Here is a 72,089-nt window from a genome sequence, read left to right on the forward strand (position 1 = left end):
GGAAATTTTCACTTTTAATGTCATTTTACTTTTTAAAGTAGTCTTTTGTATGATTGCTACTAATGTGCTGTGAATCATTGTACTATTGTTGTCCATAATTTTGGTTTACATATTGGCACCTTGGCCCAACAGACCTCTACCTCTATCTAAATTAGAGTAGAAGGCTCCTGTTCTGATGTGTTCTTGCTTTGTGAAGAAGATTCCTAACCTGGAGACTTTTCTTCTATGATCAACATACACATTAAGTCCTAAAAGTTGGGAACATTCTTCATGACTGCAATGGAGGTCTTGAATGGCTTGTATTCTTTGCCAAGCCCATTTAGACACACAGCAATCACTTAGTCATCACTTCCACCGATACATTAATAGACACAAGGGATTTAACAATGTCCTTGATCTTTAAAGCATACTAATTGATAGTCATTCTTTTATTCTCCACACTATGTAGCTCTTGTTTTAGATGTCGTTTCCTTGCCTTTGTGTTGGTCTAGAACATCTACACTAGGTTCTGCCATGCAACTGTTGGAGTATTAGCATCCTGTATGTGTCCTATAATTGTTCCTATGACACTGATTGAAAGACAATACACGAATTACCTTGCACCCTGGTCCCAATGCTTGAATGCCTTTATATGTTCTAGAGTGGCATTCTCTTCACCCAACTCTAGAGACTCCTCACCGTCTCCTTCAACATAGTCCCAAAAATCCACATTCTAAGCTTCCAAGTATGGAGGCTGTTCTTATCCAGCTTCTCATTGACAAACTGATTGAGTCCGTGAGACATGTTTGCCTGAACGACCAAAAATCTACATATAGATAATTTCAATTTGCAATCTTTAACACAACAATATCTTCTGGGATTGTTGCAGTGGTCTTCAGCACAACTTGTATGTCACTAGATATGACTAGAGTACATGTACATATACCTAAGATCAGCAATACATCCGCAAACATTGTCTGTAGTCCCAAAATGCATTGTTACACTGCAATAGCCAAATTTTGACCAGAGACAATTCTCAACTAGAACTTCCCAAAACTATTGAAAACACCTTGCAGTGATCAAGCTGAGGCGGCTGAAACATGCTCAAAACAAGATTTTGGCTACCAAACCTCAGTACAAAGTAGGCACCTCTAAGCCTTTGAAAACAGCTCCTCAATTGGAATTGTGTCATACCTAAACAAGAAAGGGAAGGAATGATGATACTCTTACCCATGTACCGCTTCCTTGCTTGCTTTGTTCTTGCCTCTTACTTGCCTCCTTAGCTCTCAAATGAACCGGAGCTCTGATACCATAAAGAGAATGTGAGGGAGAGGGAGAGCTATGCAAGCAAACGTGTACACACACATAAGAGAGCGCAAAACACAAGAGAGAGATAAATGGCTAAATTTTCTTGTATCTTCTTCTCTTCTCTACGACTATATAACTAAAAGATAAGAGTACATACTATAAGGGAAAGTACTCTCCTACAAATCATACAATGGTCGTGAACTCGACTATATGAGAGCTCATGTTATAACTATGCCATGATAACTCTAGTACTCCAAAGTGACTATCATACAGCTTGTCGTCTATTGTGGTATATCAACCATAATCTTACTAACCATGCTAGTGGAATAAGTGCAGAAGCTATCATCTTGGCGGGTCATGAGTGTCCACAGCACTAGTTGAGCTCAATATCTCAACAACACCCGTAACAAGAAATTTCCAACAGTAGTATTCAAATTCCTAGACAATACTTCCTTTTGTGGAATGTCTCTCTAACGAGGGTTGGGCTTCCTTTTTTTCGAAAGAAATTGCTGAGACAGATTATTGGAAATTCCCAATACAGTATTAGAATTGCCAGGAAATCCTACCTTTACTAGGAACTCTCTTTGGCAAGGGTCACCTTTCTTGCCAACTGACCAAGTGAAAAGGCTAGTGTTTCATGTCCTAATGATCACCACATAAATATGTTGTACTAATGGTCTGACTAGTGTGGAAGTACAAACTAGCCTAATCACAATAGATAGTACTGCCAATGTGGAAGTATTATGTGGAATCATGAAATGTAATGAGTAGATTGAAGTATTGCCATTTCAATTGATTTCAAGATTATTAAAGTTTGACAATTATGTTTGGATAGGATATTCCTGAAATGTGAAAACACCTCTTCCATCTTCACTGATTGCTCCGACCTCACCAATCACTGCCATCATCGCTGGTGCTCTTCGATCTCTCCGTTCCTTGCCTTCGCCAGCTCACAAAACACCATCATCATCGCCGTGCTCTTCGAGCTCTCCGTTCCTTGCCTTCACCATCTTCACCAAGCTCTTTGACCTCACTGGCTGCAATCGTTACCACTGCTCTTCCAGGTCTTCGTTCCTTGACTCTGCCCATAGTTATCAATACGCTTGAACGTATTTAATACAAGCCAAATGCAAACGAATGCATACGGCTAAAGAAACCAATGCAATATAATGAAAATCAATAATAAATTGTAGAATTGTAGGACATTTTGTGTATAATATGATCAATCGTAGGTAAGACCTATACAAACGTAAAAAAACGCGTTTTAATTATGAAAATGCCATTTTCATGCAACTATGCCTTTGCCATCTTCATTGAGCTCTCTGAGCTCATCGACTTGCCATTTTTGTCAGTGCTCTTTGAGCTCTCTGTTCCTTCCCTCCGTGATGTTCACCGAGCTCTCTGTCCTAGGTCAATTATCGTCGTCATCATCACCGGTGCTCTCTCACCTCTTTGTCCCTCACCTCCTCCGTCACCATTGAGGTCCTTAGACTTCTCCAACCACCAAGTCCAACGATGGTCGTTGTGAGCTCACTACATGCATGGCTACCTTGGGCTAGGCTACTTCTGTCTCACACATCTCCCTCCCTTTCCCAAGGTGAGTGGAGATCTCCCTTGAGTGCTATTTTCCCTCCCTTTCCCAAAGTGACGGGGGTTTTTGTTGCGCACTATATCCCCTTCCTTGATGAGCTCTTGACTAGAAGATCTTTCTTGTAATAGATATCATGACATGTGTGGACATCAAGGTAGCCAGGAGAATTATAACCTATATAGCACACAATGTGTGTGTTGTCACCAGGACTCCACTCCTAGAGATGGGAATACCATATTGGGTGGATTACATAGTTGAGAGAAAGATAGTCTATGTATTACATAAGCTCATGAGATGAATCAATCTATTGTTAGCTCGGATCTTGTCTATGTTTTAACTATGAGTTAAGAGTAGTGTGGTTGGAGCAAGTGTGAGCGAGAGTGTTGGTGACTTGAGGGTTATGCAATGAAAGCTAGTCTAATAACATAGTAGATGGTGTTAAGCAGAGGGCTTGCAAGTCTAGATAGTGAGTGAGACTATCCATGGTGGGTATACTTCTAGGATGTACTTCCAAAGGAGAACCCCAACTCCCTATTCTTCCTCCTCTTCATAGTTGTGAGAGTGAGTCGAGACGGGCAGAGTCATCTATAGCTATAACTAAAAATTTGGTGATCACGGTGGGACTCTTTTCTTTTGTTTTTTATAGTGAGTGCTGAGTGAGAATAGTGCATGCCCTCAAAAACTAGAGCCTCTAATGGTACCTCACCTCTCTACAAAGCAGTCGTAGGCCTCTCCCTTGCTCTTCCTTTACCAACTACTTCTCCTAGCCCTATGGATTATCCCTAAGGGCTAAAGCCCCTAGAAACAATGCTAAGTCGTGTGTAGGTGAAGTTGATGGACTTCAAAGGGGCTGTCACAAAAGATGTTAAAGACTATGTGCACCTGTTTCTCACACTCTATAACTCTCGACCGAGATGAATGATGCATGAGTGGTCTTATTCCCCACTACTATGGAAGAAAAGTGTAGAACTGTTGGGTGTGGTGCAGCCAATTTTTAGCCAACCACTTTTTGGATTGGGCTACCCTAAGGTAGCACTTCCTTGCCACCTTTATGCTAGCTTTAGGTTAAGGAACTACTATGAACTTATCGCCAAAGAGCTTAGTCAAATTTTTATAAAGGCCGGTGAGTCCAATGGCCTACCTTATCACTCTCCTAAAGGTTTTGGTAGCTCGGCTCTACCAAAACCTTTGCGAGAGTATCTTATGTTGTTGATCAGGTAGCTGGGCTACCTCAAGACCTTAGCTCTAGCTACAATAATGGCTGCTGAGAGACCTCCCCACCCATAGACAGAGTAGACATTAAGAGAGACTGTCCTTCCACAAAGGCACCTTACATGACTTTTAAGATCATCTCTATGGTGCACTATGTAGGCAACCCTCAAGGTCATCTCCCAGGTGAGTGTCCTTCAAACAAGTATTGCTTGTTTTTCTCAAAAACATGGCCATGAGGACACAGAGTGCTATTACCTCAAGGGTCTTTTGCTAATGCACCACTAACTTCACCAAGGATCTACCCCTCTAAATCCCTTCACATGGTGGCTCTAACCATGGCACCACTAGGGTCTTTAGCCGAGGAAATCATGGCCACACATGTGCAAGCTGTATGCGCAAGCTGTAGTGGCAAACCCAAAAGCATCCTTCTTAGTGTTGAAATTAGGGCATTGTGATGAGCTATGGTGGATCAAACACTAGAATCAACATCATTAACTAAGTGATTAGCAAATAATTAAGACGTAATTAGTGGGTAATTAACAAATAGATTAATGTAGGCATGGATACTCAAATAGATTAATGTAGGCATGGATACTCAAAAACCAGCAAATTCTCATTAGGGCAATGCCTCAATTTATAGAGTTTACATCCAAGCATCTAATCTCACTGATTTCTCCTTGATTCACTCCAACTCTTTTCCCTGATTCTCTCCACCTCTTCACTTTTCCCAGAATATCTCCACACTTCCGAAATCTTCTCATGCTACCCTTTATTCTCTCCCAATAGATTTTTCTCACCTTTTTACAGGTTCTTTCACATTTACTCATTCTCTTTTACAGCCTCTAACCAAGGCTTGTTCCCACACACACCCTATTCACTTGTATTTTCAACACCTCCCCTCAAGTGAATACTCTCTAGCACATCTGGACCCTATACCAAGTTTCCCTCTTACTTGATAGCCCGCGACCAGTGCCTCAAGTCCCTAAACTCCATAGTCCTTGACACTCTCTCTCTCTCTATGTGTCCAAGGTTACTATAAGTGCCCGCGACCTTGACTAAAGTGTTCACACATACATCTACCACGTGGCCTATATCATCGGTGGCTCAGAGGTGGTTTTACTTTGTTGGGGCAGGTTACATTGGGTTGTGGGGTCTCTCTCTCTCTCTCTCTCTCAGAAAAGATGATCCGACTCCACTTCCTTTGGAGCCTCCATGAAGTTTGCCGATGTCGTTCCTTCTCCAGTGGGTTTGCCGATGTCGTTCCTTCTCCAGTGGGTTTGCTATAGCAGTCTCTCGCCATGTGTCCTGGCTTTCCGCATTTGTGGCAAGTGAAGGTCCTTCCTCCTACTCTGCCTCTTCCTCGTCCTTGTCCTTGAGAGAATCCTCCTCGGGTGGTGAAGAATGCTTTTTCTTCTCCTGCTATTGAGTCGAGCCATTTCTTCTCTTTGCCTCTGCTCTCTTGCTCTAGTAGAGCTGCTTCTATCTCGTGTAGCTTCAATTCAGGTACATTCTTTAGTGTTGCTACAATATTTTCATATTCACCTTTGTCCACACTCTTCAGAAGCACTGCTAGTGCCTCATCATCTTCTACCTTTTTGCCAATAGCTGCCAACTATTCCTTAATGCTTTTATATTTGTTCAAGTGTGTGATTAAAGGTTCACTTTCCTTCATGTCCAATTTGTAGAATTGCATTAACAGATTTATCTTTGAATTTTTTGCTTGTGTGCCAAATACTTTATTGAGTTCATCCCATGCATCTTTTGCCCATTGTATCCCTGTGATGTGATGAATGATTTCATCATTTAAACTGAGTGTAATAAGTCCCAATGCTTTTTTATTCCTACTCTTCCACTCATTTTCTCCTCTCTCTGGGCATTCATCTCTTCCCTTAACTAGCCCCCACAGATTTTTCCTCATGAGCAAATACATGTTTTTTGTCTGCCATGTGTAAAACTGCTCCCCATTAAATTTGGTTATTTCTTGTGCTGTACTCATGGTGATGTGAAGGGGGTCTTACCTCTTGATCCAATTTCAAGATTCAAGGGCAGTGTCTACCCTTTTACAACTCAATCTGGTGTTCAATAGATGATTACAACAAATTTATCAGCATAAAATCACCAAAAATTACATTAAATCAAGGGTAACCAATTTGTACGGAATGGTTGGAGTATCAAACCAACTCCGAATTGCAATCTGAAGTCATAGGGATCTCTATCAGATACCTAATGGTTAATTTGAACCCTCAATTGCACCAAAATATAGTGATTAGTATTGATTAATCACTGATTAGTAAATTAATCCACTATTTTGTGTGCAAAAAATAGAGTATGCGGGGAGTCCAGATCTGGTGCCTTAGACTTCAAATGAGCTCAAATGCTTTCAAAGACATCAATAGCAATGAGTCTAGTAGAGGATTAAGCCAAGAAACACAAGATTTGACCAAATATTGAAAGCTTAATCTCTGTTTTACCAAAGTCACCTGCAGATTTGATGAAGAGCTTGGATCTCACTGTAGACTTGATGAAATTGAATTCTTTCTTCACTAGCTTGTAGAGCATGCTTGAAAACCCCCGGGGCTAAGAGGAATTAGACACATTTGATCTGTGGTGGAAGTAGAAATATCAAAATCAGCTCAAAAAAACGGTGCCTGCTAAAAATGTGATTCCTCCCAGCTCCGTTGGTGGTTTGCACTTCTTTATTGATGAGATTGAAGAGCAATGAGATAGCTATCATTGCTAGAAGGGTTTGACCTAATTTTATGTGTGCAAAGAGAGGGAGCTCCTCCACTGGCTGGGGGTACAGAGACTAGTTGAAAAAAGAGGGAAAATTATAATTTTCTACTAATTCTAATTAGCAAAATAATTAGCAAAATAATTAGCAAGATAATGAGCTCACAAAATGATGGATTCTAGGCATGGCTCTGATACCATGTTGAAATTAGGGCATTGTGATGAGCTATGGTGGATCAAACACTAGAATCAACATCATTAACAAAGTGATTAGTAAATAATTAAGATGTAATTAGTGGTGGGTAATTAACAAATAGATTAATGTAGGCATGGATACTCAAAAACCAGCAAATTCTCATTAGGGCAATGCCTCAATTTATAGAGTTTACATCCAAGCATCTAATCCCACTGATTTCTCCTTGATTCACTCCACTTCTTTTCCCTAATTCTCTCCACCTCTTCACTTTTCCCAGAATATCTCCCAGAATATCTCCACACTTCCTAAATCTTCTCATGCTACCCTTTATTCTCTCCCAGTAGATTCTTCTCACCTTTTCACAGGTTCTTTCACATTTACTCATTCTCTTTTACAGCCTCTAACCAAGGGCTTGTTCCCGCACACACCCTATTCACTTGTATTTTCAACACTTAGCACACTGCTTTGTTCTTTGTGGTTGTTGCCGTTACCAGTTATCTAGCCTTGGTTGTAGCCACTTATGCCCACCCCACTCATCTTCCTCATCTCAAGCAATAGCAACACTCACACATGCCCATCATGTTCCACGACCAAGGGTACCTCAGGTGACATACACCCCACCTGCTCTAGTGCAAGTGCAATACCAAGAATGTACAACACTCTCCTCTTATCAACCTTATCTTCTATCCATGCCAATACCTTAGTTGGCTCAATTCTACCAACCAAATCCCTATGATGTGTACGCAGTTTCTCCCCCTACTAATCTTGCATGTGGGGCAAGGCCAACCTAGATGCCTTCCCACGCCAACCCTATTAGGCGCATGATTTGCTTTAGATGTGGTGGAAGTGGACATTACTAGATCAAGGCTTGGCTTAGGTGTTTTGATCCCAGAAGCATCGAGAGTAAAAGATTGCTTAGTATGGTGTGCGACCTTGAGATTAAGATGTAGTTTTCTTCACATAAACAAGAGTAGCACCATCATAGACCAAGTGTAATAGCCTCCATAGGCGGAACCCAAAGCTCTAGAGTCATACGAGCAGATGGTAAGTCAGGAGACAACATTATGTTAGAGGCATCCACAACCCAACCCAAAGCTCTAGAGTCATACGAGCAGATGGTAAGTCAGGAGACAACATTATGCTAGAGGCATCCACAACCCAACCCCCTTTTCCATCAGAGGGCCAAAGAGAAGTCATGCCTCTAGGAATGGTAAGGTTAGTGCCAATTTCCCTTGAAGGATTGATGTCTTGGATGAATATTTCTTTTTGTGAAGATTCTCAACATAAAGCCCATAAGCTGCTCATAGCCTTGTTTCATCCAATTTGTCAAGTTGAGTTAATTTCTCTAAAATTTCATGCCCAATTAGCCTTTTTAACTTGGAGATATGGAACTATAAATTTCATAGGCATAACATCTTTGAACCCATAAACTAGATGAAATGGGGTCATTCCTATCGCAATTTTGTATCGTTCGATATGCCTCCCCGTTCGATATGCCTATAGAGTTTCATGCAGCTTTTGTTCCCAATCATTTTGTTTCTCATTTACTATTTTTGTCAAAATAGTGCATGGGATCTTGTTAGTGCTTTCATCTTGGCCATTTTACTAAGGTAGTATGGAGAACATTTCCCATGAATCACCCCCACGAATTCACCTAGGAGGAACTTGATCACTTCATTAATGGTTGTTTGCTTGATTTTATGTTTGTTTTTGTTTTTGGATGGTGAATCCATGGAGCATTGAAGGTTGATTGAGCATTGGAGCATCGAGATCCTCAACGAGCACGGGAGAAGCAAGAAAGTGCTCAACTTTGCCCTTGACATTCATGCAACTCTTTGAATTTCTGTTTGTTTTATATCAAGTTTGCACCTAGTTTAATCCATAAATTAATATTAATTAGTTAATTCTCATTAAGCATAGTAGGCACCAATAGATAGCTTGAGACTAGCTCTAGTTGTCTATTGTTACAAAAACACAAAAAATTGGTGGGGAAGATACCTGAAGTAGCAAGAATCTGAGGGAAAACTAGGCAAAAATTGGTGGGGAAGATACCTGAAGTCGTAAGAATCTGAGGGAAAACTAGGCAAAAATTGCATTCTGTTGGTTTTTTTGAGAAGCAAATAGCCGTTTGCTTTATAGGCCAGAGCTATGGCACATCTACCACACCCGTTTCTTTCTTAATTGGCCAAATTTGGTAAGATCTCTAGCCCTAAATGTGGCAATTGCATTAAAACTGGAATAATTGCATTCATTCAAGTTGGGCATAAAGTTCATTCAATTGCATTCATTCAAGTTGGTACAGCTGAATTTGTTAGGAAATATAGTGGGTGGTTGTCAGACTTGTGGCCTTAAGTTCCTTGAAATCCCCAGACAAACCTTAAAAATATCAAAATATGAGAGTGCCATAGCCGTTCTAATCTTGCCACAACTGTTCCTTCTGGAAGGGTATGCCCATTCCAAAGCACTCATTGTGTTTTCCATGGCCATGTTAGTTTTTCCATGCCCTTGCCATTCTATTTAGCACTTGATTAAGAAAGCGTATGATTGTTCCATTTGTGCCACATGTGCTCCACTTGTCCTCCTGACCAAACCATTCCATTTTTACCATGCATTTTGCCTAAAGCATACACCTGTGATAATCTTGCCATGCGTGTTCCCTTCTCCCAGCTTGGTACGCATGTTCCAACAACTGCCACATGCACGTACCTTCTCCATTCCAAAGCGCATGCCCATTCTTTTGTGAGGCCACACCTGTGACCTTCAGGAAGCAAACATCTATGCCATCTGACCTCTGAGAAGTATACGCATGTTCCCTTTAGCTTTTGAAAGTGTATGCCCATACCATTCCAAAGCATACGGCCGTATCATTTCCAAAAAAATGACTTTTCATAGGGGGTTCTGCACATTAGTTCCACATTTCCATGCACCTACACTCGGGTAAATTGGTGCAAAATAACCCTCTTTTTGACGAAGTGAACTCTCCTAAAGCTCCCTCACTTATAAGGTCGGACCCATCAGTCATCAATACCGCATGGAGTCAAACGGTGCTTGTCTTTGAAAGCACCAACAAAAGTGAAGTCAACCCCAGTAAGGGATGAGGAACTTTTGACCTTCAGATAGGAGAGCTTGAATCTCAGTGGTGCATGGAAAGACCATCTGCCAAGAGCAAGCTCCTACCTCTCCCACACATTCACAGAGAAGCCTTGCTTCCACAATTTTATTTTGGGAAACACAACACAGTCGAAAGAACCGCAACCCAAGGTGAGAGGTATGGACCATCCACAAGAAAGAAATCCCATGTTGCCTCTAGATTCTAGAGTGGAAGTAGGGAGGGTGAAAGCCAACAAACCCAGATTGAACCACCGATCTAGAGAGCCATGGCTATCTCAGGTGTGGCTGATTCTTATAGGGTCCAAAGTCCTATACAAAACCTAGGGCCAGGTCCATCATCTCAAGGACCAGAAATGTTGTACCAGAGAGACAGGGTTTACCAGGCCCTTTGCATCTGCCGAGTTCGCGAGTATATCAGCATTACTCGCACCATAGGGAGTTTACCACAAGGGGAACAATCTAACCCACCTATAAGTCAAGGGCCTCCAATGGTATATTATCCTCCTAGCCCTGCTCCTCCTCCAACCTTTCCTCAACCTACACCCATTGCAGTCATGGCAGGGCTAACCCCAGAAATGTTAAGATTAGCCATGGAAATAGGGAGGGGGTTGGCTGTAGGCATCACGCCCCCAATACTAGTGCAACCTGCACCAAGATTAGAGCAAAACAAGCCCACCAACATCTCAAAGATTATCACTAAATTTGATGGGACTGGAGATCCCATTCCACATTTGGAGATGTTTAATCAAATTTGCAAAGCGTTTGGCCACGTAGAAGATCATGTTAAGGTGAGTGCCTTTAGCCTCACCCTCGATGGTAAGGTGAGTGCCTTTAGCCTCACCCTCGATGGTAAAGCAGGCCAATGGTTTAGGTCCTTGAAGTTTGAGGATAAGGCCACCTTTAAAGCTTTGAAAGAGGCTTTCAAGGTAGGATATTCTTGCCAAGGCACCAGATGGAGTCCAGTTGTGTAGTTACACAATGTCTGACAAAGGGATGGTGCAACCATCCGAGATTACATCAATAGACTCAGATATCTCCATTCTCACTGCAGTACCAAAGATAAGTTCTCTGATGAAAGACTCATAGGGAGATTCTTGGAAGGTCTGGATGACATACCCTTGCACAATTTATTATATGCCATGGCCCATACCTCCTTCAAGAAATGTTGTAGGAGTGCTATGGACTTTGAAGACAATTTCAAGGGAACGCGTTTATGAGAATGAATTTTCGTTTCATCCCGTTAAGGACAAGCACACTTGCTCATATGTCAAGTGTTCATACGTCAAGTGTTCATATGTCAAGGGTTGGTAAGGTTTTGCACATTGTATCGAATTAAACCACATGCTCCACCGCTTGTGCAGGCCCCCGTCAATTCCTTTGAGTTTCAGTCTTGCGATCGTACTCCCCAGGCGGAGTGTTTAACGCGTTAGCTGGGCCCCCGATCTGCGGACCAAGGATGAACACTCATCGTTTACGGCATGGACTACCAAAACTTCATGAGGGCACATCTAAAGCCTCTTTCAAGACCACTAGTACAAAATTTGACGAAAAAATTAAGGAGTTCACAAGAGGATAGCAAGTTGAGTAGTTGGCCGCTGCACTAATGTAGGAAATGACCTAACATTGGAGAACCGGCCAAGGTGGGATCAGGTTGGCCAACCCCATCTCTATCCAAAGAGGGAAGCTTATATGGTGCCCAATCTATCTAGCTAACCATACTAGAAGGGAGTGTCCACATCCGAGACCCTGTCCCAACCTCTACTGCATATATTACCAAAAATGGGGCAATCATGAAGGTACAAACTACTATCATCAGAGAGCTACGCTAGCCGTGCTCTAACCCAAGGCTTGCTGGCCAGCCCGAGGCAACTGCTGGCGCGTTGCCAGCACCTACACATCATAATACACCTCAACAGGTCAAGAAGTGGTCAAAAGATGAATCCTCAGGGTACCTGAAATGCCCTTACCACCCCCATTTCTCCCGCCTCAACCCCCATTGCAAAGAATCACACCAGTTTGTGAGCTAACCCTGACAAAGATCTTCAAAGAAGGGGACAAGGGGAAAACTCCAAAAGTTCCTACATATGAAACCTTGGAGCCAACAAGCCCGCCTTCACAAATTCTAAGTCACCACGTTATGGAGGGAGACCAAATGTACCCAGTGTACTTAATAGCCCCAATGCCGTAATGATGTGCTTAGAATGGCCCTAGGGCCATTCTTACCACATTGTGCTTGTAGGAATGGCCTTATGTCCATTCAATCTTGATACTTTATACAAGCACATGTAGAGAATGGCCCTAAATCCATTCTAATATACACCAACAATTAGCACAACATGGTAGAGAATGGAGCTAGGGTGATTCTACTATCCATGAGAAGTGCTTTAAAAACACTACAACACTTTGGAAGAAGCAAAGCAATGTTTCTTAGTAGCATTCAGGATTTCGGGTGTTATGGCTCACCCTAACCCCCCTTGAAACACATCCAACAAGAGATTACCTGGGGTGAACTGCAACTATCATGAGGATCTTTCCAATGGCCAAGCTCATAACCCTTGAGGTCTCCAAGCAGTACAACTCCTTTGATAAGCGATTCCACCATGCCTCTTGCGAGCATTGTCACACTGTCGCATTGCACTACGGGTACTCGTCCCTCCTCTCACCTCACTTCACTAGCATGCATTAGAGAGAGATATTAGCAAGATGATTAGCAAGAGCAAGACTCAATTGCACAATGGGAGACTATGTTGTATTATGTTAAAACCCTAAGATCTCTCTAGATAATTGTTATGCATAAACATGCATAAATCAGGCATAAAATCAACCACCCAACCACCCCCAAGCCCAAGGGATGCACACATGAACTATAATGAAGTACATCATACCTTTACCTTGATGTCCCATACCATCAAGAGGTATAACTCCAATCCACCATATAGTGTGAAATGGTAGGTGAGTAGATATAATCCTCTATACAAGAGGACATCATATCATAACCTAGCCTCAAGATAAAATAGCCTTAGCCCCCCTTGAGTGTGCCCTATGCCCCTATTATATAGGAGGGCCCTCAAGTGACTCTTGACTCTCCATCTCCCATGTGTGACCCTGGCCCTAGCCTTAACCCTTAAGGTTAGTCCTAACTTATGCTCCACTAGAGCTTGTTCCCATGCTCCCATGCTCACAAGCCTAATGTGGGTTAGCCTCCTAGTATATGCACACATAATGTGCATATAACATACTTCCCCTCTCCCAAAACATTACACTCTTGCAATGAAAAGAAGGAGAACTGCGTTGAACAGTCTCAACCGACTCCCAAGTCGAATCCTCTATTTCTTTGACTTCAACGAGTTCTTGAGGAGTAACTATGTTATCCTCACCTCCCAGTTTCCCTTTTTATCTATTGATATGAAAGACTGGATGAACTCTAACATGTGGAGGTAGTTTAAGTTCATATGCAACCATGCCAATCCGATGTATAAATCGAAATAGACCACAATATCTAGGAGATAAATTCGAGCATTTTCTTTTTGACAAAGTCTGAAAATCTTTAGGAGCTTTTAAATAAATCAATGCTCCTGGTTCAAAATACCAAGTTGAGCGTCCTCTATCAGCATAGAACCGTGCCCTATCTTGAGCACTCCTGATAGAATCGCGAGCTTCGGTCAACATTTCCTGCATATCACGCAATCCCTTGATGCATCAAGCTCGATGTCCTTAAGAGACTGACATCAATAGGTGCCCTGGGTTAAAACCCATACATAAGCATGAACAGACTAAAACCAATAACCGTATGTTTAAAACTATTATAGGCAAATTCCATCATTGAAAGATATTTTTTCCAATTTGATGCTTTTCTAGAGACATATGCATGAAGCATATCCTCTACAATCTGATTCATATGCTCTGTTTTCCCATTAGACTGCGGATAATCAGAGGAACTCATACTCAAAGTAGATTTCTCATTATAAAACATTCAGAATAAAATAGGAAGACATGGCATTATAACTGCAGGAACCAGGGATCCATCGGCGACCCGACATACCCACATCTGCACTGGGAATCATCGACATCCCGAGTTACCCATATCAACATAAGGAGTCATCAATGTCTCGATGAATCACATATGTACATCTATAAACCATTAGGTGGACTACATCAATCACCTAAAGGACGTAACTAGAGAAAGAAATGCCAACAAAGGAAAAATCCAAAATTCCTTAATCCGAACACAACAAGATAAACTTGTTTGAACTCTAAAGAAAGAGATTTCAACAAGTGAAAATGCCAACGAGATTACACTCATCAAAACATGTAGGCTATAGATAAAAGAAGTTTATCTAGAGAATGCCTACACTACAACTTCAAGTGAATTCAGAAAATGAGATTGTCCTTGAATGTTGAGGTCAACATGCCAAGTAATGTAATCAAAGCAACAATCCTGAGCCCAAATTATCCCATAAGATAATATATGTGAGGGATCACTAGCGTCCCATACCACCATGATACCACCCATACATACTTTATTAATTTGAAACTCCCTAGTATGCCGTCTAGGAAATATGAATAAAATCCTGTATAAAAGGAATAAGATAGCCTTATCCTAGACTTTCACATACTAAAACCTGTCTCTATACACCTGAGACCACATCAATGAATAACTCTTTTCGAGTACATCATTAGAAAAAAATTTGAATTAATGGTGCCTTTCTAATGATAACTACCCAATAAACACAATAAAGTTGGGGTAGAAAAATAACTCACCTAGATACATAAACAACTCCAATTTGGAATATGTACAAAAGTACAAGGAAAATAGTCCAAAATTTTGTGTAAGAAACGAAGGCAAATGCTACCCTCGAAGCACATGAAATTATCCAAAAGATCAAAAGATCCTTATAAAACCATGGATAAAAGCATAGAAGCCTCTCGAATCCATAAAACCATAGTTGATCCTAAAAATCAATGCATGCCATCTAATGGTCATTAATCATGCCAAAAGAAGCATTAAAATTGGTGGCCAACTCATCAATCTAGAGTATATGAACGTGGTGTCGTTCAAGAAAAACTCCAAAGTAAGCAAGTGAAACACGTGTGTAGCACTCACATTAAAAAACCCCTAGACACAAGTGATCTAGGCAGAACCTGATGAGTCCAAATAAAAGTTGGAAAACATCCAATAAAATCCACCAAAACAAAAAGATCAAATAACCCATGATAGAATTTTTTTTAGGCTTAAGAAATTAAGCATAGACCACACTTAAACAAGTGCAAAATAAATTATTATGTACAAGTGTCAAAGGTGAGACAAACTTTGAACACATATTATAGCCATCATTGAAAAACTTAAGGAACATCATGTCCAAAAAGAATGGCTAAACAATGGTAAAAAATCATGAAAATATTGTTCAAAAAATTTAATCTAAACAGAAATATCTACTAATACGAGGTATAATCATATTAGTAATATGTGAATAACCCGCATCTATCTAATGTCAGCACGAGAAAACGTTCTTCAACATTAAATAACCCTTGAAAATATTAATTCCTCGAGAAAAAGAATTATCATGATTTTTTTCTAATTTTTCTTAATTTTATAGGGCCTCAAAATACTATAATTGTGAAGTCCCTCGCCCGCTTTGGGGCTCCTGTAAAAGCGGCGTCGACCTCCTACACGGGGTGGGGTCCACACACTCGAGGCCTCGCCCACAAATGTCCGGGGACGAGAGGCTAGCTCGGGCGGCCCCAGACCGGGCCCGGAAGACTCCCCTTGCCCAGAAGGTACGGGCAATTCCGCCAATTGGGAAAAATCTTCTAACGAGGAAATTACTCTAACGAGTCAAAGTCTTAACTAGTTAAACTGATCTGACCAGACCTGAAGTCACATGGTCAGATCAACAAGAGACTTTCACTTGGTCCATGGAATCACCACTTTTTTCCTCATTTACAAGGCACAGCCGATGATCCCCTCCCACAGAACAAGGTCTTCTCAGGATTTAAAACTAACTAACGTAACTAATCGTATCTAGTTGTTTCTTAGGAATCCTCCGATCCAGCCCATCCGGCCCATGGGTTATCCAACCACCCAACCACTGAATTGGTGGGATTCCTTTTTAAAGATTTGGTTGGGTTTTTGCCCGGGTATCGAGGAAAAGAGTTCCCAGGCCCCTTAGCCGGCGATTCATACAAAAATCAAGGTAGGCATACCACGTACACACCCAATATGAACTTGCCATTTATAATAACAGATTCGACTGGCTTTAAAAATAATCCTTTCAATAGAAATCAAAATATTTTTGATCATCATTTTCCAAAATTTCGAGTCCATTGTATTACAAAAATGTATCCTCTGAATTCTCCGTTGAAGACTTGCTGGCCAACCAACGAGATCCAGTATCAAAATTTGGCTCCCAAAAATCTTTCCTTTTTATCCATCCAAAATCTTCCTCGACGTACGCATGGGTGTCCAACCGCGAGCCCGTGCATTGCCTAGTCAAAACCCTCTAGGATCCTCCTTAGGTGTCCTAGCACTTCACTCGGGGACCGCTTCGTCGATCCTCGCCCATCGTACCGGAAGCGCACCATTTTAACCGTACTGAGGCTGGTCAAGACCTGGGCAGGCTTCCCCGCCCAGCTGTTCCAATGAACCTCCTCTTAGAAAAAAATAAGCCAAATGCTTTCTCCAGCATTCTGGCGTAAAAAAGTCCTTTGAATGAAAAAACAGAGGTTCCAATGCAAGTAAAATTCGAGTTTGAGATTGGTTCCAAAAACCCTTTTTCCATAATTCCCAATTTCCTAATGAGGATCCTTGATCTCTCATGAGGGTAATCTACCCATCATTTTATCCATTTGTCCAACTAGATTCTTGGTGAGTTTGGTCAAGGAAAAACTAGATTAGTTTCGGTAGTCTATTCTTTGGATTTTAGTAACTGGAATTGGTCACGAAGTTTTTGTTTGATTCAGATTGAGAGAAGGACAATTAGGTTTACTGTCCGTCCCTCATGTAGTCTAACCAAATTCATTTGGTTTAGTTCTACAAGGATTCCCTTCACATAAACATCTAGTTTTGGGTAAATATCCATTTAGTGATTTTACCAATTAAAACATCCAAAGATATTCCTTCTATCACATAATTTCTCAACCTTAATTCATTAGGTAGAATTATGGTGGAAATTCATCTTTTGACACTAAAATTTAATTCAAATCCATCTTTTCTTAAATATCATAAAAATTCTTCTTTTAACTAAAATATCAATACCTATTTTTTTGAATAAACTTGAAATCCTTCTTTTTCTCATTTCCATGAGTGCAATCCAATTATCATGGGAATTCCTCTTTTACCATAAATTAAATCTATTTAAAATTCTTCTTAAAAATTACATAAAATATCCATTAATTCCATTAAGCTCAAAATTCCACTTTTAACATTTAAACATTTAAATTCCAATATGGTGGGAATTCCTCTTTCATCATTTAAATTTATCTATACAAAAAGATAAATTTAACTAAATTTTCTCTTAAAATTTAAATAAAAATCTCCATTAATTCCTTCACACTAGGAATTGCACTTTCCTCATTTAAATATTTGAATTCCAATATGGTGGGAATTCCTCTTTCATCATTTAAATTTATCTATGTAAAAAGAAACTAAATTTTCTCTTAAAATTTAAATAAAAATCTCCATTAATTCCTTCACACTAGGAATTACACTTTCCTCATTTAAATATTTGCATTCCAATATGGTGGGAATTCCTCTTTCATCATTTAAATTTATCTATGTAAAAGTATAAATTTAACTAAATTTTCTCTTAAAATTTAAATAAAAATCTTCATTAATTTCTTCACACTAGGAATTACACTTTTCTCATTTAAATATTTTAATTCCAATATGGTGGGAATTTCTCTTTCATCATTTAAATTTATCTATGCAAAAAGAAAATTTTAACTAAAATCCTTCTTTAATTTTTAAATAAAATATGCATTATTTTAGCATCACAATTTTTTCTCTTACTTCATTGGAATGCATGGATTTCCATTGTCATGGGGGATTACTCTTTTAACATAAAAATGGATTACTAGAAATTCCTCTTTTTCGTAATTAACTATTTATGCATAAACATAAAAATTAATTTTCCATGATTATAATGAGAATCATTCAATTAATCCAGGATGATTAATCCTAGAATATGGTAGGAAGTCCTCTTTTCATAATATAAATGAAAATGATTTATGTGTTTATTTTTTAAAAAAATTACCATAGCTCCGCTGCTATTACTGATAATTCTCAATAAATTTGAAAGAATAAAGTTTAGTATTATTCATGTGATTAGAAGAACCACTAATTGGATCATTATCCAATTATGGATTGATTCTTAATTTTACCATAAATTAAATAGCATAAAAGTATTAAAAAGCCATTATTTTAGCCTCCAATTAGACAAGCATAGAAATTACTTTTACATTAGAGAAATGCTTCATGATGAGAAGCTTCATTTGAATTGAGAATAGGTCATAGGAATGACCATTTTTTGGGAGAGAGAGAGAGAAATGCTTAAAAATCCATTATAAATTAAGCATAAATAGAAATTTATGTATTTCTTCATTACAATACATTAAAGAACTTCAATAGTATTCAAAAGCCATTCAAATTAATGCTCCTCAAGCTTGAGAGGGGTTGAGATAATCCACACTTTACCTCCTAAATTACTTGATTCTTTGATCACAGTAGAGACCCCCAACCAATCAATTGGTTTGGTATGTTGTTGGAGTCTCCAAGGAAGATTGAAGAGAGAGAGAAGCTCCAATCTCTTTAATTTGTAGAGGGTTTTTAGAGGATAATAGAAAATAAGCTTAACTTAGAGTAATACCGGCATAGTTTAGTTCACAGATGAGAATACAAAGGAATGAGGGTTTATTTATACGTAAGGGAGGCCACTAACTGAGTCTAATTGAGTTCTAGAATTTTTCAGCTTCAGTTTGGCTGAATTTGGACAAGATTTGGACCAGTTTGGCTCCCTTTTTGATTTGGTTTGATCCAGGAGACAGGAGAGATAAAAATATCCTATTATTTTTGAGTTTAAAACTCATCCACACATGTGAAATAGGCATCTCCTTGAAGGGCCCCCTTTTCCTTACCCATGTGTCAAAAATGAATGATTACTCCAAAATATCTCATTTTTTTTAATACTTCATAATTTTTAACTAATAAACCTAGTATTTAGTCAACTCTTCATCTTATGTGGGCATTTACTCATTTTTGGGTATTTTCTTTTATTCTTTGGATTTATCTTGTCCCAACACTTGGATTAATCTTATTGGTCCATAGGAACCTTAATTGGACCATAATCAACAAAATTTCGAAAATCTTCACCCTTAGGCTAAGGTCTTCTAAATCAATTTTTAGTAATTCCAATTGCACCTTGGAAAATCTATTTTGATTTTCTGTTTCAGGGAAACATTTTTTTGATATTTGTAGAATTTAGTTATCCAAAAATATCCCAATATTGATTTACCACTCTTTAAAAAAAATTATCTCACTAGGCAAAACAAGGAAAAATAATATTTTCTTGTATTCAAAAACATAGAATGATTACATGGGATTGAAGTAGAGGCTTAATCCATATTCAGCCCAAGGAGGAATTTTACATCCTCTCCCACTTGAAAAATGTGAGATGTCCTCATCTCGCAAAGTAGGGGTAATCCTTCGCCAACTGTTCTTCTTTCTCCTAGGTGGCGTCTTCTAGAGGGAAGAACTTCCACTTTACTAAGAATTCTCTGAGGACTCTGCTCCTGAGAATCTTCTCCCGAATGTCAAGGATTTCCTCAGGTTGGAGTAAAATATGGCCTTGAGTATCGGAGAGATCAATTGCTCATCAAGCACGTGACTTGGGCTAGGTACATATTTCTTAATCAAGCTGACATGGAATACATCATGTACCTTGAGATGGGGAGGCAGAAGAAGTTTGTAGGCTAGATCGCCCACTTTCTTTATGACAGCATAAGGCCCACAGTATCTAGGAGAGAGCTTCTTGTACTTCCCTAAGGATAAGGAACTTCTTTTTGGTCGTACTCGAATGAAGACCATATCTGATTCTTCAAACTCTCTCTCAGATCTCTTTTTATCTACATACTGCTTTTGCCTGTCTTGGGCTGCTTTCATATCTTTACAGATTGATTGCATCTGCTGGTCCATGTCATCAAGCATTTGTTTGGACATTTCGACTCTGATCAATGGGTCAGACCAAGTCAATGGTGTAAGGCAATCTTGTCCATACAAAGCTTTGAAAGGACTCATCCCAATGCTATGATGAAGAAGCATTGTAAGCGAATTCGACCAAATGCAGTTCCCTGCTACAGCATGACCGAAGGATATCTTCAATTACTTGATTCACTCTTTCCGTTTGGCCATCTGTTTTGGGGTGATAGGCTATGCTGAGATCCAAGAAAGTTCCTACTGCTTCAAAGAACACAGTCCAAAATTTTGATGTGAATTAGGGATCTCTGTCACTTACTATCCTCCTGGGTAAACCATGTAATCTGAAGATCTTCTTAAGGAAAACTCTGGCAATGTCCACTGCAGAGTATGTTTCTTTCACTGGAATCAGATCGGCAACTTTGGTTAGCCTGTCAACTACCACAAAAATGGAGTTGTAACCTGATTGCACTGAAGGTAATCCAGTGACAAAGTCCATACTGATGCATTCCCACTTCATCTGTGGAATGTCTAGAGGTTGCAGTTTCCCTGGCATCTTGACTCTCTCTGCCTTGACTCTTTGGCACATCAAGCATTTTCGCACATGATCAAGTACATCCTTTTTTAGTCCTAGCCAGAAGAAGCTTTTCTTCACACACATATAGGTTTTTATAAACCCTGGATGTCCAACTATCAGGATACCATAGGCTTCTCTCAGAATTCTTCCCTTTATTCCCACATCATTGGGGATACATAGCCGATTATTATAATACATGCATCCTTCATCCAATTTGTACCCAAGAACTCGACTCATTTCCTGAGGAGTCCTTCTTTCCTGCATCAGAAGGGTAGCAATAGGGGCAAAGCATTTGTCTTGCAAGATTTTCTCCTTTGCTTCATTGATCAATGGATTTGACACCACTATTATTGCAAGCAAGGAGGCTTTTCTGCTGAGCGCATCTGCATCTGCAACCACATTTTCTTTCCCCGATCGATACTTTATTTCAAAATCAAATTCCTGTAGGGTCTGCATCCATCTCCTTTGACGCATCCATCTCCTTTGACGCATGTTGAGATCCCTTTGGGTGAAGGTCCACTTCAGACTTTGATGATCTGTTATCATCCCCCAAAAGATAATGTCTCCACAACTTCAGAGCATACACTACTGAGAGTAACTCCAAATCATGGACGGCATAATTCTTATCATGTGTTCTGAAGTTTTCTGGATTTATAGGCCACTGCATGACCTTCTTGCATTAGAGCACCGCTTAAGGCAAATCCACTGGCATCAGTAACTACCTCAAAGGGTTTGGTAAAATCTGGCAATTTAAGGACATGTTTGGTTACTAAGGCTGTCTTTAGCTTGTCAAAGGCACTCTAACACATTGCAGTCCACTGAAAAAGTGTACTTTTCTTGAGAAGGTTAGTCAAAGGGAACGCTATCTAAGCATACCTAGGTATAAAGATCCTATACCATTCGGTTAACCCTAGGAATCCTCTGACTTCCTTTACTGACTTGGGTTCTGGCCTTTCAACTACTGCTTGGATCTTTGTGGGGTCAGGAGAAATCCCATCCTTTACACTGTGAATCCCAAGTATTCAACCTAGTCAACAGAGAAGGAACACTTGCTCTTCTTTGCAAAGAGTTGGTGTTTCCTTAGGATTTCCAGGACTTTGCGCACATGATCTTCATGGTCTGCAGCATTCTTTGAGTGTACTAAGATATCATGAAAGAAGACAAGAACAAAATCATCCAAGTATTCTCTGAGAATATCCTGCATTAGACGATTGAATGTCATCAGGGCATCAGTCAATCCAAACGGCATGACTGTGAACTCATAATGCCCATAGAGCGAGTATTGAATGCTGTCTTTGGGATGTCTTTCTCCTTGATTCTGATCTAGTAGTACCCGGATTTGAGATCTATCTTTGTGAACATTTGGGTCCCACTTAACCAATCCAGAAGTTCATCAATCCTAGGACTAAAATGCTCTTACCTTGTCCTCTTGCAAAACTAGATGAGCCTGATGCATTGATATCCTTGTTATCTCTTGAAAGGGATTGCATAAATCTATCACATTCTTCAGAGCTGGAAGAACTCTGGGTGGTGGGCTGTCTAAGATTGCTATTGGTTCTGGGTTTGACTTCAATGAAGAATCAACTATTGCCAAGTAGTTGGCTCATAAAGAGTCCTCAAGTATGTAGAACTCCTCTCCCTCATGATTAGAGGTTTCCTCTAGAGGGATGTGCAAATCTTGGTCCCAATACTTCCTAGGGCTTGCAATCCACAAAATGAGTACGGGGAACTACTTGCTCATGTAAAAACTTTGCACTCCCACAACCCGTCCATTGATGAAACCGAGTTCTTTCTTGGAAGATGGGAATGTGATTGTGCAACTCATTGTAAAGAGGAGCAAAAATGAGGTACACAAGAACAAAAAAGAATGGTACAATAGGTAGGGAGTACATAAGTATTGAATGGTGATTAAGACCCTTAAAAAACTTGGCCATTTTTAATTAGACCATTACAATTTAATTATATTTTTTATTATTTTAAAAAATCTAATATAATATATGTATATATATATTAAAAAAATTTTTACTTTTTTCTAAATTAGCATCCAATCATCTGTCTCTTATTTCTCTCCGAACTCTCCTTCATCATGGTTTACAAGATAAACATAAAAAAACATGACCATCTAAAAAACTCGACAAATACATTATTAAAGAATCTGGCACTATGAAGTTGCATTATGAAGTTTCCACATCAAAGAAGTTGCATTATGAAGTAATGCCAACATTATTACAGACCTCAAAACTTAGTAGCAAACACACTCATAAGTTTCTACACAACAACGGACCGTATTCCTAATTAATTGCTCATTCTCATCGTTTTTAATGACTCTAAATGTCCTCCAATAAACAATTGCACTTGATATTTTGAGCTCAAACATATCTATTGTTGTCAGGTCGTTCTCCTTTCCTTAGATTATGTACTTCAATTCTAATAATAAACTCCCCAAAATCTCTCTAGCTTGGTATAAGTCGGGATTGATTGAGTCATTCTTGTACATCTCATTAAGTGCCATGTATCCTTTTTGCAAGATGATACACTCCATGGTATGCTCCTCTGATTGTAAGATTCCTGACCCCACTGCGCAACGAATTCTTAGGTGCTAGCAGTGGAAGTAGCACTTCTTGCACGGGGCAGGGTCCCACACTCAAGGCCACGGATATCCAGACAAGAGACTAATCCATTGGCTCTTCCAAAACCGAACTCGGGAAAACTTCCCTTGCTCTGAAAGCACGAGCGATTCCTCCAGGATAACTTTTCTCTAACGTAGTCTCAAAAGCCTTAACTAACTGAACTGATCTGACCACAGCAACTATTGAGGGCTCAAAAAAGAGCCCTTACTCAACAGCCTCTCTCTCTCTCACTCCCCCTCTTCCCCACACAACAACCTCTCTCTCTCCCTCGCTCCCTCTCACTTGCCCTTGCTCCCCTTCTTGTCCCCCTCTCTGGCTCGCCCTCCTCTCCCCCTCGCTCCCGCTCTCTCTTTTAATCCCTCAATAGCCGCCATCTCTCTCTCTCTCAACTCCTCCCACAGAGTCAGGATCTCTCTCTCCCACCACAAAGAGACGTCTTTTGTCTCTCGACAAGCGTAACAATTGGAAGTGGTCTCAATGGTTGGACTGCCCTCAAGTAATAATGGTCCTCACTTGCCCTCAACATCGAAGGAAGAGTTCTAAATCATCAAACTTTTGCAGAGGTAGACTTCATATGGATAGCATCACAATTCCAATAGCATCACATGTAATTGGAATAAAAAATTAATGTAGTTTAAATACTAATTTAAGATAATTGCATCATATGTTGAATGACAAAAGACTAACTTAAGAAAGGGTATTATGGTAATATGGATGCGTATTCAAGACACAATGCCTCCATGGACTTGTCTGCAAATCGAAGGGGTCCACCAGATCGCAAGATGAGATCATTCTCTCGCAAGATGTGGGCATATCACAAGGGGCCACATCAAGCAAGGTGAAAAACACCTCACAACAGTTATAGATGACTATGGAAGTTGGTTCTTCAACGGTCGTCTCGACAATCGTGTGGCCACCAGTAGTGCCACGATTATAGAAGAAGAGGAGTCTATTGAAAGAGAGTTTCAGCCAAGTGGTTGATCGACACATCTCTACAAATTGGGTGGAGGACCACTTGGTTGACAACCAAAACCTCCATCCTAGAGTTCTGCTTTAACACCTCCTTATACAAACCTAGCAATCCACATGAACAAGGATTCTATCGAGGGGCTGATCAGACGCATCAAGGAGAGCAAGTAACAATTGACAATGGCAGCATTCATTGTCTCATAGGGATTCCCTGGCAAATCTCCCATTCCATTCAGGAGCAGTCGGATTAATGTGGATGGATGTATGGATAATGTGGATGGATGTATGGATAATGTGGATTGGTGTGGATGATGTGGATGGATGTATGGATGATGTGGATTAATGTGTGGATGATACGATTGGATGTGATTTGATGTGAGAATGATATAATGTGATAGGGATTGATGAAGAAAAAAAAATTATGGGAAGATGAGAAAAGATGGGGACTAATGTGAAAGGATGTGGAGTGATGAGAAAAAATGGAAATATTGTTGGAACTGTATTTTGTATGTGAAATCTGTTTTTAAATTACTGTTTTATGTCAAGAATGCTGGGGAAGCATTTTGACTGTCTTGTGAATGAGGTCGTGGAGACCTATCTGTTAAAGTTGCAAGTGCTGAGACGGAGAGTCACAATGGAGGACGTCTCGCGTAGTAGTAGCAAGGTCTTGACCAGCCTCAGTTTTATTTAAATGGTGAGCTTCCGGTACAATGGATGAGGGACCAAGGAAGCGGCCTATGAGTGAAGCGCTAGGTGACCTGCGAAGGATCCTAAAGGGTGCTGACCATGTGGTGCTCGGGCTCTGGGTCATCGGAGATACCCACATGTACGTTGGGGGAAGATATTGGAACAAGGAGTAAGAGTTGTTTTCTGAATTTGGGCATGGATCTGGTTGGTTGACCTTGCTGGTCCTCAACGGATGAGTCCATGGCTCTTTTATATGGATCCGTTGGTTGATCTTGCTGATCTTCAACGGAGATTCTATTTTGATATGTGAATATATTTCCGGTTACTATGAGCTAGGAACTAACAAAAAGACCCCTAATAGGTGGTGAGCATTCTGGTTGCCAATGATGCCATAGATGAATATATTTCCGAATACTATGAGCTAAGAACTAACAAAAAGACCCCTGAGTGAATAGGTGGTGAGCGTTCTGGTTGCCAATGATGCCATAGATGAAGGAATGATTAGAAATAAGGATTTAACCGGAGATTTTGAGGATTGTGATTAGTGACACAATGGTTTCATTAAATGATTCTTTTAAAGATAGCTAATGCTAAGAAAAAAGCAATTTCATGTTGGGTGTGTAAGTGGTGTGACTAGTTTTAAGTTTGCATGAATATCCGGCTAGGGGGCCTGGGAACTCTTTTCCTTGGTACCTGGGACAAAACCTAACCAAATTCTTAATTGGATCCCATCACTACAGTGGTTGACTAACCCACGGGATTGGATGGGGTTAGGCTAGACTGATGGATCCTTAAAAGTTTTCTTCCTTGAGATTCTTAGGAGGATGCATAAAATGAGGCAACATGGTTTTCTTTTTATCCATACCATCAATGAGACAAGGCCTAAATATTTCTCCTTCTTCTCTAAACACTTTTTCCTATGCTTTGCTAATTTTTAGCGCTCTGTGCTCTGCTACACCCTATGGATCTTCAAGGCATGTAGAATGGGCACTACAAAAGAGATTCAATATTTTTTCAATATAAAAAAATAATTCAAAATAACCAACATAGCCACTTTAAAAGTGTGAGACCAGGAGTGATTTTAAAGCTTTGGGGTTGCTGTCTCCTCCTCCTCTCTAGACTATCAACAACGGGAAAGAAATTGCTCAAAGTCAAGAGGGATTTGCTTGATGGCAACCCACGGATCTTTGTTCTAAAAAAACCAACAAGAAAGATGTGAGAGGTGAAAAAAAAGTTTTGTTAAACAAAGCTGAAAGCAAGATGAACAACTCACCGTGTTACTAAATAACAACATGTACTTCTCCAACACTTGAGGTTTTCTTGAGTCTGGATGGTAGAGCTTTACCTCATCCCAATTAGAGAAATTCAACTTTTCAATCATTATTCTCTACATGTGAAGCATGATTTTTACCTAATAGACAATCAAAGAAATTAGAGCTAATGAAACAAGTAAAACTTCAAAAAAAAGAGAGTCAATTTATCAAACAAACCTTTCAAATTCTTCTCCCATTTGCTCTAAAGAGATGATTCCGCCCTTCACGCGTGAGAGAACTGCAATCATCAATGATTTCTCGTGAATTCCTTGCAAATGTCTCCACATTGTTATCTTCATTTCATCAGGAATGGGCTTTAGTGCTTCTTCACTTGAGGCACCTTTGCCTTTGGAAGCTGCAAGTGACTTACTGAACTTTTGACCTTTTAACTTTTGCCTTTGGAAGGTGCAAGTGACTTACTGAACTTTTGACCTTTTAACTTTTCCTACTCATGTACCTTAAAAATATCATCTTGTAGATTCCAAATTTATCCATCACGAAAGGCAAGTTGAAAATAGTTATCATATTGTTTCACATTGGGCTTCTGACTTGCTCCACGACCACCTTTTTTTCTTAATTCAAGACCACGACCACCTTTTTTTCTTAATTCAAGACCACACTTTTCACAAAGTGCAGCTCGAAACTTGTCATCATCTTTCTCACCATGCTTCAAGAAATCAATCCACTCATTATGAAAGAACCTTACCTTCTGAATGAAAGTCATTTCCATTCAAAAGTTTGAGTCAATATTATGGTCAAGGGCAAGTACCTTTACCTCCTCATTTGTTAAACTAGCATACACCCAACACATTGTCGTTTTGTAAGTGTCAACATGCTCATATTCAGCAGCAAGCTCTTGCTTGGCAAGCAAAGATTGAGTGCCCCCAAGAACCCAATATCTGCAAGACTTAGCATTGGCCTTAACCCAAGATTCCTTATTAGGACACTATTGTCTATCCACTAAAACAAGCAAGGGTAATACAATGGCATTCGGATTATTTTTCATTTTGTACTTTAGATTATTAACATGATGTTCAACAACAGTGCAAACCTCTAAGGGTCTTCTTCTTGTTTGGGGATACACTGGTAGATGCTCAATCACACTTATGGGCAAAAATATAGGTAAAGGATCCATCATGTTATTTTTCTTGACCCTCTCTCTTAAAACATTGAAGGAGTTTGAATCTCGTGTCAGGTAAGGTGGCACTAGGAGACCGGATGGAACAATCTCTAATTCATGAAGAAACTTAGAGTCCTTTGATTAACCTAAATTTTTGCTTCATTTCTTGCCCAGTGATAGGGGTTTGCATCAATGGAGACGGGGAGGCGTCCTTCCTCAACCTCCTCATCACTTGAAGAAATTGACTCTTCTTCTTCCTCTTCGATGTACTCACTTGAAGAGTTCTTATCTGAGCCAAAAAAAAACCCTCTAGCACCTCATTGTAGGCTCTCCCAAATGTCTACAACAACAAAAAAAATGAAATCAATGATATGTTTCAAAACAAAAGAGAAAAGTTCAAAAGAGAATGATAAAAGTTTTCTTACAATGCCTCGAGTTTGCATTGCGTTTATCATCAAGTTTTTTGTGCTCAGAGAATTTATTTCATCCATCTCAAAGTCCTTTAATAAAACAAGAACGGCAAAATGAGTGGTCATCATGCTCAACAAGAAAATATACCCTATTTTTGCCTTTGTGCTCGTGCACTTTCTCGATGCGTCCAAACAAAAGAGTACTTGTTAGAATCACTTGAAGGTCCTTTGTGTTTTGTAACAATAAAAAAAGGGGTTGTTGAATCAATTAATTGCCTACGCTCCCCACATGACGCCCAAAGCTAAGTGTCCAAGCATGGTCGTACTTGCTTTTGGTAGGAACTTTATCCCATATGTCTTTTGCTTGAGAGCTTTGAACGGTATCTACCTCTCTCTCACAAGTGTTAGGTCTTGCCTTTTTCCCTTTCTAACCTTTTGGCAATGCTCTTTGGTGCGCTAAGTCACTGGCTCGTGAGGGAATTATTTAGCAGCAAGAAGATCTCGATGAGAAGAACAAGATGGACTTTCAAAAAGCCTCATTATTTCAAAACCTGGACTCCGTGGTGCAGGAACTAACTGATAAGACATTAGTGCTCTTGAGTGTCCCCTCCTTAAGCTTTAATCGGGTTGAGGTTGCACAAAAGCTTGCCTTGAAGTTTGACTTCTTGCTTCCATGAGATTGAGAAGCCATGATCTGCAAAAAAAAAAAAACCATGGCTAAAAGTTAATCATGGATTCTAGAATCCACTAGAGAGAACAAAAGAAGTGATCATCAAAACTAGAATCCAAAAAAAGAAAAAGAAAAAACTTGAGATCAAGAAGCCATGACCTGTAAAAAAAGTAAAAACTATGGCTCTAAGCTAATCATGGATTCTAGAATCCACCAAAGAGGACAAGAGAAGTGACTAGAAAAACTAGAATAAAAAAACAATAGAAAAAGGAGTGGGATTCCAAATTCCAGCAAAGCAGGGTGATTGATTGTGCACATAGGTTAGTGTAGGCAACGGGGTTTGGTAGCATAAAAAATTGGGGTCGAGTGGAGTCAAGGCAATGTATTTGGAGTAGCTAATAGTGTGGATGAAACCAATCTTTGTGTCCCTCAAGCCCCAAGCACAGTTAAGAACATCAATCAACTCTAAAGCTTCAAATATTCAACAAAAAAGCTTCAACATGGGCAATCCCCTCCTATTCGCAGCCTGTGCATCAACAAGAGAAAACAAGCAATCTGTGTAACCTCACCGCTAGCCTCCCACCACCCATGTTCCTTCTCATCCCTTTGACTCCAGCGAAGCCACTAACATGCCTTCTCTACCATCCATGAGTCCTTTTCCTTGGCATCAATTCCACTTGCCTTTGATATTGGCTCCCTTGCATAGCCACCTTTTCAACTTAACTTACATTTTTCTTTTGTGGTCTTTGATGTTTCTCGCTTTGCTTTCAACTCCGCACATATTTGGCAAACACACATCCTGCTCTTCTTGGGAATTTTGACGTGAGAGATATCTTGTCTCCATATTCTCAAGAAAGAGGGAAGTGAGAGAGTGGGGTTTAGAGTTTCGTTTTGTGATTCCACATACAAATTTTATACCTCTCTTTTAGTAAAATTGTTAGGGAGATGTGTGAAGTTTAAGTTAGGTAGTAGTACTTCTCCATTGAAGGTGATGAAGTTTCCCAACCATTGCTTTAGGAAACAATATTGGGGGGTTTCATGTGTGCTCACAATGTTAAAGAAAAACTTTCTTGGGCCACATTTGCTAAGATTTTTTAAATTCTCAGACTGCTTATATAAAATACCTTTAAGAAACTTGCTCTACAAACTCGAACATCATCTGAGACCACAAACATGGTTGACATGGTGGAGTGTCACACACAAGACCTTAAGAACACATTTTGTGGATCTCTCCCTAAACCAAAAAAAAATTCTATGCCCTAGTTGGATTTTATGAAATCCTAAGCTCCTCTTCTTTCTAGCACAACAAAAAACTCTACATATCTCTCAAATCACTAGACTTGAAAGAAGACGTTGCTTTCTCTCACCTCTTGCCCTTCGAGGTGGTTGTTGCTCACGCTCTCTCTCATTAATTGCTACATTCCCATTAAGTTGTTGTGGTTCTTGTTCAACCACATCAAAAGAAACTCTTCTTGAGCATCGTCTAGAACAAGGAGTTTATTCATTAGCATTCAAATTTGTGTTCATAGAAGGTGTTAACAAGATAGAAGGGAAAAAGGGTTGTGAATTGGTAGGACTACTTAGGAGCTCCATTTGCTAGAGTGTGGCAATCCAAATGAATTAACTTGGACTTTTGAAGGGGTGCCCTAGTAGGGTTATTCTTTGTTCAATGGAAAATAATTTTAATATTAATTAAATAAATAATTTTAAATTTAGAAACCATGAGGCTTTAAAAGGGGAGGGAGAGGATCATTTTTCACATACGCAAGTTGTGTTTGGAGCTTTGGAGCACTCGACTATCTTCTCTACTACGATCGTGTCTTTTTTCAAGGTAAGCGTGTCTTTTTGAAATTAGAATTTTTAGTAGTAATATTGTATTTATAATTGTTTATTACATTGCCTCAAAATCCTAAAACAAATAAAAAGTATAAAATATTTTTCAACTACAGATTTAAAAATCAAAACATTTTTTTCACTTAAAAATTATGATTTTTAAGAAATTATATTGGTTAATTGAAATTTTAAACTAAAAAATGAGCATCTTTTCTAAATTCTTTTTTTTTTAATTTTGGAGCAAAAAATAACGGTCCAAATCTTAAGTGGAAAAAACATGTGGATTCCAGAATCCTTTTTGTACTTCTGTAAAAAATTCAAACTTATAAATTTTTCTTTGTGAAATGGAAACCAAAGTTTTGAGAAAAATACGTATCATTGTTAAAATATTAATTTTTTTGAAAAAAATAAAACATGAAGTGCAAGCTATTTTTAAAAATCTTTATTTTGAGTAAATTCTGGTGATCCTTATCAGCTTGTGAGAAAAAGTGACTTCCAGAATCCTACTTTGTGAAAATTTGGATTCCAAAATCCAACTCAAGAGAAAAATTAGATTCCAGAATCTAAACTCCTTGAGGAAGTGGATTTTGGAATCCAACTTGACACAAAAAGTGGATTCTAGAATCCAACTTGCCACAAGGAGTGGATTCTGGAATCCAACTTGATAGAAGAAGTGGATTCCAGAATCAAGCTTGACACAAGAAGTGGATTCTAGAATCCAAATTGACATAAGTAGTGGATTCTAGAATCCAAAAAGCACCAAAAAAGCAAGGGTTCATGAAGAAGATGGAGAGAAAACTTTCTTTGAGAATCTACTTTCTTCCTTGCACCATTACACGGTTGCTATGAGAGGAGGTAAGCCACGTTCTTCCTTTTTGTTTTTCTTCTTTGATGATTTGTGCTAGCCCTTAAGGATGGCTTCTCTCCTTCATTGAAGCATATTTGCTGGCCACACAACTGTGCTCTTTGTCTTTGTAGCCATGCGCTTTTTGTTGCATGAGTGCTTTTCTTTGGTTATGGAGGAGAAGGTCTGCACAAGGTTTGTAAAGGGAGAAAAATGCGCAAGGCAATGGTGTGGAGGGCATGGCAAGCACAAGGGCTGTGCAAGGCATGCATAGTGTTGAAATATACAAGTGAATAGGGTGTGTGTGGGAACAAGCTCTTGGATAAAGGCTGTAAAAGAGGAGATGTAATTGTGAAAGAACCTGTGAAAAGGTTAGGAGAATCTACTGGGAGAGAATAATGGGTAGCATGAGGGAATTTAGGAGTGTGGAGTTATTCTGGGAGATAATCAGGGAAAAGAGAAGAGGTGGAGAGAATCAGGCAAAAGGTGGAGATATTCAGGGAGTGAATCATGGAGAAATCAAGGGGATTTGATGCTTGATGTAAACACTATAAATTGAGGCATAGCCCTAATGAGAATTTGCTGGTTTTTGAGTATCCATGCCTACATTAATCTATTTCTTAATTATTCACTAATTACGTCTTAATCACTTGCTAATCACTTTGTTAATCATGTTGATTCTAGTGTATGATCCACCATAGCTCATCATTTTGCTCAAATTTCAACATGGTATCAGAGCCATGCCTAGAATCAACCAGATTTATGAGCCCATTAGTCAATTAATGAGGATTAGTAAGATAATTAGCAAAAAATCAATTTTTTAGTGAGTTCTTCATCTTCCCCTTCACCCCCAGCCAGTGGAGGAGCCCTAGCACCTTGCATACTCAGTCATTTGCCAAACCATTCTAGCCCAAGGTAGCTAACCCAAAGGGGCTCTGGCCTATGTAATCACATGCGCAAACCGCCACGCTGAGCAGCCGATTTTCGCTAATTTCTTGGCGCCGTTTTTCTGAAGAACTTTGAAGATCTCTCCTTGTGCAAGTCAAATGTCTTCAATTCCTCTTAGCACAAAGGGTTTTCAAGCATGCTCTACAAGCTGGTGAAGACAGAAATCAATTTCATCAAGTCTACAGAGAGATCAAAGCTCTTCATCAAATCTGTAGGTGACTCTGGTAAAACAGAGATTAAGCTTTCATTATTTGCTCAAATCTTGTGTTTCTTGGCTTAATCCTCTACTAGACTCATTGCTATTGATGCCTTTGAAAGCATTTGAGCTCATTTGAAGTGGAAGGCACCAGATCTGGGCTCCCCGCATACTCTGTTTTCTGCACACAAACCAGAGCATTAATTTGCTAATCAGTGATTAATCAGTGCTAATCACTGTACTTTGGTGCAATTGAGGGTTCAAATTAACCATTAGGTATCTGATACAGATCCCTATAACTTCAGATTTCAAATCAGAGTTGGTTTGATACTCCAACCATCCCGTACAAATTGGTTACCCTTAATTTAGTGTAATTTCTGGTAAAATTGTGCTGATAAAATTGTGAAAATCATCATTTTGCATTTAACCCTTGGTTAATGCCTGTAAATCTCACTCAAATTCAAGATTATTCACAGCCAGAATTGCATTTGGAGTGTGCATGAGAATGAATGCTATACGCATTATGTATTGGGCACATTTTATCAGTGTAAAAATGGGAACAGACACTGCCCTTGTCCAGATTAAGGCAAGAGGTAAGACCTCCCGCATAAATTTGGGTTTGCATTGCATAATGATAAAAGATGAACATCAAAAGCCCAAAGGAACTGTCAGCAAAACATTGAAATATGTTGCTCACATGGAGCAAAATGACCTGACGGACGAGCTCATGGCTCCAACCATGAAAGAAGAAGAATATCTCTTCCCAAGAAGAGGATCCACACCGAGAAGAAGACCTGAAGGAAGACATGGACACGAGAAGAGAAGCTGCCACAAGAAGAGAAGCTGCCCCGAGAAGACTGAAAGAAGAGACGGACGTGTGGAGAGATGCTGCCACGAGAAGAAGACTGAAGAAAAGAGAAGATGTGAGGCTCCAAAGAGTGAGGAGCCATGTGAAAATCTCTGAGAGAGAGAGAGAGAGAGAGAGAACCCACAACCCAATGTAACCTGCCCCAATAAAGTAAAACCACCTCTGAGCCACCGATGATGTAGGCCACGTGGTAGATGTATGTGTGAGCACTTTAGTCAAGGTCGCGGGCACTTATAGTAGCCTTGGACACATAGAGAGAGAGAGTGTCAAGGACTATGGAGTTTAGGGACTTGAGGCACTGGTCGCGGACTATCAAGTAAGAAAGAAACTTGATACAGGGTCCAGATGTGCTGAGATAACTTGAGGGGAGGAGTAGACACTGGTCGCGGACTACCAAGTAAGGGGAGGCAAACTTGGTATAGGGTCTAGGTGTACTAGGATTATTCACTTGAGGGGAGGTGTTGAAATATACAAGTGAATAGGGTGTGTGTGGGAACAAGCTCTTGGATAAAGGCTGTAAAAGAGGAGATGTAATTGTGAAAGAACCTGTGAAAAGGTTAGGAGAATCTACTGGGAGAGAATAATGGGTAGCATGAGGGAATTTAGGAGTGTGGAGTTATTCTGGGAGATAATCAGGGAAAAGAGAAGAGGTGGAGAGAATCAGGCAAAAGGTGGAGATATTCAGGGAGTGAATCATGGAGAAATCAAGGGGATTTGATGCTTGATGTAAACACTATAAATTGAGGCATAGCCCTAATGAGAATTTGCTGGTTTTTGAGTATCCATGCCTACATTAATCTATTTCTTAATTATTCACTAATTACGTCTTAATCACTTGCTAATCACTTTGTTAATCATGTTGATTCTAGTGTATGATCCACCATAGCTCATCATTTTGCTCAAATTTCAACACATAGCCGCCTACACAAACCTTTCTCTGTGATCAGTAGAGAGTGTTCTATGCGCATCACAGACCTGCTCACGGTTGTGCTAGACATGCAACCGACTGGTTTGGCTTAGAAGATGACTGTGTAGTGGAGGGTGGTTGCACAAGGTAGGGCATGACCGAGAAGGCAGCTTGCACAAGGTAGGTTTGCAAAGGCAAGCAAAAGGGAGGCAAAGGCAAAGGGTTGCACAAGGCAACGGTGCACGTGGAGTCCCAAAATAGGAGTTTTAGCTCTCTTTTGCCTCACACGTGAATGCACCCTTAAGGGAAAAAAAATAGTCTTTTGAGGCGTTTTATGCGTGTAAAAATGACCCTAGTGAGTCCGAGAGGTAGACCATAAACAACACTAAAGATTTGGAAATTTTGAAAAGAGGTAGACCATAAGCAACACTAAAGATTTGGAAATTTTGAAAAGTTCGAAAAAAAAAATCACGGAAGGTACGTCCGTACGCTTAGGTTGGTACAACCGTGCTATTTGTTTTTCCAAGATGGTACGGTCGTACGCTTAGGAAGGTATGACCATGTCAATTTCTTTTGGGACAATACGTCGGTATGCTTAGGTTGGTTACGGTCGTACGCTTAGAAAGAAACTACGGTTGGTTATGGCCGTACGCTTAGAAAGAAACTACCGTTTGGCAAATATTTTTTTATTTTTTTTAAAACAATTTGGGCCAGTACGTCCGTATGCTTAGGTTGGTACGACCGTATTCTTAGGCTGGTACGGCCATACGCTTAGGAAGGTACAACCATGGTATTTTTTTTTTTCTTTTTTTTGGGACAGTACGTCTATACGCTTAGGTTGGTACGCCCGTACGCTTAGGTTGGTACATTCGTGGCATTTTTATTAAAAAAATCAGGTTGGTATAACCGTATGCTTAGAAGTGTATGCCCGTGGCCTTAGGTGTGAATGGCCATGGCAAGTTTGAAATTTGAACTTGAAGTTTGAATTTAAATTGAGATGACTAAGATCCCCTCATTAATGCAAGGTGGGTGGGAAAAGGCTAAAGTTAGAGGCTATCTCTAAATTAGTGGATTTCGATTAATTTAGAGGTACTCTAACTTAACTAATGATTAATCTTCTTAATTCTATTATAAATCACCTTTTAACCCTCTAATTACTCTTGAATGGTGAGGAGTTCAAGGATGGAAATTTGATAGATGGATTTGTAATATTTAGGCTAATCCAATGATGTGATCACCCCTAATTAATATTTCTAATTAGTTCTTTAATTAACCCACTCAAAAGAGAAAAAATTCGATAAATGAGACCTAATTAGTGCTAATTCTTGCTAATTAAGGCCTAATGGGAGTAGACTAAACATGGGTTTGGGTCAAGAAACATGGATTTAGGTCAAGACAAGTGTTTAGAACACTAATACCACTCTAATTAGTTTAGTTACAAGCAATTAAGCTCAATTTTTTAATTTTTTATACTCTTTAAGTTTCTTAATCACACTAACCAATAGATTAGTAAAAATTAAGAGATAGTTTATGGTTTTTTTGATGGATTAGGTTTCTATCTAACAATGCTAACCTACCTATGTAAAATAATTAAGCAAAAGAAACAAGATCAAGCTAAAAATTAAGAAAAATAGTCTAGGTTAAAGCAAAAACTCTCTTGATTCGGCTCTCTAATAACCCAAATCTCAAGTTTTTTTCACTCAAACATGTAGTAATCCTACTCTAAACACAAAGCTATGCATAAATCACAACAAAAAGACATTTAAAAAAAACTATTTAAAACATCAAAAAACCAAAAAAACGCATGCCAAAGAGCTTACCTAGCACCGGGCTATGGAGACTCCATCAGATTTGAATCAAAGATGGCTTTGACAAGTAGCGTATTGGCGCTCCCCGATAGAGGCACCAAATATGTTAAGAAAACCCTACCCTAACGTGTCGTGGGAAGTTGCCTATCCGGCAAGCTCAAGCAATGCTCAAGAGCTCCACCGTAGCCGCTCGTCTCACCATCGTTGTCACCATGAGACAGTTGCTCTAATCCAACGGATGATATAACCTCTCTTGTGTGTAGATTGTGTGGAATCTCCATGGGAGACGATCGCATTGGTAGCCTAATCACTCAAAAGAGGGAGAGAAGAAGAAAGAGGGAAGCATGAGAGAACAAGTGATTAGCATCACTCTCGAATCCTAACCCTAAGCACACCACACATCACTACAACACATCGGGAGTGTAGAAACATTTTTTAGCAACATTTCTGCAGCATTTTTGGAAGGAAAATATCATGGGGTTTTAAGATGCTCAGCAATGATCTATCGCTCCTATGCAGTGCGCTTTTTGCTGCTCAGCAGTGCACTACAATAGAATGAGGGTTTAGCAGGCAAAAATTGAAGCGCTTTTATAACTAGAAGGGTAAGGAGATGTCAGGCCTATATCGCTGCTAAACACGCTGCTATTTTCACTGCAACGAGTTTGCAACTCAGCATAGCAAAAGTATTGCATAATAGAAAAAAGCTGGGGTAGATTGGGGAGTCTACACAGGACTCCCCAGTCTGCCCCAACTCTTTTTTTTCTAATGTAGACATAGTGAAACTAACATAACTTCACATCATCATGGACAAGTGTAATGTAAAACTTGACAAATACCAAAAAGAAAAGACATTTGCAATTCATGGTTTTAGGAATTTCAAAATTTATTTGCAATACTTAGCGGAATTACATAAGTGTATGATTCCCAAAAACTCATATACAAGATAAGGCGTAATGAAAACCTATAGAGCTAGGGGCTATCTATATCTCATGCTGTGCGATTATTATTGTTCCTTGCAGCTCCATCCCCTTTGCTTTTCACATTTCCATTGCTATCGGCATGGACATTTGCACCACTGTTTCTAGTTACACGATCCTAAAACACAATAAAACTAACAAAAGTGAGAATCAGTTTTGCAAAAACAAAGAGGTTTAGGGTTTAGGAATATACTTACTTGCCATGCTTGCCAAGCATCTCCTCTAGTAATAACAATATATCCTTCGTCTTGCACCCTATCAAATAGAGCTTGTAAACCCTGTTGTAATGAAAAGTCATATTCATCTTGTGTAGGGGGCGGTCCACTGCTTCAAGCTATAGACATACAAACAAATGAACATTTTAGAAAGTTGTTATTTAAGATAACCTTCTTTAATTAGAAGATAAGATACAATTTGAGGCTAATATATACTTACAAATATGGTCGGGATATTGACTCCTCCTTCATGTGTAACATCGTGCCTCAAGTTATTTGCCATCTATCCAAGAAAAAACATAAATACTTAAAACTCTTATGCATATGGCTATTGGCATGTGTTGGAAGCTACCGGCATAATGCATAAAGCGATCGGCATGCGTTGGTAGCTACCGGCATGCGTTGGAAGCTACTGGATTCCATAGGTTGCTATCGGCATTCGTAGGAAGATAACGGCATGCATAGGAAGCTACCGGATTCCATAGGTTGCTATTGGCATTCGTAGGAAGATAACGGCATACATAGGAAGCTACTTGCATAATGCATAAACATACCGGCATGCGTTGGAAGGTACCGACATGTATTGGAATCTACCGGCATGTGTAGGAAGCTACCGACATGCGTTGGTTGCTACCGGCATGCGTTGGTAGGTACCGGCATGCGTAGGGAGCTATCGGCACATGCATAGGTTGGTATCGGCATGCGTAGGGAGCTACCGTCATGCATTGGATGCTACCGGCTTCCATAGGTAGCTACCAGCATGCGTAGGTAGATATAGATACCTGCATGCATTGGTTGCTACCAGCATGCGTAAGAAGCTACCGGCATGTGTATGTAGCTAGCAGCATTGCATTGGATGCTACTAGCATGCATTGATAGCTACCTGCATGTGTAGGTTGCTAGCATGCATAGGTTACTACCAGCATGCGGCATAGGAAGCTACCGGCATGCGTAGGAAGCTATCGGCATGCATTGGTTGCTACCGGCTTCCATACGTTGTTATGGGCACGCATAGGTACCTACCAGCATGCCTAGGAAGGTACTGGCATGCATAGGTAGCTACCGGCATGTATGGAGAATGGAGTATGGGAAAATAAACAAACCCTAATCTTAAAACCCTAAAGTTACAAACCCTATAACATGTAAAAGCATAAGAGAAGAAACATACAAGAAAGAGATCTCTTGTGAGACTTGTATGTGTTGAAAACCTACAAAATTAAACCAAGTCAAGAAAAAAAAAGTATTAAAAAAATCAAGATCACTTACCCTACAAATCTTTAATGGAGAGCTCTTAATTAGGAAAAAAGAAGAAAAGAAAAACTTGAAAGAGAGAAAAGAAAGGAAATACTCAAATCACTTACCCTACAAATCTTTAATGGAGAGCTCTTAATTAGGAAAAAAGAAGAAAAGAAAAACTTGAAAGAGAGAAAAGAAAGGAAATACTCAAAAGATAGCTTTCATGGAAAGCTTGTTTGTATAGGAGATAAATGAAAACAGTAGACATACCTTGCTTGAGATTAAGGAGGATAGGGTAGGAGAGGTAGAAGTAATAGACATACCTTGCTTGAGATTAAGGAGGATAGGGTAGGAGAGGTAGAAGTAATAGACAAGGCAAAAACCAGTTTAAAAAAAATTAGAGTACAAGTTTATTGTATTCAAAAGATAAAACTACGTGGCGGCAAAAGGAGCGGGATATTTTTATAGTATAGCAATATTTTTTTGATGCTAATAGATGTTGTTGAGAAGCGATATTTCACTGCTCAGCAACGATAAAACTACGTGGCGGCAAAAGGAGCGGGATATTTTTATAGTATAGCAACACTAGATTAGAGTTATAAGAGAGAGGGAGGGAGAGAGAGAGAGAGAGAGAACACTCCACTTCATTGCACAAACGGGAGAGTGAGTTACAAACAAGAGAAATTGGCTTTTATAGTTCCAAGCCTTTTTCCACTAGGCCGCTCGAGAGTTAGTGACCCAGGGCACCCAAAACATAGTTACAAGGCTTTTCTCTATGGTTTGGCCAACTGACCAAGATCCTCTTGTCTGTCCTTTGAGGTACTTGGAAGCGTCTTTAGGGTGTTTTCCTCATCAAATGATGGGATTTATAATATAGTGCCGGCACCCATTACATAAGTGTGCGAACATAGTTGTCGTAGGAATGTGTTAACCAATATGTGGTTAACATGGAATCTTGGAAGAACAAAAATTTTCTTTTATAAGATAAGAGAAAGACTCAGATGATGTACAAGGGGTTGATCTTGTATGTGTTTCCAAATAACAGTGTCAACTTTGAGCAACTTGGTGAGGACTCAAGGGAGTCACTCATAAATATATAAGCATATCACGTGGGTTCAACAGAAGGGATTTTTAAAATCCCTTTTTTCACATTTTTATATAGAGAAGGGTACCATTTAAAGTGTATTCACAAGTTGAATTAAAAAAGGGTATGTTTTATTCATGAAATATTCACAAATAAGGAATTTTTAAAATTGGCCTTGAACGCACGTGATACAAAGAGTTTACTTATAGTTAACCCCCCAGGGTGAGGATTGTATGGGTGTGGCTATTGAAAGGGCACATGAGAGTACATCAAGCAGAACTATACTCGATGTGGATAGCATCAAATTAGTTAAGTGGCCCATTAAACAAACTACAATGCTAGAAAATAGCGCATTACAACGCTATGTAGCCATTGAGGCCATGCAAGTTGATGGAGAACAGAACTGTGCAGGTAAAAATAAAAATCAATACTTGTTTGCATATTTGTCTCTTCTTGGAAGGGGTGTTTTCAAGGTTTTCCAATTGAGATTTTTAATGGTTGGGCACACACATGAGGACATAGATGCAATGTTTAGTAGGTTTTCTAAGAACTTTAGAGTTGGCTAGACCTTCACTTTACCACATTTGATGGATACCTTAAGGACTAGCTCAACTTCCTCTCCAACGCCCTTCTTGCTTACAGAAGTCCTGGACTCATGGGGGGTTCACTATAAGTAAACCCTCTATATCACGTTCGTTCAAGGCCTATTTTTAAAATCCCTTATACGTGAATTTTTCATGCATAAAACATGCCTTTTTTCTATTCAACCTGTAAAGACCCCCTTTAAATGGTACCCTTCTGTATGTACAAAATGTGTAAGAAAGAGATTTCAAAAATCCCTTCTATTGAACCCACGTGCTACACTTACATATTTATGAGTGACCCCCCTAAGCCCCGACTTCAAGAGATATTTTGATGGGGCTACCTTTGTGATGGGCAAGAAGCACTTATAGGCCACTTGAAACCACTTCAATTTCAGTTCCTCAAGAAAGGGGGCATGCCAATAATGCAATATAAAGTGCATCTAGTGACAGTTGATTGGAGACCTAGTGAGGGAGGTATCCCACTATGGAAGAAAGATAGTGAAGGCAAACCGATGCTACCACCAGGGAATCCACCACTATTTCCAATGGCAGAGTACGTAAAATTTTGGCCAAATCTTAGAAATGATTCATGTGTGCCAAGATATTATTGGCCTGTGAGATAAATTATTGGAATAATGTAATCCGAGAGTGTGAGAAACCAATACCATCAAAGGCTAGATTGTAAACAAAGTTTTAGCCAAAATCTACCCTACAAAGCTGGATGATGTGGATGCTGAAAGATTCTTAGATTACAAAGAGCACAATGATCATTATTATGAGCCTCAACAGAAAAAACCAAGAGAAGAATTCAACCCTATGCATGATGTTAAGCAAGGGGACTTTATATTGTTGCACCCAGATAATAGAGACATCTATCCCATTTGGCTTGCTATGGCTGAATCAAAGATTAATATAGACAGGACGTCACCAAACTAAATGAAGATTTTGATATAGTGTTGGGGACCTCGTACAAGGAAGAATGGTATGATAGATGTAGAGGCCTACACTAATTATTGGAAGGGATTTTAGATGGAGAACAAGGTAGAGCCACGAGTGTGGAAGATGGCTGATGCAATTGTTTGGTCATGGAGACCCAAAAAACTAGGGCCATATACAAGAATCAAGATACAAGTTAGGGAAGCAAAAAAAAAAAGCACAAGAATGCTTTCGCCTCACTAGTGTATATAAACCAGATAGGGATGAACTTGATGGTGCCCCCATTGAGCAGTAGTAAAATCTTGACTCAATTTTGTGGTGCTCTTTATATCTTTCTCTACACTTAAATACGAATCATCTTTTGTGAGTATGATGTTCTTTTATCTTGGCAGTGTTGATATTTATTAGATTGTTTCATAAAATTTGTGCCATTGACTATAAGTTTCTTTTTAAATTTGTAAGTTTTACTTTTTGTCAATGTTGAATTTAATTGATGTAGGTCTATGCAAGAGATAAATACCACTTCCTTGTTACAGTGTTTTTCAACATCACCTTCCTACATGATTTATCAATCACGTTGCAAATATGGATCTCTATACCTATGTATGTTTCCCCACATTAAGTGGGAAATTCCAAAATTATATAAAACCTCTCAATTTCAAAATTACCAAAATGCGATATTTTTTACATATTATCTAATATGGTGTTAACAACCCAAGTGAGATTAACCTCACAATCACTACACATACGCCCACAATGCATGTGAAACAACCTCAACATAGCATGTGAATGGTAAAAATAGTGTGAAGTGGCCAAAGTGTAAATGGGGCACCCATAGCTTGAAAGAAGAAAAGAGGTGAAAAAAGAAAGGTATGAAAGGTTGCAGAAAGCCCTAGAATAGGCACCCCCCTCTTCTTCTCTTTGTTTAAACCTCTCAAAAAAAAGATATAGCTCCTACTCTTCTCATGTTGGATGAGAGTGAAGTCTACACCATGGCATCACCAATGTACTCACTTTCAGCTGTAGGATGACATATTGCCTCTACTGAGCTAAGAGAACCTTGAGCTCAATGATGCGATGATAGCCTTGTGCTAACTCCTGAGCTGGCACCTGAGCTCCTTCTTCTTCTTCTTGAGTAGCATTAAAAAATATCCAATATAATTTACCACTAATAAAATTCTCTTATCGACCAAGCATAAGCACATTACAAATGGCTTCACCCCAGCAACAATTTTATCCATGTTTTTCTAAAAGTTTTCTCTACGAAAAAGAGCATCAAACTTTCTTGCACATTCAGCATGTTTTGGATTCTTTTCTATTCATATTTCCCACATTTGATCTGCCACAATGTTTCTCCTAAAATTGCCTTCACTTTTCCCAAACACCCCAAAACATAAAAAGCCATAGCAAAATTATGGCACAAAACTTTTGAAGGCATAAATGAGAGTGTGCACGAAAAAACACGTGTAAATTGATGCTCTTTGATAAATTTTACTGCAAAATTTGCATCCACCAAAGTAGATTGAATGAAGTTGAATATCCGATATCCTTAAGGAGCAAATATTAAGCGTATGCACTGCACATGAAACCCATGCTATCTCTGGATACTTTGTCATTACATATTGCCTTGCTAATTTGTAATTTGATGCATTATCTAAAACTATTACATTTATATTTTTACTACCACCCACATGAGCGATTAAGCGTTCATAAACCTTCTCAATATATAATCATCACTTTTTTATCTCAATGATGTGTCAATTGCTTTGGAAAAAACAGTACCTCTAGGATAAATGCACATGATATTTATCAAAGGCTTTGCTTGATTATTTGTCCACATCCATCCATTGTAATGGAACATCCATATGTGGGCACATAACCAAATACTGTTATTTTCAAAGTTTACTCCACTAAATTTTTTATTTTATCTAAATATTATGTGTGCATCTTATTATATTATGGCAAATTAAAACCACATTTTGTTGTTAATATTAATGCATCTTGAAAAAAAAGGATTAACCTATTTTCAATTTGCTTTGACCTACCAGGTTTTGTTATACTCATCCCCACATCACATTCCATTCCATATTGTCCTCTAATGCATGACATACATGACCTTTTACAGTTTCTTAAACAACCATTCTATTATTATTCGTATTAGAGGTCATACAAAGTTTTTCTACTATTTTTAGAAGAATATGCTTGATGTATATACTAAAAAAAATATAGTCTTCCCCTCATAAGGTGGATTAGGACATTTGTCTAAATTGTTACCTACACCAATAAGATGCTCTTTAATTACTGTTTCTCCTTCGGTAAATGTATGACCACAAGATCTACATTGCATTTTAAAGTTATTGCAAATTCATGCATCTCCTCCATATATTTTCACTCTAGTCATCTCCTCATTTGCGCTTTTACTTTTAAACTTATAAAACAACATACAATATACATTAGTTTTTCACATTTTAAACTTTTTTAAAAATATAAACAAAATATTTGATATTTAATATATAAGTAATAAATTTTTATTTATGTAAACTCTAATAATAGAATTTTTTTGAAAATAAATAATTATTTACTTTGTAAAATAAAACAAGAGAATGAATTATATTTAAAATAAGGTAAAAAACTTTTTTTTAAAAGAATTTGATCAAATCTTACTTTAAATTACTCAAACAGTGATGCTTTGTAAGCATCAAAATTTAAGATTTATAAGCAAGAAATGATTTTCTCAATTACGTTTTCACTTCATTAATTAAGATATATTATTTACGTAATTTAAAAAAATTTATAGTTCACAAATGAAAAAGTTTTCACTTCATCAAATGTAAATATTATAAATTATCTCATCCACATTAAAAAGCTACCGCTTCAACAAATGAAAGAGTTTCTTAAATATTTCTATCATATCTTACAAATGAAAAATTATGTTTCATAAAATGTAAGCATAATAACTATTTAGTATTTTATATTGATAGTAAAAAAAATTTAAAAACTTAATATAAGTAAAAGTATACATTGAAAAAACTTGCTTTATCAAATGAAATTATATATATATATATATATATATATCAAATGAAAAATCAAGCTTAATCAAATGAAAAAATCATTTTTATACAATTTTTTACACTATGCATGACATATAATAAAAGTGACTACTGAAATTTATATAATGATTATATATATATATATATATATATATATATATATATATATATAAACATGCTTTATCAAGTAAAATTATATATATATATATTATATATATATTTCAAATGAAAAATCAAGCTTAATCAAATGAAAAATAACTTTTGATACAATTTTTTCTTGATTATTTGATGTCTTGAGAGAGAGAATCCTCGATCAAAACTTTAACTTTATATAAAATTTCAATATATCGTCCCAAAAAAGTCTCGACCCAAATAATTATGGTTCGATTGAAAGTTTTTTCGATCGAAATAAATGTTTCAACTCAACCAATGTTTCAACCTAAATGTAAGTCTGAAATCAATTTCCTCCAAAATGAATGACGTTTTTTTTTTAAATTATTGGGTCAATTTTTAAAAAAATGTACGATTCATCCGTTGATATTTTTCCAAATTATTCTATCAAAATTTTTAAGAATTTGTACGATTCATTCATTTGAATCGAATAATTTAAATTAATACAACCTGATATCTCTCTATTTTGACTTTTATGAAAACTCAATCGATTTTCGGTTGGACTAGTTCCCAATCTCCAAATGGGATGTAATCCAGCTTGTTAGAGAGAAGTTGGAAGAGAGATTGGAGAGTACTTTCCATCCATGGAATCCATTTTGGTTCAATCCACAACAAATAGAGATGGAAATATAATCTAGGGTAGAAAGAAATTTTCAAAAAATTCCCAAAATTTTGAAATCTCAAGCAATAACTTTTTATTAAACAAAAACTAGAGAGAAAATGATTCAAGTATGAATCAAAAGCCAAAGCTTTGACAACAATGAAAGAGAGGAGGAATGCATTCATTACATGAAGTACGACATGGTTGCACTCTTGTTGAGAGAGTACCACCATGTAAGCTTGCTTAAAGCAAGAAGATGATTAATCTTTGGTTAGTAAAATTGATTATTTACATGATTAAGCTCATAGTTATCTTTTATACTAGAGCTCCATTTCACACTTCTTTATTAATGTATAGCCTTTTGGCATTGGCCCCTTAGCCCTATGTTCACAACATTTATTCATGTCCCATGGCCATTGGCTCATATATTTATTAACATAGGTATTGATTCCACCATGTAACATTTCCTAAACTTAAAGGTGAGACTTAGGGAAAAGGTGCTCATTATTTCATTATGATGACTACTAAAAGTGTCACCATAGGATTTTGAAGCGTCTTTCCTCTTTTATGCTTTTCATACAAAAGGCATTTACATTTTCGAAAATGAGAGTCTTTCTGATTTCTTGAAAGTTTGATGCTTGATCATTTTGAGCCTTAAGGTGGGATGGTTAGTTAAGTACCACAAGAAGGGATGGTTTACAAGAGGAAGGAAAAGATGAACGGTAGTTTTCGAGGCAGAACTTTTAGACCATATGTGTTGTTTGGTATTCTTGAGAGACTATTGTCATACTCGGAAGCTGGACCTATATGATTGACTACCTTGATGAGAGGCAAGTATTGTTAGAGCCTGGTAAACCAAAGAAGAAAGCTTGGCTTCTTTGGCCATGTGACTCCGGCAACGAACAAGAAAATCATCTTCTCTGGTTGAAATGTGTGCTAATTAAGTGCTTTTCCCCAATCATGGACTATCCAGAGCTCTTCAGCTTTGGTCTAGCCTTTTGTGTGGGGTTACATCAGTAGGCTTTCTTTTGTGAAGCACTTCCTCATCTTCCTTCACTTTTTTACAATCTTTGTCTGTCGATTGTCTCTGTGTTTGAGGCTCTGCCAAATAGCTTAATCAAGCTTTCCCAAATAGTCCAGAGAAAAGAACAAAGTTTGTGCCTCCAACGTTATAAATCCCTAAAGAGATCTTGCTCCTCTTTTGTAAGTATCACCTCATCATCCTCAGCTGACTCTAGCTTTGAGTAGTCCTCAAAGTTACTTGTGTCATCAGGGGCCTGCACACAGCAAAAATGGACATGATTGGTGTGATCCCATATCACATATCCACACATCTGTGAACGTAAGCACGGTAATAAAGCACGCATCTCACTTCAGTGCACACAAAATCCCACAGAAAGCATGAAACTTACAGCAATCTTTGGCCTAATGGGTGGGCTCTCCCTCTTCTTTAACACACTGTCCCAATCCACATTTGCAAACCACGAATGGCTCTTGATCTCATCGACTCCACCTTTAAGGCAACCAAGCCTGTCGATATTGCATGTGCATGGGCCTGAAGCGTGAGTACATGCCTTCTAGGTCATAATCTAGAACTCCTTTTGATAGAGTAGCATTTTCCTTTGAGCCCAAAATGGAGATATAATGATAGATGTCGAGCGAACAAAATGGGGTTTGAAGGTGGAGAAATAGCTTCATTTTATGCATTAAGAAAGAGATGTTTACCTCTTAGAAAGTTCAGGAGTCAGGAGCTTCCTTATCAAATCTTTTGCGCTGAATCAGAAACAACATACTGATTGTCATGCAAATACTCCCAAGAAAAACACAGCTTCCAAGCTAATGTCAAGCTGATAGATCAACTTTTTTTCTGTTACCTTCTAGAAAAATGTGGTGGGAATACAATTTTCCCAGCCAATATCTTCTGATATGTTCCCATAGGATCTATACAACAAGAGTGAAGTCATGCCTTGCTGTTACAAAAGCTAGCCAATTTCAATACATAAACATTAGTAGTCACCATGATCATAGAAGGGAGCATAGCCAGCTAGCATTTCATAAATGAGCACACCAAATGCCCACCTATGAGCAAAAACATAAGACTACATCAGAATATGTTTTCAACGCACACTCTCTCTCTCTCTCTCTCTCTCTCTCTCGCCATCCATATGTTTAATTTTCATGGATTTGATATCTGAGGCAATGTGAGCATACAAGAAATGCTCTTCAAGCTCATGTTCACCCTACCAGTCTACAGGTTTTCCATGTCCTTTGCCAAGAATTATTTCCGGTGCTAAGTAATCGGGTGTTCCTGTAAAAAAATGGTTTCACTCAAATGAATGCCGCGAAAGTATATATCATGCAAAAATCACATCTAAGGTTTTCCTCAAGGAAGTACAGCATGTCTAATAAGATGTGCAAGAGTGTGACCCTAAACCTTGGATCCTTCTCAAGCCCTTCTGTTAGGATTGGGTCAATGAAAAGATGGATAAGCATACTGACCACAAAGTGTGTATGTCCTCCTATCAATCTGTTTAGCAAAGCCAAAATCTGCAATCTTGATGTTTCCCTTGTCATCCAGGAGGATATTCTCAGGCTGTAAAGATTCTAAACAGGAGCCCTTAAGAAAAATAGTTGCCTGTATGTATGTACAATGTACATATACACATACATACATATATGTGTATATGTACAATGTACATATACACATACATACATACATGGATAACATACATCCATATATACATAATATGCATGAGTGCATACACATATACTTGAACTACATATGCATATGTGAATGCGTGCATGCATACATGCGTACTTGCATACGCGCGCGTGCACACACACAGCTTCAAAATGTACTATCCTAATGCAAAGAAAAAATTGGTGTATACCATGCAGCAAAGTTGTTTTTCAACATTGAAAATTTATCTAAACGTTGTTAAAGAAAGTTAGGCAAGTGGTTAGGATGAGAACCTTCAAATCTCGGTAAACTATGTCCATGCTGTGTATGTACTCAAATGAAAGTAGCACCTGGGCTGCATAGAACCGCTGCAATGACATGGGATAAGTGGAGAAAAGGATGCAAGAATCATTGATCCGGCATATAAAAAGCACATTGTCATGTTCCTCGATGGGGAAAATTGTAATTGATTTCTTAAGATGCCGACACTTACAGCAGTATCTTCATCAAACTTTTTCATGTGCCGCAGGTATGTGAAAAATTCGCCACTGCATCAGAAAAAAGAAACATTGTTCAAAGCTTCAACGATAGTGCAAATGTTGACAGCCTTCAATGTTTATACTTGTTAACTTACCCACAGACATACTCCATCACTAAATAAATATGAGTAGTATCTTGGCTGAACCCCACCAAATTCACAATGAAAGGGAAGTCTATCTTTTGCAGTATCTCCTTCTCGGCTTTCACGTGATCAATCTGCATGGATAAATCATGAAATGAGATTATATATACATACATACATACATACATACATATATATATATATATATATATAGTGTGTGTGTGTGTGTGTGTGTGTGGGAGGCGGGGGTGGGGGGAATGAGAGAGAGAGAGAGAGAGAGAGAGAGAGAGAGAGAGATGAAGTTTTGCCTGTTTTTGACGGATCACCGAGGCTTTGCACAAGGCTTTGGTTGCAAACACTTGACGGCTTCCCTTCTTGTGTGCAAGATAGACCCTTCCAAAACTACCAGTTCCCAGGACAGGACCCATTTCGAACTCATCAATTTTGCATCTACCCAGCTTCACCTGAGAATTGTTTCCTTGCTTATGAGCATTTTCACTGTTTTTGGGCCAAGCTTCATGATTGATCAAAGGTGAAGATGGTCTTGCCACATGTCAAATGCCCAACCGACACAATTGAATAAGCACGCCCTTATGCCCAAGAGTAGCCACCTAATAGCACTTCTAACCATTGTCTCTATCATTGTCATGTGTATGTATGTATGTGTCAAATTATGCACTCCTATATATCTATGCATATTGCATCACATCAGCCCACAGCCCGAGGCCCTCTAGAAACAAGCGCGACCCTCTCCTGCTCTTCAGTCCACGTTGTTCTGTCCTTGCTTCCCCCCTCCCCTTGGCAACTCTTGGGCATAAGGGTGCGCTTATTCAATACATACATACATACATACCTACGTGGCAAGCAGGAAGATAGATGAATAAAAGAAATACATACATATAGAGCCCACAATTATGCTCTACCATTATGCATGCCTGTATGTGTGTAAGCTTGTATGTGCGTGTCATCAAAAGGAAAATGATGCAATGGGCTGTGCTGATTGCATGCTAATTATTATTGCTTTTACAAAACCATGAGGGCAATAGCTGTGATATATAATGTGTTACAACACTAATATACATTAAATTCATATCATACTGTTGTATTAACCCTGCATTATTGAAATGCATACCTTGGGCTTGATGGGTTCCTCGGGCTGAGGGGTGGCGGTTATGATGCGCCTGCTGAAGATTCTGGCGATGACGGACATGTTGTCTTGTGCATGCATGCACATGTGTGTGTTTTTACATTGGTTCCGAGAGGTGATTAAGCACACAAACCCTTGAATTCGTATAAGCCATCGCTGTGTGATTTTTAAAATTTATTCTCAGAGGCGATGGTGGAGAGGACGAGGAAATCCTTCAGTTCGCATCAGCCATCGCTGTGTATGATCGAGGGGAGAAGAGAATATACTGTATGCGCAGCAGCCATGTCTTTCTTTCTTTGGATGAGGGAAGCACCTTGGTTCTCACGGCAATGCAATTTACACTGGAAGGGGTACGTCCCCACGGACGGGGTTTTGAACAACTATTATTGTAGGCTTAATTAAACCTATACTAGTATTGCACCCGCGCATCTCTGAGGCCGACCAACGTTCAAGAAAAGAACTATTCCCTCTCTACAACCATCTCTCTCTCACACGCACACACACATGCACATGCACATGACCCTCTCCCTCTCTCTGTCATGTACACACACTCTCAAATGTTGAAACTCTCTCTCTCTCACACATGCACACACATATACACACCTGTCTCTCTCTCTCTCTCTCTCTCTCTCTCTCACACACACACATATACACACCGCACATACACTAATGAAAACACACGCCATCTCCTACATAGAAATTCTCAGTCTCTCTCTCTCTCATGCACACACACACACACTCTCTCTCTCTCTCTCTCTCTCCACGCACACTCTCTCACAAAGAAACTCTCTCTCTCTCTCTCTCTCTCTCTCTCTCTCTCACTTAAATAGATTTACACACACATGTACACACCGCACATACACTAATGAAAACACACACTATAAACTTTTCCCTAGTACTCGGGACAAAACATAACCAAATTTTTATAATGGATCCTATCAATACAGTGGTTGGGCAGTTGGCTATCCATGGGATTTGGATGGGGTTAGGCTAGATTGATGGATTCCTATAATAAAATTCAATTTTGTTCAAGTTATGATAGTTGAAGTAAGTCACAGGATAATCTTTATTCTATGGAAAAGAATCAACAGACTGTGCCTCCTTTGATGGGAAAAAAAGCGTTGGTCTCTATGAACCAAGTGCAAGTTCCTCCTTTGATCCGGCCATGTGACCCGCAGGTTCAGTCGGAATACAAAGGATAGTTAAGGCTCTTGACTACGTTAGAAGATTTTCCTAGAGGAATCGCCTATGCTTTTTGGGCGAGGGAAGTTTTTCCGTGTTCGGTTTTGGAAGAACCGAGGATTAATCTCTTGTCCGGACATTTGTGGGCAAGGCACCAAGTGGGAAGCTTTGCCCTGCGCGTGAGGTTGCTAATTCCGCTGCTAGCTCTCCAGAGTTCAATGCGCAGAGAGGACATGGACCTCACAACTGGTATTAGAGCAATTTGGTTGAAGATGATAAACCAAGGAGCCAGAAATGTCAAAATTTTATAAACTACCAGTGAAATATTGTAATTGTGTGTTGAAATTTATACGAGTTGATATTCAGAATAGAAATTCATAAATTGGAAATTGAGTTTTTAAATGGAAGTACCGCAATTGTATAAAATCCCCGACTTACTTGAGGCCTAGATATGATGGCATTTCTCTTATAACACCAAGGGCCGTGACCACCTGTATATACTGTGGGTATAACTGCAGCTCTATACTGACAATATATACGAGTAAATCTAAGACCTTGAAGTTACTAAGCAAAAATGCTGTCTTAGATGATGATTTCCAATGGCGATTGATATGATTTTAAAATTCTGGTTGAAAATTGATGAATTAATTTGGATTCTGATTGAAGGATGATGATTTTTTTGAATTGCGGTTGAAAGTAGATGAGTTGAATACGTTATGATAATGATGAATGGAGAGAATTCCAGTGATGAGGTTAGTAGCTTAGTAAACGATCAAGACTTTCAGCAGATCACTATAAGATAAGTGGACCGCTAACAGATTGTTCACAGCTTGACCTTGACCTTGGCCCAGTGGACCCGATTGTGGAATGACGAATCAAGAACCTGTGTGATTGAAATTCCCGTGGTGGGGAATGTTCAAATTTTAATTAAAAATTACTAGTCTAATGGACCATTATTGTGTTAAGGATATGAATGGTCTATTTTCTGATAATGAGTTTTGTATGTTTCTTCTTATAGAAGGGATCCTTATCTCGGGATTCTGAGAGGGTTGACCAAACTTTAAGGAACCCCAGAATCAGTTGGGTCTAAAGTTTAACTCTTTTTGGATTCGAATTATAAATAAAGTTATCTTTTCACCTAAGATTCTTGAGCGTCTTGGTTAAGTTGGAAAAAGGGACAAAACAAAGAATTTTTGTATTGATAGGATCATGGATCGAGGTGGTCGTGGTAGAAATATTAACCCCCAACTCAATGAGGAAGAGCTCGACCCAGATGTTCGCAAAGCTCTTCATAGATCTCAGCCTGAACCTTTTAAAGGTGAAGGGTAGCACTTGGGAGAAATAGTAGAGAAGTGGATCGAAGCTATGGAGGATTACTTCGATGTCACAGGTTACAATGATAAAAGTAAGGTGGCTCTTGCCAGGCTGAAGATCGTAGAGACAGAAGAAGCCAGAGTAGCATGGAGGAACCACTACAAGACAAACCTCTTGGATCGGAACACCCAAACGTGGGATGATCTTAAAGCATACCCTAGAAAAAGATTTTGTCCTCCAGGCTTCTCGTCGGAAACAAAGATGAATGAGTTTCTTAAGCTAATCAAGGACAGCCAAACTATGGAGGAATATCACCAGGCATTCGCTCTCCTCCCCATCGTCCTCGTTGGATGAAGAACAGTTAATGGCTAGGTTCATTCCGGGAATGAACGAACCCTTGGATACCTTGGTGAAGAATGCTAAGCCAGTTTCTATGGCTTAAGCACTGCGGATGGCAAAGGATTTCGCCAAGGCCTTTGTTGTCAAGGTCCCATCAAAGCCAACACCCTCGTCTTTCAAAAGATTCCTAACCCCCCGGAAAGTGATTCTAACTTTCGGCCTCCTAAGAAACAACAAGGTTCTAGTCAAACCCAGGCTACGGGAATTTACAGAATGGAAGGAAGGCCTTTTCCTCGGAACACAATCCCCTAGAACTCAACTTCAGAAGTTCCACATCCTTGAACAAAGGAATTAGATGCTTAAACTGCCAAGGATACGGTCATTGTAGCATGGAATGCTCAACTCCTTTTGGATCAAGGTTCTCAGAACAAGGAAGTCAAGGACCAAGATTCCAGATTCCAACTCCTTCCTTCTAGAGTAATCAAGGTCCCTCCCGTCAAAATCAAGATTCCAACTCCTTCCTTCTAGAGTAATCAAGGTCCCTCCCGTCAAAATCAAGAAAACCCCAGAGGTAGATTCCCTAACCAAATCTCAGCTTCAATGTAACGTAATGTAAGACCTCAATCTCATAATTGGGGAAGTCAAAGAGAGAGGTTATCAAACCACCCATCTACTTCTAAGGCAGTAATGCTGGAAGTAATAGAAGAAGAAAGAGATGTAAGAGATTATCCTCCAGCTGCTGCGAGATGAGGACATCTCGCATTTTTTAAGTGGGGTAGGATGTAATATTCCTCCCTCAAGCTTTTGGTGATGTAAGGGTGTAAGAACCTTTCCTTCAGTCTCTTGTAATCATCCCCCCCTTCAGAATGGAAAAAAAAATCTTGTTTGATCCTGTTTTGGTCTAGAGAGATAAAATATTCTAGAGAGAGGTAATACAGTTTTGAAATATTTTTGGATAAGCATTTTTTTCTAGTCAATAAGAAGTGATCCCCTGAAACAAAAGTTTAAAAAGAGTTTTCCAATGTGCATTAGAAATTAATTGAAATGTGCACCAGTAGGGACACCTTAGCCTAGGGATGCCTATTTTCAGAAAATTATGGATTAAGGTCCAAAGAGTGTTCTAATGGGACTATAGGATTAATCCAAGTGTTTGAATAAGAAAAATGCAAGAATAAAAGAAAATCCCCCAAAAAGGAGTAAATTCTCACACAAGATGAAGAATTGACTAGTACTAGCACTTAATAGTAAAAAAATGAGAATTTTGACACCTCAGGAGGGTGAGTGGAGCTCATGAAGGAGGCGCCTAGAATCACCATCATTACCACAATTTGTAATTCAAAAAAATGAGATATTTCATCTCTCCTCTCACCTCTTCCAAAAAACTAGATCAGAAAAATGGGTTTAACTAGTCCAAAACTTGTCCAAATTGGATCAAACTGAAGCTGGAAGCCTCTAGATCCCAGTTGGACTTGGTTGGTGGCCTCCCTCACCTATAAATAGACCCCCATTCCTTTGTATTTTCATCTTGGTGTATTTACATGCTAGTGTAATTTTCAATTTAGTGTATTTTTCTCTTCCCTCTTCAGTGGCTCTCCATTGTGAAGCTTTGGTGCTTCACTAAACCTCTTCTTCTCTTGAAGATTACCCTCTTTTCTTGGTGGCCAAGCCACTTCCTTGAAGGCTACACAACTTTTTCAAGGTAAATAATCAAGCAAACCAAGGGTAAGCCGCCTAAACAATGGTGTTTACTCTATTTTTTTCTGATTGTCTTCTTCCTAACCTCCCTCATGCTTGGGAAGCATTTTATTTTATGGGTTTCCTCTTAAAACCACGATTTTCTTGATTTATGATGAATTAATGTTTATGTTTAAGCTTAGGTTTATGCATAAACTAATTTTTATATTAAAAGTGTAAATTTGAACATTCTCAATTTATAGAAAATGTGGGGAGGTTATGGCAAAATTTTATTCTTAAAAAATGAAGGTTTATGCAGAATAAATTTTATTCTAAAAGTGTAATTTTAAGCATTCTCATTTCATGGAAAATGCGGATAAACTATGGTAAAATTTTATCATTAGAAAATGAAGGTTTATTCATAAATTATATTTTATGCTAAAAGAGGAACTTTGAGTATTCTCATTTTATAGAAAATGTGGAAAAACTATGGCAGAATTTTTATCATTAAGAAAATGAATTTACGCATTATAAATTTCAATGACATGCTAAAAGTGGAGTTTTGAATACTATTCATTTACTAGAAAAATAAAGAAGGTTATCACAAACTCTCTAGATTCATTTAATTCATGAGAATTATGGAAATGATTATGAATATAATTCATTTAGATAAAAATGGATTAGTAGGTGTGGATAATATTTTATACTAAAAGAGGAATTTCCATGATATTTCATTTTGGGAAAATAGAGAAAAGAATGTGAAAATATTCATAGGGGTGCATTGAGAAAACATAGATAAATTTTTAATCAAAAAGAGGAATTATGGGTATAATTGATTTTGTAAATCCCATGAGGTCGTATGCATAAATCTTTTATTCAAAAAGAAGAGTATTGAGCATATTTTATTTTGGAAAAATTGAGGAAAGAATGTGAAAATATTCATAGGAATGCATCAAGAAAACATGGAAAAATTTTAGTAAAGAAAGAGGAATCACGAACATATTAACTTTTGAAATTATGAAGTATATGTCTAGACTCTCGAGAAATGGAATCTTGAGAACATTCTAAATGGGAAAAGGGACTTCCCAAAAAAAGACCACCACAAAAAGACCAGAAACATGCTTAGTTGGATGAATGTAAATACTGGTGTGACTGACTTATTCCTAGATTCCTTGGGAAAGGAACCTGGAATTCTTGAAAGGATCGAGGATCCAAAAGTGAAAAGAAACTTAGACTTAATTGAATTGAGTCGAGAAAAAGTTGCCTTAACTAAACCAAGTAATGGACGAGACCTAGAAAGCTCTATCAGTATGAAAAGTGGAGTAATTGTACTTTTAACTTGGTTGAAAAGTGGAACAAAAATTCTGATAACTAGATCAAGGAAAGTTGATAATCAAACCTGATTCACTCAAAGTAAAAAGAGACCATCTTGTTTGTCGAAATTGGATTGAGGTGTGAAATGATGTAGAATGATGTGGAGTGATGTGGAGTGATGTGTGGGATGATGTGAATGAATGTGGGAATGATGTGGGATGATGTGAATGAATGTGGAAATGATGTGGGATGATGTAAATGAATGTGAAAATGATGTAGGATGATGTGAATGAATGTGGGATGATGTGAATGAATGTGAAAATGATGTGAATGAATGTGGGATGATGTGAATGAATGTGGAAATGATGTGAATGAATGTGGGAATGATGTGGGATGATGTGAATGGATGTGGAATGATGTGGGATGATGTGAATGAATGTGGAAATGATGGGTGATGTGAATTAATGTGGAATGATGTGGAATAATGTCAAATGATAAGGATGATGAGGAATGATGTGAAATGATGGATGATATGGAAGATTTGAATTTTGTTTGGAAACTGTGTTTGCATATAAAACCTGTTTTTTAAATATTGTTTTACGTCAAGAATGCTGGGGAAGCATTTTGACTATCTTATGGAATGAGGTCGTTGGGGACATAAACGGAGAATGTTACAATAGCTGACGGAGAGTCAAAGACAGACGTCTCGCATGGCAAGATTGGCCAAGGTCTTGACCAGCCTCGGTTCGGTTAAAATAATGAGCGTCCGGTACGGTGGATGAGGGCCAAGGAAGCGGCCTATGAGTAAAGCGCTAGGCCACCTGCAAGACGAAGGAGCCTAGAGGGTGCTGACCATACGGTGCTCAGGCTCTTGGTTGCCCAGGATACCGAGGCGTGGATCGAGGAAGAAAATGAGTTGGAGTTGTTTTTTGAACATAAGCATGGATCTGGTTGATTGGCCTTGCTGGTCTTCAACAGATTAGTTCATGGCTCTTTTACATGGATCTTGTTGGTTAGTTAATCTTCAATGGAGAGTCCATATGGATTTTATGGAAAAATCTTGATTATATTCGTGGTGGGTACTATGAGATAGGAACTATTGAAAAGACCCCTGAGTGAAGTACTAGGTGAGCCTAGAGGGACTGACTAGGTGGTGAGCGTTCTGGTTGCCGATGATGCCATTAGGTACGCCGAGGAAGGAATGATTGGAATTTGGATTTATGGTTAGAAAGTGGAAAAGTTGGAACTTGGACCCTGAAAATGGAATACTGAGGATTACGATGGAAACACTGTGGTTCTATTGCAATGTTGTTTTGGAAATAGTTGAATCAGAGAAAAAGGCAATTTCATATTGGGTGTGTAAGTGGTGTGTCTATTTAATTTTTGCATGAGTGTCGGCTAGGGAGCCTGGGAACTTTTTTCCCTGGTACCCGGGACAAAACATAACCAAATTTTTATAATAGATCCTATCAATACAGTGGTTTGGGTGATTGGCTAACCCATAGAATTGGAAGGGGTTAGGTTGGATCGATGGATTCCTATAATAAAATTCAATTCTCTTCAAGTTACGATAGTTGAAGTAAGTCACAGGATAATTCTTGTTCTATGGAAAAGAATCAAAGACTATGCCTCTTTTGATGGGGAAAAAAGCATTGGTCTCTATGAACCAAGTGCAAGTTCCTCCTTTGATCTGGCCATGTAACCGCGGGTTTAGTCGGAATACAAAGGATAGTTAAGGCTCTTGACTACGTTCGAAGATTTTTCCTAGAGGAACCGCCTATGCTTTCAAGGCGAGGGAAGTTTTTTCGAGTTCAGTTTTGGAAGAACCGAGGGATTAGTCTCTTGTTCGGACATTCGTGGGGGCAAGGCCCCGAGTGGGAAGCTCTGCCCTGCGTGTGAGGTTGCTACTTCCGCTACTAGCTCTCCAAAGTTCGATGCGCAGAGAGGGTAGGGACCTCACAGTAGTAGCCACTCATCAAACCGCCGTCCTCTCGCACTCGTTGTCACAGCAAGGCGGTTGCTCTAATCCAACGAGTGATGCAAGCTCTCTTGCAAAGATCATGTGGGATCTCCACAGAAGAGGATCACATTGGTAGCCCTAATCACTCAAAAAAGAGGGAGAGAGAGGAAGCAAGAGGGTACAAGTGATTAGATCACTCCCAAACCCTAACTCTAAGCACACCACACATGCTAGATTAGAGGGGAGAGAGAGAGAGAGAGAGAGAGAGCACTCCACTTCTATTGCACAAATGGGAGAATGAGAGTTACAAACAAGAGAAATTGGCTTTAATAGTTCCAAGACTTTTCCCACTAGGCTAACCCGGGAGTAAGTGACCCGGGGCACCCAAAAGATAGTTACAAGGCATTTCTCTATGGTTTAGCCAACTAACCAAGATCCTGTTGTCTATCCTCCGAACCTCAATACTGGGATTGTCTTTAGGGCATTTTCCTCATCATAAAATGATGGGATTTACAATATATAATGCCGGCTCCCATTACATAAGTGTGTGGACATAGTTCTCATAGGAATGTGTTAACCAATATGTGGTTAACATACTCCCTTTCCTAAATTCGATCATGTCCTCACAATCCGTGAGAGGTTGTTAAGGCATGCTAGTAAGTGTCGCACTTGGTTGGTACTCAAGGCTATCTCTCCATAAATGAGACGGGGTGGGAGAGTTAGTAAGATGGAAAGAAGTTAGTGGAGTATTGGAGAAGTATCCAGCTAGTCTGATGGACTCTTATGAGTTTGTTTTTTTGTATGTACCTAGTAGTACTCTTTTTTTATGTTTTTTTGTATGTACCTAGTAGTACTCTTTTTTTTATGTTTTTTTGTATGTACCTAGTAGTACTCTTTTTTTATGTTTTTTTTTTGTCGCCTTTGCGATAGGACATATTCATTAGAGGAGTCAAGAGTACTTGAATGAGTAGACTAGCATGGAATACTTAATGACCAATATCCAAGTGGGAGGTGGTATTATTAAGGAGGGGTTAGTAAAACAATGATGTTAGTAAGCAAGTGATGACGGGGGAATTCCGGAGGGACAAGGAGGCAACATGCATGGAGACTTCTTGCGCTCCAAGATGCTATATGTTAATGGCGATGTACATGAAGCTCTAGCATCTTTGTCAAGACACCGTGATGGGTATCTTGGCTCCCCTGGATGTTGAGTCATCAGGTTGCATTATTCTCTCTATTTCCTTATGTGCTTTGTCTTCTTCTGTCATTGGAGCTATGGGATCCTATGTTGATAGGAGTGGTATTCGATGGTGAGAATCCAGACATCATGTGGAGCCGAAGAAGAAGTTAAGGGTAGAATTGATTAGGCATGAAGCACAGTTATTTGGGTGAAGCGGGGGTGATGTAAAAGATCTAGGCAATGGGTTGTACCATTGACAAGGCTTGCGCCCACCATGGTCCACCCATCTAGAGATGTACCTGGATGGCTGTCAATGGTGAAGCTTTGCGTGGTGTGTGCACATAGGACAGAGCCCAGTGAGATTTGCAAGTGTTGTGCATGGGCAAGGGAAAAAGGTGTGCTCGTGGTCCTAATCACCTAGATCCTAATCACCTAAGGACTTTTTTTAAAAATATATACATGGATTTAGTGATCAGCACCCCTAAAGAGGGTTTTCTACTGAGTGGCCCATGTGGCTAGATTTTTGGGCTTACCTTTGAGTTTATCTGTGGGTGGTTGGATAAGCTCAACCATGTGTAACATTGACCCTTGGTTTGGTGACGAAGTCAAGGGGCAGGGTGGAGCTTTTTAAAGGAGGCTCTATTGGGGAAAAGGGTTGGGTAAATTGAGCTTTTAAGTGCCCATGGGTTGGGCATGGGCAAGTTCGTAGGATTTTGTTGAGGAGGAGGGGACTTGCCGACCCGTTGTTTGCCAAACCATCTTTGTCAATTAGACAGGTACACGATTGGTTGGTGTGGTTTGGGGGAACTGCCGAAGGTTTTTTCGTAGGAGCCAAATGATGGAGTTTCCATCATGGAAGCCTTAGGCTTCTAAGAGACATTTGGGCACCCAACTCAGCTGAGTGATGAAGGTATGTGGTTGTCGATGTGTGTTGGGAGGTAGTGATTGCGGTTGTGCAATGCTACATTGATATGGGTGATGGGTGAATTGTGTAGAACACCTCAATTAAGAGGGGGTGTTGAGAGATGTAATCACGGTGTTGTGTGTATATGGAAAAGCACCCTAGAGGTGCAAGATACTGTGGTAAGATAAGAATGCCACATGTGATATTTTATGGTGTGTAAGTGTTAACCAAAAGAGTGAAAAAGGGAGTACCACATGGATGATGATGTGTAAAGTAGGATAAGGCTAGAAGGCTTATATCATTGTATGGTTCATTGTGAATGCAATAGAATAGAATTGATTATTGAGTGTGCTATTCTATCTCTCTCTCTCTCTCTCTCTTATGGAGTTCTCAGTGTGGTTTAGTCCACCATAATTATGCTTAATCTATGTTGTCTACTATCACCATGATTAATCCCGATTTAGGATTGTTAACATGGTATCAGAGCTTAAGTGGGCTCTTGGTCATGGTGAATATTTATGTATAGTTTTCTTGGTTATGAGTTCATTGATTAAGCATTATTTTCAGTTTATTATTTTTATGAAAAACAACATTAGCATTTGGAGAGATATTATGCTCATGAAGATTTGGAGATTATGGTGCTGCCCAAAGAAGCTGAAAATGGAGATTTCAACAAATATCAAGGCTATGGAGTCTTCGATGTTATCAAGGAGAAGCTGCCAAGGATATTTGTGAAGGTATTTTTAGTGATTTTACCTCATTAAAGTATTGGTAACTATGGAAGATTGCTCGTGTGAGAAGGGTTGCTAAGTGATGGGATTGTGAATCCCATGGTTCTTTTCTTGCCAGCGAAGGCTGGATAAGGTACACATGCTTGTCAAGCAGGTTTGCGGGCTCAATTGGGAGTCCTTGTGTGTACATCAATCCTCGAGTATGTCGCTCATAGAAACTGGGCAAGGAGTGGAGGCATTTGTGGGCTTTCAAAAAGGTTGGCACCTTGGGTCTCATGCAAGAGGCTAGTTCAAATTACCCTTGGATCATGCAAATAGCATGCATTATAGAGCCCCTATGGAGAGCTCGAGAAGTGGAGACTTGGGTGTCGAGTTGGCGAGAAGGCCCAATGCAGCCAATTCTCAGTGGAACTATGGCAAGAGAGAGTCGTGTGGTGACGGTACTCAAATTGGAGGCTAGGAGGTAACATGCCACAATTACGATGTTGGCAAGGTCAAAAAAAAAACTCGTAGAGGAGGTTAAAGCACCATAAGAACCAGCAGGTAGTAGCAGTCATAGGAGAGGTGGAAGCAAGGCTACGCCTCACATAGTAGAAGCAAGAAGACACCCTCAGCAGAAGACATTATTACAAGCTAAAACACAAGAAATCTAGAGCAGTAGAGCAGCACGAAAGTGATAAGAGTCCACAACAGCTCCTCTAGTAGGTGACCTCGATGAGTGCACAGGCGATGCAGTCGTCTCAGTAGAAGGTAGCCGAGAGTGAGAAAGAACCCTTATGCATAGGTCATGAGGAAGGTTGTAGGAGTGGAGAACAAAAGGTCTCTATGGGTGCAGCTGCCATAAGAGGGTGCTGCATGGAATCTCTAAGAGTGTATGAGAGAGAATCATAGCTACACAGAGGTGCAAGATTTGGCTATGGTGTAGAGAAGTTGCACAGCAAACCACCATGAGGAAACAGGTACACACTATTCCACAATTTGATGAAGCACTGGAGGCCGAAAGAAAGCTCATGCTAGTGGAGTATGCTGTGAACCATAGTTCAAAGCAGCAGGTCGAGTGACGCTTAGAGAGGAGAGGCCTTGTGATAGTAGCGATGGCAACTATGAAGGTTCCATGGCTAAGGTGATGCTAAGCAGAAGAGTCCATGAAGAAGACGATGATCATCTGTGCGGGTCCCAGCCAGTTGTGCAAGGTCTGGCAAGCAACTGATCAAACCGGAGAGTGTTGGCTGCAGCGCATTCAATACATGGTGTGAAGGTCTGTAGGTGCCAGCATTGCATAGAAAAATTTTAAAAGAATCATTTTGACCCTTATTGGTAGTAAGGGTCATTCAAACACACCATATCATTTTTTATAGAAAAAAACATAAGCCTTTTTCACATGCCTTTAAAAGGCATTATATGAGAACATGTTCACACACAAAAGACTTTGTAATATTTATTTTCACCCACAATTGATGATGGACAATCGTCCTCGAGCCTGTGCTCAAAACGAGAATATTTATATCACCTGTGGGAATCACATAAAATTTACAAGCCAATAGGTTAGATACAATATATACAAATTGTGTAGAGGACCCAAGGCTTTGTATATGGTTTCCACTAGGCAGCTCAACTTTGGCATGGGCAGTTTTAAGAGATGGTTTGCCTAGAGAGAGCCATGTTTCCCAAGGCAAAAGATTGTGGCTAGCTATGGGGGGGCCAACAAAGCACACTTTTGTTGCATATTTCTGCCAAAGGGGAAATCTATATAGACCCTAAGGGTGGTTGTTTTAGCATGTGGAGCTACACTTACTGTTATATGTACATTATGTGTGCTATGTTATATACACATTATGTGTGCATATACTAGGAGGCTAACCCACATTAGGCTTATAAGCATGGGAGCATGGGAACAAGCTCTAGTGGAGCATGGGTTAGGACTAACCTTAAGGGTTAAGGTTAGGGTCAGGCATCCAAGGGTCACACATGAGAAATGGAAAGTCAAGAGTCACTTGAGGGCCCTCCTATATAATAGGGGCATGGGACACACTCAAGGGAGCTTGGGGGCTTGGAGGCTTGGAGGCTTATGGTATGGTCTCTTGTGTAGAGGTCCATATCTACTCATCTACCATTTCACACTATAGCTACATGCTATTGGATTGGAGTTATACCTCTTGATGGTATGGGACATCAAGGTAGAGGTATGATGTATTTCATTTATGATTCATGTGTGCATCCCTTAGGCTCGGGGGTGGTTGGGTGGTTGAGTTTATGCCTGATTTATGCATGTTTATGCATAACAATTATCTAGAGAGATCTTAGGGTTTTAACAGTGGTATCAGAACAATCTCTATTTAATTATTGTTGATTTTTTTAGTAAATTTTAATATTTACTAATAAAAATGTTATTTTGTTGATTTATGTTGATGAATTGCACGTGGATCATCGATATGGTGATTGGAACATGTGTAACTACAATTCAATGGACGAATCGACGTTGCGGGAAAATTCCGTGAGTTAATGCTATTTTTTCCTATTTTTATGGTTAAAATCAAGCATTAATGGAATTTTTTACAAAAATACCATATAGTTTATGGTGGATATTTTTGTTAGAATGGATTCCCTGAATTTTTAGAAATTTTAGAAAATTTTTAGGAATTTTTTAGGAATTTTTTGAGCATTTTTTTATTTAAATGTATTTTTATACATTTTTTGCGGGTTTTTTCTGCGGGAATGCGATCAAATTTCTGTCAATTTCTATTGAAATTCAGTAGGGGACAGCGTGTTGATGCATGAGATGCTCTCCCGTGTGCGTGGGACTCTCTCTACCTCTCAAATCTGATTTTTTCTTCTTTTTCCCGTGAGAAAATCTCTTTAAAATGATTTTTTTAAAACATTAATCATAATTAATGATAATTATGATTAAAAAAAGTTTAATTAAAAACTTAATCATGGATTAAGTTAATCTCTCTGATTAAGAGAGAGAGAGAAGAGATGGGAGGAGAATGAATTGGAGAGGAAAGATAATGGAGAGGGTGGAGAGAAGAGACTCATCTCTCTCTCTCACACACTTCTACGCGCAGGCGACGGGAGGGGGGGCTGCGCACAGCAGGCAGCCGGCGGAAAAAAACGCCCCCTCCCCCTAAAAAATCAAAATCAAGTATAAGCTAATAAAAACTTATTTATTTTTTTCTTTTTTTAAAAAAAATAAGTTTTTTATTTAAAAAAAACTTTTGAATTTATTTCAAAAAAAAGCTTGAAAAAAGCTTGAAAAATACTGAAAAATATGGGATTTGAGGAAAAAAAATCTGAAAATTCCTGGAAACTTCTTCTTGAAAATTTTTAGCTTTTCATCTTCCGAAAAACCTTTGGCTTTCCATTTTCCCGAAACCTTTTGGCTTTCCGAATTCCGGAAAAACTTTTGACCTTCCGTATTCCGGAAACCTTTGACCTTTCACATTCCGAATTTTTTTTTTGTGTTTTCATTTTCCCAAAACTTTTGGCTTTCCGTATTCCGGGAAAACCGTTGGAATTTTTTTGACCGTTCGTATTCTAAATGCATGGGGTAATTTAAAAATTTCAAAAAAATCCTGAAAATTAGTGGTAAATTAGACAAAGGTTATTTTAAATTTTGGGAAAATGTGGGGTTGGTGTTTGGCATGTGGTGTGTCCATTCGGGCGCCCGTGACCATTCAAATTCCTTTAAAAATATATTTTTTGATCCAAAAAATAGAAAAATCCATTAAAATTATACATTTTCATTGGATTTGAGAATTGTCGGGCGGAATTGGAAATTTCGTGAACGATGGGATTCTCAGGAAAAATTAGGAATATTCTGAAATTATTTTTAGAAATCCTAAAAATTGGTATTTTTAAAATATCAATGGTATTTTATCAAATTTAATTGCTAAAAATTTTTCTGAAAAAATATAGGTTTGGAATGCCATAAGATAGGTTTGGTGGAATTCAAAATTATCATATTTTTAGGCCCTATAAATTAGGAAAAATTAGGAAATAATCATGATAATTCTTTTTCTCGAGAATTTAATATTTTCGAGGGTTATTTAATGTTGAAGTACATTTCCTCGTGCTGCTGACATTAGATAGATGCGGATTATTCGCATATTATTAATACAATTATACCTCGTATTAATGGATATTTATGTTTGGATTAATTCTAAACGATGTATTCATGATTTTTTATCGTTGTTTAGCCATTCTTTTTGGACATGTTCCTTAATTTCTTTTGATGGCTATAATTTGCGATCAAAGTGTGTTTCACCTTTGACACTTTTCCATGATAACTTATTTTTGCACTTGTTTAAGTGTGGTTTGTGCTTAATTTCTTAAGCCTCTATCATGGGTTAGTTGATCGGTTTGTTTTGGTGGATTTTTATTGGATGTTTTTCAAGTTTTATATGGACTCATCAGGTGCTGCCTAGATCACTTGTGTCTAGGGTTTTCTTATTGAGTGCTACACACATGTGTTTCACTTTCTTACTTTGGAGTTTTATTTGAACAACACAACGTTCATATACTCCGGATTGATGAGTTGGCCACCAATTTTAATGCTTCTTTTGGTATGATTTATGTCCATTAGATGGTATGCATTGATTTTTATGATCAACTATGGTTTTTATGGATTTAAGGAGCTTCTATGCTTTTATCCATGGTTTTATAAGGATTTTTTGATCTTTTGGATAATTTCATGTGCCTTGAAGGTAGCATTTGCCTTCGTTTTTTGCACATAATTTTGGAGTATTTTTTTAATACTCTTGTATATATTCCAACTCGGATACTTAGTTGCTTATATATCTAGGTGAGTTATTTTTCTACCCTAACTTTATTGTGTTTTGGGTAGTTATCATTAGAAAGGCGCCAATAATTCAATTTCTTTTCTAAATGATGTACTCGGAAGGAGTTATTCCTTGATGTAGTCTCAAGTATATAGAGACAGGTTTAGTATGTGAAAGTCTGGATAAGGCCATCTTATTCCTTTTATACAGGATTTTATTCATATTTTCCTAGACGGCATACTAGGGAGTTTCAAATTGTTAAGGTATGTATGGGTGGTATCATGGTGGTATGGGACGCTAGTGATCCCTCACATATATTATCTTATGGGATAATTTGGGCCCAAGATTGTTGCTTTGCTTACATCACTTAGCATGTTGACCTCAACATTCAAAGACAATCTTATTTTCTAAATTCACTAGAAGTTATAGTGTGGGCATTCTCTAGATAAACTTCTTTTATCTATAGCTTGCATGTTTTGATGAGGGTAATCTCATCGGCATTTTCACTTGTTGAAATCTCTTTCTTTAGATTTCAAACAAGCTTATCTTGTTGTGTTCGGATAAGGAAATTTGGATTCTTCCTTTGTTGGCATCTCTTTCTCTAGTTCCATACTTTAGGTGATTTACACAATCAACCTGATAGGTTTACGGATGGACATATGTAACTCATCAAGACGTTGATGATTCTCTATGTTGATATGGGTAACTTGAGACGTCGATTATTCCATATGCAGATATGGATATGTCGGGGCGTCGATGAATCCCTGGTTTGTGCTGTTATAATGCCATGTTTTCTTACTTTATTCTGAATGGTTTACAATGAGGAAGTACTTTGAATGTGAATTGCTCTGATCATCCGCAGTAGTCTGATGGGCAAACAGAGTGTATGAATCAGATTATAGTGTATATGCTTCGTACATATGTCTCTAGAAAATCATCATATTGGGAAAAATGTATTCCAATGATGGAATTTGCCTATAACAGTTTTAAATTTACGGCTATTATTTTTTAGTCCGTGCATACTTATGTATGGGTATCAACCCAGGGCACCTATTGATGTCGGTCTTAAGGACATCGAGCTTGATGCATCGAGGGATTTCTTGCGAGATATGCAGGAAATGCTGACCGAAGCTCGGGATTCTATCAGGAGTGCTCATGATAGGGCACGATTTTATGCTGATAGGGAATGCTCATCTCGATCTTTTGAACCAGGAGCGTTGGTTTATTTTAATGTTCCTAAAGATTCTCAAACTTTGTCAATGGGAAAATTCTCAATTTATCTCCTAGATATTGTGGTCCATTTCGAGTTATACATCGGATTGGCACGGTTGCGTTTTAACTTAAAACTACCTCCACATGTTAGAGTTCATCCAGTCTTTCATATCAATAGATTGAAAGGGAAACTGGGAGGTGAGGATAACAGAGTTACTCCTCAAGAACTCGTTGAAGTCAAAGATTTATCCTATGTTCCACATGAACCTGATATGGTACATGAATTCAGGGAAAGGAAACTTTATAGTTGACTTATCCTTGAGGTTAAAATTAGGTGGAAAGATAGGGAAATTGAGGATTCGACTTGGGAGTCGGTTGAGATTGTTCAGCATAGTTCTCCTTCTTTTCATTGCAAGAGTGCAATGTTTTGAGAGAGGGGAAGTATGTTATATGTACATTATGTGTGCTATGTTATATACACATTATGTGTGCATATACTAGGAGGCTAACCCACATTAGGCTTGTAATCATGGGAGCATGGGAACAAGCTCTAGTGGAGCATGGGTTAGGACTAACCTTAAGGGTTAAGGTTAGGGTCAAGCATCCAAGGGTCACACATGAGAAATGGAAAGTCAAGAGTCACTTGAGGGCCCTCCTATATAATAGGGGCATGGGACACACTCAAGGGAGCTTGGGGGCTTGGAGGCTTGGAGGCCTATGGTCTCTTGTGTAGAGGTCCATATCTACTCATCTACCATTTCACACTATAGCTACATGCTATTGGATTGGAGTTATACCTCTTGGATGGTATGGGACATCAAGGTAGAGGTATGATGTATTTCATTTATGATTCATGTGTGCATCCCTTGGGCTCGGGGGTGGTTGGGTGGTTGAGTTTATGCCTGATTTATGCATATTTATGCATAACAATTATCTAGAGAGATCTTAGGGTTTTAACACTTACACTCAGGGCATTAAGCAAGGTAATGGCCTATAGGGTTTATGAAGGGTCTAGCTATTTGGGAGCATGAATTGCATGCCGAGTTTGCAATCTGGAAGGGTGTCAAGTGTAGCAAGGATTTTAAGCAATCGTGGTCGACTTAAAACTATTGACAGAAGCGATCATGCATGGCACCTATGCGTCATTAAGGGCTTGATGACAAGCATCACAAACCAAGAGATCATTGCTCGTGGCGGTGGTTACAGAGTCTTCAGAGCAAAGGGAGATTTGGCCATGGGATGTGAGTGCGAGGTATATAAAGTGACCTTAAGCGTTTGAGACCCTTTGTAGAGGAAGACATGATGCGTGTCCCAGTCATGGATCAGTTGTGTTTGTGTTTGAGACCCTTTGTAGAGGTATACATGATGCGTGTCCCAGTCATGGATGAGTTGTGTTTGTCACATGAAGGGTCTAACCAAGATGCTATAATATGCGGCAATACAAAAGTCCATGACTACAAATGTGAGGTGGAATGTCATGTCATAGAATTTTTCCTTGAGGTTATGCGCTATGCCTAGGGGTTTTGCAAATTTTCGCTCGCAAGCTTGATCACCAATGTGGTGAGATCAAGGCGTGGTTGGCGCTAGTTTTCCCAGTATGTTTGTGTGAGGATGCTTACACCAGCACCTCCATGTAGGATGCCTTTGACCACATGTCCATTATAGGAAATGGGAAAGGCTACGTTGGTGTCATCACCCTCAAAGTAGTGGCCCAACACATTTACGTGAGTTGTGGGTGCACCTTTGGGTTCTGGGTTGTGGGGAGGGGGTAAGTCTGGATGATGGTGCTTAGATTCATCCAAGGAATCTGAGTTAACTCCCTCCTCCACACGGAAGCCTATAGTTTGCATTCCATCCAATTCCGAAGGTCATTCCATAAATTTCGACTATCTTTTAATAAGGTGCCAATGGGCATTTAGATTTGGGAGGAAAGGAAGGCTGAAAGGCCAGCCATGTCACGTTGATGAATAGGATCTTGTTGAGGGTCCGGACCTTTGATCATAATGTGGACTAGCAATAGTATATGGAAGTTCAATTTGGTCCTTATTTGACAGGGGTAGAGGTCAAGATTTGGGTGTCCTAGGAGGGTAAAAGACCTCAGCAAATCTTGTGTGGGCACCACGTGAGTCTCTGTCGGACTTTGTGTCATTGTTCTCATCGAGTTTTTCAATGTGAACGTGGGATTTGGGCTTTGTTGTTTGTGGATAGAAACTAGAGGATTAGGAGGAGCATGTGGAGCAAAATTCTCATTTGTCAACATCATGTAGGCGAACGGATCTTCCTTGGCCTGAAGCGGTTGCAGAGGCTCCTACCTTACCTAATATAATGGTCATGCAATCTGTGTATAGAATACTATGAACCTTCTGTAGTATCCGATGTGTCCCATAAAACTTTGTACTCCCTTGAAATTCGTGGGTGGAGGCCATTCCAGAATCAACTTAACTTTGCTTTCATTTGTGGAGATACCATTTTTAGACACAATGTGTCCCAATATAACACAATGCTTTCATCCATGGGGAGATACCATTATGTGTGTACGAAGCGCTTTGTGTGAATATTTACTCGTGTGTGTGTGTGTGTGTGTGTGGAGTGTGTGTGTGAGAGCATATCTTGATACAGAGTTCTACACCCACTATTGGGCACTGATGACATTAGTGGGGATGTCGTAGTATCTAGTCCATACTAGGCATAATGCCGCTAGAATGTTATAGAAGCATTGGTTAATCCAAAGGGCATAACTCGATAAAAGCAAATGCACATTAGCCACTAGAATGTTGGAAAAGAATTGGTTAATCTAAAGGGCATAACTCAGTAAGAAAATGTGCCTTTAAAAATATTTGCAAACACTTTTGTAGATAGTCTTTGAAAGCTATGCACATTAGCCCCGTGAGAACATTGCATAGGCATTGGTTAATTGTTGAAATGCAAGCAAGAGTGGGCTATGGTGGGGTTTTCTCTTTGTTTCTCTCTCAGAAAAGATGTTATGACTCGTCTACATTAGGAGTCTCCATGAAGTTTGCCAATGTCGATCCTTCTTTGTTTGGTTTGCTGTATAGCCATATGTCCTGGCTTCCCACAGTTGTGGAAAGTGAAGGTCCTTCCTCCTCCCTCGTCCTTTCCTCGTCCTCGTGCAAGGCCTCCTTGGGTGTAGAATGATTTCTCCTCTCCAGTTGTTGGGTCCAACCCTTTCTTCTCTTTGATCTTGTTCTCTTCCTCTAATAGAGCTCCTTCTATCATGCAGCTTCAAATCTGGTACATTCTTTAAGGTTTCCACAATGTTCTCATACTCTCCCTTGTCCACACTCTTCAGAAGCACTGCTAGTGCCTCGTCATCTTCTACTTTCTTCCCAATGGCTACCAATTGTTGCTTTATGCTTTTGTATTTGTTCAAGTGTGTGGTTAGAGGTTCACTTTCCTTCATGTCAAGTTTGTAGAATTGCATTAACATATTTATCTTTGAATTCTTTGCTTGAGTGCAAAATAATTTGTTAAGTTCATCCCATCCATCTTTAGCTCGTTGTAGGCATGGATACTCAAAAACCAATGATTTCTCATTAGGCCAATGCCTCAATTTATAGGTTTTACATCCACAAGATGCCAAGCATCTAATCCCACTGATTTCTCCTTGATTTGTGCCACCTCCCCTACATCTGGGGGAACCTTTTCCTAGAATCTTTCCACACCCCTATATTCACTCATGCTACCCTTGATTCTCTCATCAGTAGATTCCTCTCACCTTTTCACTACTACCCACTTAATTACAGACTCCCTTTTACAATCTCTTGCTAAGGGATTGTTCCCGCACACACCCATTCACTTGCATATTTTAACATTAATCCAAAGGGCGTAACTCATCAAGCAAATGTGTCTCCCATTGTTGTAAATGTGCTTTTGTTCTCATCCTTCAGTGTGATAGTAGTAGACACTTTGTTATATCTAGAGAATACATCCAAGAAGATATAAGCTTCTTTGCTAGCTACTCTTTCTAGCATATATTCATTATACGACAATGGGTAGTGCCAGGTTTAGTTGGAATTAGATGGATTCAAAGCAAGCGCATCGCATGTAGCTTTTTTTTAGGTTTACACATACTCCTAGATTTTCTTTTTTATTCAGCACAATGATAATAAGTGATACCCATACCCATACCCAATCAGTGTACTTGATTTCATAGATGAATCCCGTAGCAATAAGTTTGTTAATCTCCTCTTGCACACAATAACGAAATACTTAGGGTTTGTCTGATAAAGTCTTTGCCTGGCTGGTCTTGATCCCTCAATGATAGAAAGTTTGATGTACCACTTCTAGAGCGACAATACTCCCTTTATATCCATGTACTTCCAGGCAAAGCAGTCCTTAAATTCTTTTAACTACTCAACCAATCCCCTTTCTTCTTCAAGAGTTAGGTCCTTTAGTAATGAGAAGTGGTTTGGGATCCTCCCCAGGTTCATCTTAGTCCACCTCTTTGACTTCATCATATCCATCATATGAGATTCCTACTTACATTATAATGTTCTAGATCTGGCCAGAAGTTCATTATACCATCTTCTTTGGCATCAGTTTGGGCCAATATCCTCTTGGATTCTCGCTCTTTCTCTACCAAGGCTTTGTTTCTTTTATGCCTTTCTGATTTATAAAGTCGGGGTTGAACTCTTTCTGAGGCATGGGGGTTCCTCTCATGCCTTACCAAGCATAGTAATACTTTCTAATTCTTTGCCCCATTTTTTTATAATTCTTTGTGCACTTTTGTAGCTTAGACGTATCTTAGTCCATTGTGCATTTGCACTAGCTTCGTAACATGTTTTTATGTCTAGCCTGGTAGTACTTTCACCTTAACCATCTTCTTATGCGCTTCCGTCTTGGTGATGCTCTGTCCCATCAGAGTTTGTTGTTAACTTGGTTTCTGACATTTTAACAACAATCCCAACTCTCATCATCATGATGGAAGGCGAAGGTTTATGCAACAATTCCATGTACTTGGTTTCCTGACTAGGGAATACATCGATTGTTGAATACGTGCATCCGATTCTCGCTAAAATCCAAAGATCGGTGTTAGTCATAACCTCTTGATCGAGGATATTTCGAAGATATTTTAAGTGCCTTTTATTTATATCATTTTCTCGGATTAATGTGTTTAATCAACTGTGTGCATTTGTATGATATAGTTAGTAATTGGTTGTGCGCGCTAACTAATATTATTTTAGATGTAGATGATGATTGAGTGGTGGATTATTAGACAAGCCTCATAAACGCTATAAAAGCTTTAAAATTTTATACCTTAAAAAGCTTTTTAAAAATGGGTACCACTAAAGCGCAGGGCCTCTAGCAAATCCAAAGCGCAGGGCCTCTAGCAAATCCAAACTGCAGGGCCTCTAGCAAATTAAGCATCAAGGGCTACAAGTAAGAGGAATTTCAAAGGTTACATTTGGAGATTCCATCAAGGGTTTCAAGGGAAAATTTATTAACAAAGGCTTCTTCAACATCTCTTTCTCAACGCTTCCAAGACCACTTATGGGCTTTTGACACTTGAAGTTGTTGATTCTTACTTGTCTCATGCTAACAAATTTAAAAAGTTTGTTTATTTTTGTAAGTTTGGCAGGCACACCAATGATACAAAAGGTATTAGAAGAACCACCTGAATTCGTAGATGAATAAGAACATCTTGTACTTGTGTCTATCATAAACCATGAGACCATCATGTTAAGTATCTTGTGACTTTCAAGAATCATCCTATTGAAGATGCTAAATGCATACCATAATTTTTTTCCCCATTTTTACAAAAATCTCTGAGATCAATTTCAACCCAAGCAAAAGGGAATGTTAGTCATAACCTCTATAGGGATATCCATTATTTTATCAGGGATAATTCAGAGATAATTTTTGTGCCTTTTATTTACATCATTTTTCAAAATTAATGTGTTTGATCAGCTATGTGCACTAGTATGATATAGTCAGGATTAATGTGTTTAATCAGCTAGGTGTGTTAACTAATATTATTTTGGATGTAAGCAATGATTAAGTGGTGGCTCATGGGTGGAAATTTGTTGAACCACGATGAGACATTTTGGAAGACATGTGAATACCTATTATGGTTTTATATTT

The 72,089-nt window shown here is 38.9% G+C and overlaps 1 protein-coding gene and 1 pseudogene across 1 annotated transcript; both read right to left on the bottom strand.

The window, feature by feature from the left end:
* Positions 1-2,253: 2,253 nt before the first annotated feature.
* Positions 2,254-27,498, bottom strand: LOC147610083 (uncharacterized; annotated as a pseudogene).
* Positions 27,499-45,368: 17,870 nt separating this feature from the next.
* On the bottom strand, positions 45,369-49,705 carry LOC147610084 (uncharacterized). The gene is made up of 12 exons (XM_086786895.1): positions 49,385-49,705; positions 48,561-48,716; positions 48,265-48,386; positions 48,124-48,178; positions 47,924-47,998; positions 47,450-47,543; positions 47,195-47,258; positions 46,968-47,029; positions 46,825-46,891; positions 46,676-46,723; positions 46,363-46,480; positions 45,369-46,227 (listed from the first exon to the last, which is right to left on the bottom strand). Exons 1-12 carry the CDS (start codon positions 49,484-49,486, stop codon positions 46,120-46,122), a joined length of 1,071 nt encoding a protein of 356 aa, XP_086643021.1. The 5' UTR covers positions 49,487-49,705; the 3' UTR covers positions 45,369-46,119.
* Between the last annotated feature and the right edge of the window lie 22,384 nt (positions 49,706-72,089).

The sequence above is a fragment of the Cibotium barometz genome, chromosome 50 (genome assembly GCF_041138505.1).
Source record: "Cibotium barometz isolate CiBa-2024 chromosome 50, ASM4113850v1, whole genome shotgun sequence".
NCBI classification, from domain to species: Eukaryota; Viridiplantae; Streptophyta; class Polypodiopsida; order Cyatheales; family Cibotiaceae; genus Cibotium; species Cibotium barometz.

Bases quoted from the DNA above. Each gene is read 5' to 3' on its own strand.
- LOC147610084 (XM_086786895.1), bottom strand. From the start codon at position 49,486: ATGTGCATGCATGCACAAGACAACATGTCCGTCATCGCCAGAATCTTC. The intron at 48,717-49,384 runs GTATGCATTTCA...AACAATTCTCAG, and splicing joins AGGAACCCATCAAGCCCAAG to GTGAAGCTGGGTAGATGCAA. The intron at 48,179-48,264 runs GTAAGTTAACAA...TTTCTGATGCAG, and splicing joins GTGATGGAGTATGTCTGTGG to TGGCGAATTTTTCACATACC.